The following is a 72089-nucleotide window of genomic DNA, read 5'->3' as shown; positions in this document are numbered from 1 at the left end:
GTGTCCTCCGGGGCACCATGTGCTCCTTATCTTCACTCCTCTGACGTCTCTCCTTTCAGTTGTTTATGGGATCATGGGTGTGGGTGTCTTTGGGTGCTTGTGTTAATCTCTGGTTTGATTATCTTCTTCCCCCTTTTCCTTAATGATCATGATCCACGTTGTGAGGCTCTTTGTGCCTTGCAACGAGGTCATGACATGCTGCCCCCCCAAAGATGTTCTATGGTGCTGGTTTCTCCGGGTATGCCTGCGGGCTTGGAGAGGGTCCCCTCGTCTCGCCCCCGGTGCCTCGCGGGCTCCGGGGTGCCGGGGTGGGTCCCTCCCCCGCTGCTTCCCCCCAGCTGGGTCCCATACTTACCGGGGCGTTGCATCGCCCGGACCTCAGCTGCATCCCGCCCTGCGAGAGCGGGGCTTCGTCGCCGGGCGCCGAAGGGTTGCGCCTCCTCGGTTCCTGGTTCTCCATGCCTGGCTGGGTCCCTCACAAACTTGTTGGATAGGTACCAGGTGGAAAAAAATTTTTTTGCGGTTCCCGTTTTTATGTCAGGGCCAGCCTCGCTTCGCAATAAGACACAGACTCACTTAATGGATATTAAGGATTTCTGGTTTATTGGAATGATAGCTGACAGAACGAAAAACGGGAACGGGGTAGGTAGTGTGGGGGTGCCCCTTTTATACCCTCCTGTATTGCCCCGGGCTTCCCCACCCCTCAATGCCCCGATCCCTCTTGATGGGACCCTTGATGGCTGCTTGGGCGTTTTCCCCGGTGTCCTCTTTGTCTCCCTGCAACGGTTGTGTCCTCCGGGGCACCATGTGCTCCTTATCTTCACTCCTCTGACGTCTCTCCTTTCAGTTGTTTATGGGATCATGGGTGTGGGTGTCTTTGGGTGCTTGTGTTAATCCCTGGTTTGATTATCTTCTTCCCCCTTTTCCTTAATGATCATGATCCACGTTGTGAGGCTCTTTGTGCCTTGCAACGAGGTCATGACACTTGGCATCTGTTGTAGAATGATCACATAGGGATCAGTGGTATCCAGTGAGAATTTCCACTGTAAGTTTCTTATGAGTTTCTATGCTATCTGTGCTTTGAATTAGTGGTTTTGAATATATGTACTGTCTGCTCCTGGCTGCACTGTTTGAAGTTTCATCTCTTTGAGATTAAGCAACAATATCAATTCATTGTGACAGATCTATACAAATATGTGTCATTTGGGCAAAATGGATCAGAATCTTTGAAAAGAAATCTAGACTGATACTTCCTTCTCCCTCATGCCCCAATCCATAGTCCCAAAATATTAGACATCTTCCTTGCATATTTCATTTTCTAAGTAAAAAAAAATATTAAAGGACATATTGTTACTAATATGATAATGATCATTTAGCTTTAATCCAGTAGGAACTTATATTAATGGAAACAGACAAAGTAATCTTTGTCAGTTCTTCTTCCTTTGCTGACAAATCCCGTTTCCTTGACAGGCTTGTGACTTCACACCCAAGAAGCACAGTATCTTTGGAAAGGTGGAATTTATTATCATACATCTAAGTGAACGAAGCAGCAAAAATGTGATTCTTATACTAATCCTTGAACCTCTTTTGCAGTCAGTGAATGGTTACTGATGGACATCTTTTCTGATGGACTCATGTTAATAATCATATATCACTTGATTATAAAGGACCCCAAATTTATACCTCACTACACTAATGCTTGCTGCACTAATTCCCTCCCCCAAAGGATGAAGCTATTTTATGCAATTGTCTTAAACTGAGAATTTTATTGTTGTTTTTCATTTATACCACTCCTGTGTTTTCCATCTTTTTCTTATCAAAAATGATTAGTTAAGGACAAAAAGACTTTGACTGATAGCACTGGGTTCATATAGAAGATAGGGAACAGATTTGAAATTTAATCTATCCAATTCATTGCAGTGATCTGGTTATAGTCTTACTGTATATTACCTGATTGTTAACTCAGGATGAGATGAGTGCATACGCAGATTCCACAATGAATTCCCTCACTGAAATTTTTGGCTATCTGAGATTATTATAGCAACTGCTCTGTAGAAACAATAGTAACTTCCTTATACTTTATCGGAAATCAGAATGCAGGTTCAGTTGATTCATACTCTGTGAACTGCATAAAGAATGCTTAAGGCATCTGGTTGCTGTGCAACTTTGCAGTAATTTCTTGGTAGCAGGAATGAAAGAGAGTAGCCTGTTTATCAAAGGAACAAAGGACTAATTTTCCCACCAGCCTAGCATAAGTTGTCTAAAATGTTCTGACATACATTTTCTGTAAAGTAAAGTGTTATCTAATGGGATGCGGTGGCGCTGCAGGTTAAACCACTGAGCTGCTGAGCTTGCCGATCGGAAGGTCGGCGGTTCGAATCTGCGTGACGGGGTGAGCTCCTGTTGCTAGTCCCAGCTCCTGCCAACCTAGCAGTGCGAAAACATGCAAATGTGAGTCTAATTAATAGGTACCGCTTTGGTGGGCAGGTAACGGCATTCCGTTTAGTCATGCCGGCCACATGACCATGGAAGTGTCTACGGACAAACGCCGGCTCTTCGGCTTTGAAATGGAGATGAGCACCGCCCCCTAGAGTCAGACACAACTGGACTTAATGTCAAGGGAAACCTTTACCTTTACCTAAAGTGTTACCTGTAGCCACTTCTTAAAGGGCCTTGATGTCCTGGCTCTCCACCAGGGCTTTTGGTGAGGGTGGTTGAAGCCCCCTTTGGATTGTGTAGGTTTGCTTCTCTTTTATTCCTATCCAGTTGTTGTTACCCTTGCCATCTTTTATTTTTGTCTATTATTGTATTACCATCCTTTATTTTTTTTATTTCTTTTATTTTTGTCTATTTTTGTATTTTTCTTGTTTTTAATATTTTTACTTTTGAGCTGCCCAGAGTCACTGGGAGTTAGGTGGGATATAAATTTAATAAGTAACAAAGATGGCGGATGGGGGGGGAGGAGGAGGAGGGGGAGATTTGCAGAAGGTAATGGGAATTGAACTCCTAAGTATCTGGATGTTATTAATATTTGAGAGATTTTTGTTAGATTTAAATTTCACTTTTCTTCTAGAACTCAGCATGGTCTACATAACATTTTATTGTAAGCTGCCCAGAGTCCCCCTGTAGGGGTGAGGTGGGCGGTGAATAAATTTGTAAAATAAATAAAATTTTCTCTTCCAATTTTCTGCAGCAGCCCAATAGGAAGGTTGGCCTGAGAGAGAGTGACTGACCTAAGTCACCCAGTACATTTCCATGGCTGAAGCTGAAGCTGAAGCTGCAGGTGCTGGGTCTTCCTGGCCCTAATCCAGCACCTTAAAAACTATCCCATACTGCATTGAAATGCTTGGAATTTGCATGAGATTGTAGAACTGCTTGCAAGTTGAATATCTGTACAGTAGTTACCAATTCTAATAGCTTTCCTGGAGAACTGCTGGCATCTTGGCATTTGTATCAGTTTCTTAATTTTTGTGAAAGTTACTATTTTAAAGATTAAGATTTTATGCTGATGTATGTTTAATTGTCTTTAACTGTTTAAGCCACATGGAATAATATAGGAGGGAAATTAGCTGCCCTTTCTGGGGGTGTGAGAGTTTTGGATTCTGGCATGCCCATGGATCATCTCCTTTCTGTGTGTTTTAAGTGTGAATGATCAGCTCCAGAACTTCAGAGCTATCTTTGAGGGAAGATTATGATTTAGAGGGAAGGGGGATTGTACAGAATATGATAAGGACTAGAAAATTATATGCAGTTTCTCCCAGCATATTCTCAGAATTGGGGAGTATAATTTGCTTGTCTATTCTTTCCGATCCTAGTCAGTTTTCCTTACTCCCTGCATGCTATACCTGCCACATTATTCAACAACAAGTTGATTAAGTTTTAGATTCTGCCTTACTTGAATCTAACCAATGTTCAGTAATGGATGAATACAAATCCTGTTTTTTATACTGTATGTTAGGATTTTTCCCCCCTTTTGGATTTGGGATATTTTGCTCTGTTCTACAGTTCAGTAAGAGTGATTAATAAGTTGTAAATACTTTTTCCTATTAAAATTAAAATATTTAAGTAAATAGATACTGTGCCCTGTAAAAGAGATTAACATTCAGATCAGCTTGTTTAGGCTTTCAACATATATGATGCATAACAATGGATAGCCACAGAGATTTTGAGCAAGAGAGATGATGTATGAGCAGCTGTTGTCTTCTCCAGCTTGCATGTTTCCCATCCTGCCTCTAAGAACATGCCATGCAGAGAGAGAGAGAGAAAGAATATTTATGTAGGAGCAACTGCTTCATCAACATAATTGGACAGCTTTTCCCTCTCTTGAAACGAAGGATCTCCTGATAAAGAGATCTGGAGAATTAAGAAATGTGTATATATTTTGATAATATTTTGGTTAATCCTTATAACATTATTGACCAACCATAGATTTTGATCTTCCCTGTTCCAAACTGTTGTCCTTAAAAATAGTTTCAAAATACATAAGGTAATAGCAGTCTAGAAGCACCATTTCATATCTATAGAATGATGTGAGTTCAGGTGGTTTTCCTCAAAGAAAAAACATGTAAAACACACGCATCTGATTTGGTCACTGTTTTTCCTCCCTCCCTCCCTAAATAGACTATGGTTTCACAACACCACTGTACATTTGCTGGGATGGATTCTGTTCTGAATACCCAGTTTCTCTATTGCTGGAAAGTCACAATTCATAATCCTACTGACCAAATAAAAAACAAAGCCCAAAAGGCAAATGTAAGAAAAAATTATGAATGAAAAAATGCATGAATATGAAACTGTTATTGTCCTCATGATTTTTCTTTCCAGAGAAAAACTAAAAAGGAGAAAAAGATATAATAGCTGCAGAATGTATTTTGAATAATATGAGAAACTCTGTCTGAAATCATCCTTGCTGAAGTTCACCAAGATGTGTGTTTTTATTTCCCTTTGAACACAAGGAGCACCTCTGAAAAGGCTAAATTAGTATTCCTACAAGAATATTAAAGGAGGAAGTGCTCAATCTATAATAAAGAATACCTGGAAAATAAACAATTTACAAACTGTTTTGCCCCCTTTCTCTCAAAATAGAATGGGCATGGTGATGCAGAAGACAAAATATTATTCTTATCACTGTCATGAGCAAGAGTCAATAGGTTGCAAAATACATAACAACCTCTGTCAAAATAGGGCTTTTCCATACCTCTGTCATTTCTTCTCTCCAATTCCTCACAAAACAATTTGAAAACTTTCTACCTTGAAATGCTGAGAAGATGGTGGGAACTCCATGAGCTAATTAGCCACTTTCATTTGATCAAAAGGAATATGCAAAACACTTCATTCAATCCGTTTTCTTGCCACTGAACTATCATAGATCCTTGAAAAAATACTGTTATTCTTAGTCCTCACAGAAGAGAAATAAATTATTACACCATCTATCTATACTTTTAGCTCACATTTCATACATTTGTCTAGTCATAAACAAAACAAAACAAAACAAAACAAAACAAAACAAAACAAAACAAAACAAAACAAAACAAAACAAAACAAAACAAAACAAAACAAAACAAAACATGAGCATTTGCTATGAGGGACAGCTTTTGAGCTACAAAACTCTTTCCTCCTGCATTTTAAATCCTCTTACAAGCTGTGAAGATAAAAGGGTATTGTGCTAGGATTTTTGGAACCTGGTGCTTTTCCCAGTATTTCTAACCATGATTAGATGCGGCTATGACAGCTGGAGTAGGCTTGAAGGGAGAGATATCTTCTAAACAATATAGGTACCAGAATAGGAACAGATGATCAGAGCCAAAAGATAGAGGCAGAAAAGTTCCTGGCAGTGAGAAAATTAACCGTCCACAAATTCTGCAGAGCTGTAGCAATGAAAAAGACAGGAACAACTTTGTTCCAGGTTCAGATACATCATCATGGAACCAGAAAAAAGAAAGTCATTGTGGAAGTGATGGGGTTTGGAGCTAATTCTTAACTAAAGCAAAGCACCTTCATGAAAATGGCAGTCCCTACCATCTGTCACAAATTTCTGGGATCACAATGTTTGTCAATGTGTGGTCCTTCAGCCAAATCCTGCTTGAAAAATCCTGGCCCTGGACAACTGAAATCAATAACCTAAGTTTGAACATCATGCTTTTCCTCCCAAATCTGGAGCCTTTTCCCACTGCTGAGTTAAATTGCTATCCACCCAGCCTTGAGTCAGAAAATCTGTATCAGCATAAAATTTGTTGTGCCCATTACTAGTCCCTGTACTTATTGCCTCTGTTTTGGCTCTCTGATGAATTGAGATATCCTGATTTCATATGTGCAAGGCATGTTAAGTGATTAAATGCCACTTCTCTTCCATTTTTGACAAGTTATAAACTACGTGTACATTTTAAAAGAAATCATAGGATAAAAGATCAATTACTCAGTTTGTTTGAACATTTTTTTCTCAAGTCCTAATATGTTCTTAAAGTTTACTTAGTTGTAGTAAGATGATTTTCTATTTTTAAAATGCTATTCCAGGAAAAAAATTGATTCTACTGCTCTAAATCTGTATAATATATATATACAACATGGCATAAATATAATATTTTTCCTACTTAAAAATGATGTAAATATAATTGTTTATTTGCTGGTGTTTACATTACTACCACAAATTCTGTAAAGGAGAGCTACAATCAAATATAATGTATGGCTTGTGCATTTTCTGACTCAGAATCAAAATTAGATGTAACATGAATTTTATGAATGCAATTGAAAATTCATGGAGGGGGAAGGGACTGAGCAAACACCTCAGTGAATGCATCAGGAATACAAGGTTGAGAGGAGGAATTTTGCCCTTCCCATAGCTCAATCTGTTCAGCAAAGGATCGTTACCTTGTCGTGGTGCTGGAGCTTGAGCACCTCAATGATGCCATGAGCTAAACCGTGAAGGACCACCCAAGACGGGAAGGTCATGACAGAGAGGTCAGACTAAATGCGATCCCTGGGGAAGGTAATGGCAACCCACCTCAGTATTCTTGCCGTGAAAACTAAATGGATCAGTACAACCAGAGATATGTTGGTATACCATCGGAAGATGAGACCCCCAGGTCGGAAGATGGTCAAAATGCTACTGGGGAGGAACAGAGGATGAGCTCAACTAGCCCCAGACGTGATGACGCAGCTAGCTCAAAGCCGAAAGGACGGCTAGCGGCCGACGGTGCTGGTGGTGAACGGCGAATCCGATGTTCTAAGGATCAACACACCATTGGAACCTGGAATGTAAGATCTATGAGCCAGGGCAAATTGGATGTGGTTATTGGTGAGATGTCAAGATTAAAGATAGACATTCTGGGCGTCAGTGAACTGAAATGGACTGGAATGGGCCACTTCACATCAAATGACCACCAGATCTACTACTGTGGACAAGAGGATCACAGAGGAAATGGAGTAGCTGACAGAAGTTGGCAGCATTGTTCAGGAGGCGGCAACAAAATACATCCCAAAGAAAGAGAAAACCAAGAAGGCAAAATGGCTGTCTGCTGAGACACTAGAAGTAGCCCAAGAAAGAAGGAAAGCAAAAGGCAACAGTGATAGGGGGAGATATGCCCAATTAAATGCAAAATTCCAGAGGTTAGCCAGAAGAGATAAGGAATTATTTTTAAACAAGCAATGCGCGGAAGTGGAAGAAGACAATAGAATAGGAAGGACAAGAGACCTCTTCCAGAAAATTAGAAACATTGGAGGCAAATTCCAGGCCAAAATGGGTATGATCAAAAACAAAGATGGCAAGGACCTATCAGAAGAAGAAGAGATCAAGAAAAGGTGGCAAGAATATACAGAAGACCTGTATAGGAAGGATAACAATATCGGGGATAGCTTTGACGGTGTGGTCAGTGAGCTAGAGCCAGACATCCTGAAGAGTGAGGTTGAGTGGGCCTTAAGAAGCATTGCTAATAACAAGGCAGCAGGAGACGACGGCATCCCAGCTGAACTGTTCAAAATCTTGCAAGATGATGCTGTCAAGGTAATACATGCTATATGCCAGCAAATTTGGAAAACACAAGAATGGCCATCAGATTGGAAAAAATCAACTTATATCCCCATACCAAAAAAGGAAAACACTAAAGACTGTTCAAACTATCGAACAGTGGCACTCATTTCACATGCCAGTAAGGTAATGCTCAAGATCCTGCAAGGTAGACTTCAGCAGTTCATGGAGCGAGAATTGCCAGATGTACAAGCTGGGTTTAGAAAAGGCAGAGGAACTAGGGACCAAATTGCCAATATCCGCTGGAAAATGGAAAAAGCCAGGGAGTTTCAGAAAAACATCTATTTCTGTTTTATTGACTATTCTAAAGCCTTTGACTGTGTGGACCATAACAAATTGTGGCAAGTTCTTAGTGGTATGGGGATACCAAGTCATCTTGTCTGCCTCCTGAAGAATCTGTATAACGACCAAGTAGCAACAGTAAGAACAGACCACGGAACAACGGACTGGTTTAAGATTGGGAAAGGAGTACGGCAGGGCTGTATACTCTCACCCTACCTATTCAACTTGTATGCAGAACACATCATGCGACAAGCTGGCCTTGAGGAATCCAAGGCTGGAGTTAAAATCGCTGGAAGAAACATTAACAATCTCAGATATGCAGATGATACCACTTTGATGGCTGAAAGCGAAGAGGAACTGAGGAGCCTTATGATGAAGGTGAAAGAAGAAAGTGCAAAAGCTGGTTTGCAGCTAAACCTCAAAAAAACCAAGATTATGGCAACCAGCTTGATTGATAACTGGCAGATAGAGGGAGAAAATGTAGAAGCAGTGAAAGACTTTGTATTCCTAGGTGCGAAGATTACTGCAGATGGTGACTGCAGTCAGGAAATCAGAAGACGCTTAATCCTTGGGAGAAGAGCAATGACAAATCTCGATAAAATAGTTAAGAGCAGAGACATCACACTGACAACAAAGGTCCGCATTGTTAAAGCAATGGTGTTCCCCGTAGTAACATATGGCTGCGAGAGCTGGACCATAAGGAAGGCTGAGAGAAGGAAAATTGATGCTTTTGAACTGTGGTGTTGGAGGAAAATTCTGAGAGTGCCTTGGACTGCAAGAAGATCAAACCAGTCCATCCTCCAGGAAATAAAGCCAGACTGCTCACTTGAGGGAATGGTATTAAAGGCAAAACTGAAATACTTTGGCCACATAATGAGAAGACAGGACACCCTGGAGAAGATGCTGATGCTAGGGAGAGTGGAAGGCAAAAGGAAGAGGGGCCGACCAAGGGCAAGGTGGATGGATGATATTCTAGAGGTGACGGAATCGTCCCTGGGGGAGCTGGGGATGTTGACGACCGACAGGAAGCTCTGGCGTGGGCTGGTCCATGAAGTCACGAAGAGTCGGAAGCGACTAAACGAATAAACAACAACAACATTACAGTACTTCTCATTTTACACTGCACTTTTTTAAAAAAAAATCAAGGCTTAGTATCTGTGGTATTTTAAAAAAAAGATTATAATTAGTTTTTGTTGTTTGTGTTGTTTGTCAGTATTTCAATTTTTCCATCATATGGCAAGGAAGACTTTTCAGCAATATAGACAAGGTTTTTGGAGTTGTTCTGTTTATATCATAATTTCCAGGGCTCCCCCCTCTCCTACTCTTTTAATGGTAATGGTATGCTTATCAGTTTTATTCTGATCTCTTAATGCTATAGTATTTGTAACTCTCTTTTGTTGATTAGTTTAGCATAATAAAATAAAACAAAAGAGTTAATTTTAATACAGTTAAGATGTTATGAATATAACACGATTCAGTTTAAAAGCTGTGATAGTGACATTCCAAAATAAAGTTGAATTTATTTTGGTTAAGTTATGTATTATCAGTTAACCTTTTAAAATTGTAATTCATTGTTAAGGATGCCTTATCCTTTGTAATTTAATTAAAAACCTTTATATAGTACTCAGGTTTTCTACGTACATATTTATTTGAAGAAATGTATTTGATTTTGAAAGAGAGATTGGTATGACTAATAACTGACAGGGCGGAGGGGTTGCAAGGTGCAATTGAAGGAAGACATTTAGGTAAGCTATTTTAAAATAAAAGTTTATTGCTTTTTCAGAAGAGTGGGTCAACCTAGTTTACAGCATGGGTTATCACTCTTTTAGAAGGACGCTAAAATGGCCTCTAAATCCAGTTTTCAATATTACTCTTTTAAAGAAGCACTAAAATGATCTCACAGATACACTAGGGATTGTGTGGTACAACAGTGAGCAACCTCACCCTGCATAAGTCGGTCAGCTGTTAAATCGCAGCTAGCAGATGTGCAGTGTGTATAGTGTGAAAGCAACATCTACTGCATTGCACAAATGAAGGGAGTGAAGCAGGACTCTTCCCCTCACTGCATCCAGCATCAGTCAGCTGGTATGATTGGTTGTATGCTATAGTGGGATGGAGATGGCATTGCATTGTGCAGCTTCTCCAATACTTGTTCAGTCAATGCAGTGGGTTGCCTGATATAGTACAAATCTCTCTCATGCTCCAGCATGCAACCTCCTGCCCTACACTTGTCAGATGTTCATCCTAGATACAAAGTAAGAGGCTAAAATTCAGTCTCAGGGTCAAACACAGTGAGATGGTTAACCTGCCACAAAGTATTTTAGTTCCAGTAGATAATACATTCACTCACATGTCCTTGTTCCATAAAGTTATTAGATGTTCATTCTTAAAGACTTTCCCACATTATTAAAGTGTGTTAAAAGATTTCTAATTGCCTATGCAGGTACAGACACATTCTTGACTTCTCATGAATATATGTCTTTCAGTGAAGGAACATGATGACATAGAGGAAAGGTGAACAAATCTCTACTTTCTTTTATTACATAAATTTTTAAAAATGTATCTTTTAGAAACCCCTTTAAAGTCTTAGATAAGTATGATTTTTTCCTAATATTTTTCATATTCTAAGTATATTGAAAAAAACCCAAAGCATTTAATTACCAGGGTATGAAACAAGAAATGTTGTCTATGAGAAAAAGAGTCTATTACCTCCACAGCAATAATTATAGCCATATTAAAAATTAATTATCAGAGCTTTCTTTAAAAACATAATTAAAACAAACCTATAAAATGGCATGTTAATTTGCTTTTCATATTAAAACTAATAGAAAACAGAAAAAGCTAGTTGTTTTCCATGGCAATTATAAACATCTCATTTTGGCCTCATCCACCAATTATCTTCACAATAATAACAAAGTTAATGAGCTCAGAAATTATTCCAGTGAACTGTACCCTGTGCAGATAGGGATCAGACATATAAGTGATTTGTACACATGACTAATCTGTAACCCTGATTACAGTGGTCGCTTCTGTATCCTCTAGAATTTATTTGTTTTGTAAAGTCAATCACAAATCCTACATATTAGCTCTAAAGTATTATTGAGTTGAGAATTACATATTGTAACAACACTTTCGCCATTTACATTAAAAATAGAAATCATAATCATAATTCAATGCTAATTTAAGAGAAAGGAGCTTATTCACTAACAGAGCATTGATGTAGTCACTCACAAGTCTCACTCCGCCTTTTTCTATGTATGATGTTCCTCTAGTTGTCAACTGGCCCTCTCCAGTGTAGCACAATGCTTGCTGATATACACTTATCAAAAGAGCAAGGAATGGATTGCCACCGAGAGATGTTACATGTTACATAATTGTATTTGACCTTTGGCTGCATACTAAAGAGCTGTTTAATGCTACTTTAAATTATAAACTCTGTATTGTTCTTAAGATTAAATAATATTTGTTTGATTGATTGATTTATATAGCCACCCATCTCACCATAGCAACTCTAGGCAGCTAACAACATATAAAAACATAATCCATAATCCAAAATAGCATCAAAACAGCATAAACAACCTATAATGACAGCCAAGATTAAAAAAAACCCCAACAATCTACAATACAGTAGTCAAAACCACCACAACCATATGGGCTCCAACCAATTGAAATAAATATGTTCAAAATGAACCTGAAAATTAGTAAGCATAAATGTGATTTGAAACAATACTGACACACAGAGGAGACTTTGGATCTGCACAGTACTTTGGGAAAAAAAACTACAAACCTTTTTTAAAAGCTGAGCTAAATCTGTGTAAGCAGTGCTAAAATCCAGCAGTTGAATTTTATAACTACGCCATATAATTTGCTCAGATTCAAGGTGACACTCCCAAAATCTACTATGCGAACACTCCTTGCTTTGCTAGTAGCTATAGAAAGGGTAATCAAATCTTCCACGTCAGATCAAGTTGATCACAGTATTTCTTTTTAAATTCTGTGCACAATTGGCACATTTAAATGAAGGGCCTTGACAATTTCCTTGGGAAGCAATCAGTTAGGACACACTTCCTGATACAGACATAATAGACAGTTGGTCCAAAGTCTTTGCGATAACAACAGCTATGAAACAAGTGCAACAGAGGGAATAAGTTCAAAGAGTGAAACATTTAATACCCAACAACCATTCTTGGAGGTTAGTATTATTATAGTATTAAACATATCCAAATCATGTATTTTAGATCATTAGACTACATCTAGAATCGCAGCTCTTATATTCAATAATACTAAAGAAAGAAAATTTCTGAATTTTCCTCATGATTTTCTTTATACTGTTTACATGCAAAAACGTTCTATAGTTTTGGTAATTGCATTCCCATGTTTAGGACATTGGCTTCTGGAGCAGAAATCTTTGAGCAGGTAACTATTTTTTGTTACTTATATATATATATACTGTACCTTTATTTTTTAATTCAACTTTTCATTGAAATCTGTTGCACATATATTTCTGCACATGCTGTATCATTGGGAAGAATTATTCACTTTGCTTTTTTAAAAAAAAGTTTATTCTCCTACAAAGTGGTTCATATCAATAAAATCACAATCTCAGGTAAAATAAATGTTGGGCAATTTTGGAAAGTTACGCAGTAATTAGATAATAAAATAAAATGCCCTCATTTCTTTTCTTGTCACATTTACATAGGCATATCCCTTAATTTTACCTCTATATCTCTCTGAAGTAAATTGTGCTGACAGTAACTAGCCTGAAGTTATCCAATAAGCTTCATAACTGAGTGCAGATCTAAACCTTGATTTTCCTGGTCCTAGTCCAAAATCTTAGCCATTGTACTACTTATTATAGAAAATTGTTGTGATAAAATGATTCCTCATGCAGGGTGGGAAACCTATAATTCTTCAGATGTTACTCAGTTATAAATCCCAGCCTAAAATACAGCATAACCAACAGTAAAGAATACTCAAACTTCTGGTTTAACAACAACTGGAGAGCCACAGATTCCTTACCATTCCTGTGTACAGAAGTTATTTTTATTTATTTATTTACTATCCCACCTTTTAATTATTTTTATAAATAACTCAAGGCAGCAAACATACCTAATACTCCTTCCTCCTCCTATTTTCCCCACAACAGCAACTCTGTGAGGTATATTGGGCTGAGAGAGAGGGACTGGCCCAAGGTCACCCAGCCAGCTTTCATGCCTAAGGTGGGACTAGAACTCACAGACTCCTGGTTTCTAGCCCGTTGCCTTAACCACTATCTTACAGTAATTAGGGCTACCAGATCTGGGATGCACAAATCCAGGTGATCACTAAAAGGATTTCTCTACTGCTATTTAATGGTCATCCAAATTTTGCATTCCAGATCAGGTAGCCCTAATGTTAATTATTCCATCCATTAATCAATTTCATCTGCATATGGGTAAAATCAATTGAACTGTGTTTTTAGAACATGTTGTTATAACCAAAAAGGTAACAAATATCCAGTACTGTAATATTTGTTGGGAGCCCCAGGCCTGGTGACACAACCAGGTCTTGAGGGACTTCCTGAAGGTCAAAAGGGATGGAGATAACCTAATATCAATATACTAAGTATTCAGTTTGATTTATTATGTGAATTAAGCTATTTTGATATACAAAACAGAATTTATGGCTTGGAAGATTGGCTGGCTTTGCACCATTACAGTTTAAGAAAGAAATCGGACTGAAGCAGCTAACAGTGCACTGGACCACACTGGCTGAAGGTATCTATCAAATAAAGGGCAAGCCTGAATCTGGGGAAGTTAGCTTCACTCTAAAAAGGTGAAGGGAAAGTTGCCTACTGTAAGTGATCACTGTTAAGGTAGAAGCCAATATTTTAAACCAGTGTTTCTCAACCTTGGCAACTTGAAAATGTGTGGACTTCAACTCCCAGCTCACTGGGGAATTCTGGGAGTTGAAGTTCACACATCTTCAAGTTGCCAAGGTTGAGAAACACTGCTTTAAACACTGCTTTAATCCTCAAAAAATAGCATGTAGTTTACAAAAGAGGTCGCTCTGAAGCCCCAGAAGGTGAGTTCACCCTCTGTGTCACCTGGAGTAGAAAATAATTACGTTACTTAATTGCTGCAACATAAATTCTGTACTTAAGCAGAGCTACCAAAACTCAAGAGCTGATAAACCTATTGAACACTACACTTAAAGGCCAGTACCAATAGAGACATTTCTGAGCATAGAAATCAACAGATGAACAGCTTTTCTAAGCTATTCCCCTCTGATTTTATGGAAACACAGCTATGATAATTCTAGCCAACTACCCAGTAGTCATGCTTTTTGGGGTGACAGGAGTTGCAATAGACCAGGAACATCAGGTTGGGAAAAGCTAGTTCAGATGTGCCCAGCAGTTTCTCACTCTTGTGACAGGAAGAAAAATTTAAACATTTTTAGGAAGAGAAAATAATTTTTCAGGGAGCAGAAGTGGCAACAGCATGTCCTCCTTTTTCAATCTTTTACAACGCCTTTCAACTGACCTTGTTTTCAGCCACTACAAGGAAAAAAAAAAGAATATTGCCACACACAAATGATGGAGAATATTCACACTGTATGCAGCAAAATAGCTCTGAGTGAATGTCAAAAATGCAATTCTGAAAACTGTCTTCTTAAAAGCTCTCTGGGAAATTAAGCCCTTTTTCTTCTTCAAACCAGCCAGTGTCCCTTCCTTTCTGAGAACTTTTAATGACTGGAAACCTATCGCCCCCTCCCCCACTGTAATCCTCTTTTCCTAAAGCTAACCCACCCAGCCACCCCCGCTCCTTTTAGTAGAACCTTCTGAACACTTTCCTCTCCCTAGGAGTCTGAGCAAAACCTAACAATGACTTCTGCAACAAGCTTCAGAGGAGGCAGCAGTACCTGGAAGGGAAAGTACTGTGGCAAGTTAAATATGAGTATTATGAATATATCTCTGCATCGGGGGAAATAGGCCATGGTCAGTCCAAAGCCATGAGATACCATGGTCCTAGCTCGGTGTATCTCTAGCAAGCTAAACGACGGCGGGGGCCGCAACAGGTGAGGAGCCAGGACGCTTCAGGCGGGGGTAGCAGCTGCAGCGTTTCCCAGGCCCCTTGTTGAAAGGTCTCCTAGCAACCGCTCGGCCAATGGGGGTGCCGCGTGGGGAAGAGAAGGCGGGGTTTGCGCCCAACGCCGCGAGCCGCGCGAGCGGGAGGGGCCAGGTCGGTTGGCGGAGGGGCAGCGGCGGGAGCGGCGGGAGCAGCTGCGATTGGGAACTCGAAGCTGGTGGCCTGTCCGGACGGAGCCAAGTTGCCCCGCCCTTCTGTGCAGCAGGTGGGAAGTGCCAGAGGCATGTCCCCTAAAGGACGGGCAGCTGCTGCCCAACCCCGAGAGAGGAGGCGGTGGAATGTCCCACCCTCCCGGCTCTCCTGGAGCAGGTCTGGGCTTGATCTCTGCACACCGTCGTGGGGGAAGCACCAGGGCGCGCGCTTCCGTCGGGGTGTGGGGGCTGCTGGCTGCCGCGGCATGCGGAGGGGGAAGCATGCTCGTGGGGTGGTGCAGGATGGGAAAACGGGTAGTCGTATTGCAGGGAGAGCGAGCCTTCGTGTTTGAGTCGAGAAAAATGGGGAGGGGAGAGAGACCCACGTGCGGACGGCAGCCTGCTCCCTACGCCTAAATAAGTTGTTACACCCTGCAGGGTGGTTATCCTCTCCGTTTGAGGCAGCTTTTTCCAACCATTTATTTCTTCGTACAAGCAAAATGTGCGCATGAAGGGAGCATGAACACACACCGGGCTGGGAAAATTTGGAGGCAGGCGCTGGAGACCCGTAGCAAGGTCGGAGTGTGCGCGCGCATTCTGTGAGCTGCGCTGCTTGCAAACCCATGAACCTGCTGGTCAGGGGATTTTGATAAGCCATGGAGTCGGAAGCCCTGCTGGTGATGTATGTTCTGTGGATGATACCTAATCACTTGAATTCGCCTGGTATAATGACGTAACATTGTAGATCTAGCTGCTCCAGTTGCCCTGTCTCCGAATGCTCCCTGTTGATTACTTCTGGGCTTGATGCATAGAGAACAGACAATTTGGAATTTGCCCCACTGAAATTGATTTTATACGCCTTTATATTTTTGGTTAATCAGCTTTTCCCAATTCGGTGCCTTCCAGATATGCCTTGCTGAGAGCAGCAGTTTAACTCACCTGAAGGCTGAGATTTGGGAAGGCTGAGGTAGCTATTTCTCATGTTGCTGTTTTCAAACTTGTATTGTGCTTGTTATGGGCTATAGGTTTTGCTCCCAAAGTATACTGTTTACATTCCTTGAAATCATAAAAAAAAAAAAGGAATGGCATCAGATATTTACAATTTTTGGCTGTTCCATCCCCACGTAACATGTATTACAAAGTAATCTGCCTTACTTTGAAAATAACCTGCTACAGTGGTGGCAAAATTCATAAAAATAGCTGATTGTTGTTGTTTTCCTTGCACAATGTTGCAACTTAATGGAGTGAACATTTTTAGCTCATTGGGAGAAATAGTTTCCACCACTGGAAAAATAAATGAAAATGATTCTGCAGCTCTTTTAGAATATTTTTAACAATAAGTTTAATTTTTTTAAAATCTCTGAGCTCTTTGAGGATGCTTCATGCTAATTCATTCTAGAGTACACAGATTTATTAGGAAAAGTAGTTTTTGCAGGTCTTGTTCATCCTTCATTGTGCTTAGTTTATACCTAAGGATGCATGAAAAATATCCTATTTTATATTTAGTATATTTAGAAAGCAAATGTAAAATATTAGAATTCTTAAATATTAGGTGTAAAGTTATATATATTTGAATGGCTTCTGGGGCCACTTAAATTACCATTTACAAAATTGATTTTGTTTCATCTGGATTATGATGTTCTATGGAGTGGATTACTTGCTTACTGACAGATTTACACTTCTATAAATTCTCTTCGCAATTTTCTTAGAACAGTTGCTGTTTCTTGTTATGTAGCACCTTTTGATGGGCTAGTAAAATACACATGCTTGCACTAAGGTCAGGCTATGAAGATTAGACATGGCTGCAAAAGAGTTCAGTATCAATTTTCTAGATGGTATTTTGATTTGTATGCCTTGTTTCATCATTGGCAAAATACTTTGATCTCTTTTGGAGAACAGTATGACTCCATTGCAAAAATCAACTGAGTGTGTATAAAGTCTTGGACAAGTATCTCTTTTTGGGTGGTGATGCAGCATGCATTGAAACAGCCGTGTAGTGTAATCTAACTGTGTTGTTTAAAGTGAGCCTTAAAGGATACTTAGGTCAGATTGTAATAACATGCAACACTATCAGAATATATAAACAAGCTGGTGGTTAAGCCAACCTTTGTACAGAATTTTTCTTAAGGATTATAATTTGTATAAATATTGATAAAAGAAATATGAGGCAGTTATGTTGAATGGAAGGTAGTTTTGGAGAGCACAAAACAGTTGTAGGGAAGTAGGTGTTTGCTAACTTAGAATGAATTTTGCATTATCTAAAAGTATATTTCTCTTCAGAGCCTATTGACAAAAAATGGAGAATTGATTTAATATAGCTAGACCAGGGACTACTTCTTATATATTAACTTAAAATATTAGAGTATTATGATAATAAGAATGGGGAGATAAAATGAAACAAATGTTGGCATGTTGGTGTCAAGAAAGCATGAAAATTGAAAGGCTGTGCTACAGCTAGTGATTGTCATCAGTTTTTTGAACCTGATCTTGATGGATATTTAACCAGCTTAAGAAGCTAGTTCTAAAGTTTTTGCCTGATGTTCTTGCCACATGTAATTACTGCTTACTGCTGCATGGAACTGTGAATCATTGGCATGTGAAATCGACTTGACAGCAGCAGAATGAATCAAGGCAGCAGAAATGATTATGTGACAACATTAAGTAATCTGATGTAGCCTCAGTAGATAAGTTTTGCTTCCCAGCTTTGAAAATCAATAATTTTTTAAAAATAATGTTGTCAGACTGTTGATTTGTTGGAAAAACAATACTGTACTCAGAAATATTTGTAGCAGTATTTCTTCTCTCTGTGCATATTTCCAACTTTCAGTGTAATGAGAATAAAAAAAGGATATGAGCTAAAATAATATAAAAGAGTCTTGTGGATCCTCAAGGATTAAATTTTTATGATATTTAATGTAAGTGTTTATGACTGCACAATATTATGTACAGTGCACTTCAATAGTTGAAGAAAATGAAAGTGCAAATTGCTGCTGTACTTTCAACTTAAAAAGTTCTTATACTGCCTACAGAAGCTTTCTTGTAAAACACTGCCAGGAAGGCAATGTATCAAATTCAGGGCTAGGCATCCTGTGATCAATAGGCTCACACTACCCTGGAGATCTCCGAATCTTTCTTCCCCAAATCAGGGGACATTTACATCATTGCATTAGCCTTCTTGGCAGCAAAAATATTTTCTGCTTAATTCAACTCTGTTATAACTTTTAAAATTCACATTGGTGATAAGTTCACTATTTACCTCATCATGTCCAAGCAAAATTTCTTACTTATTGATGCATTTGTAAACATTTGTCTGGGGATATGAATCTAAACATACAGAATGTCAAGTCTGAAAATCCAGAAATGTACTTTAACCAAGCAGAATGTCTTCTAGGTCTGCTTATGCTCAGGTTTGGCTTAAATAGTTTCATTAATTTAAAATGTTTTTGCTGTTTTAGGAGATGCTGACATAGGAGATACAACCCACAGTGATCATAATGCGCCTCTGCTGATTGATCAGGCTTCCTAGATGTGTTAGTTGCTATGGGAGATTGGAGCAGCGTAACAGTGGCAGAGCTGTCCTCAGGTAAACCAAGTGATAAGTGGAAATTTCAGAATATTTACTTATTTATTTGATTTGTACTCTGCCACAATCTCAAAAAATCTTGGCAGTTCATATATAGCAATAGAGATACAGTAAAACACCCACAGTAAAAGAATATAAAAACAGTCCAAAGCACCACCACCACCTATGAGCCTCAATCCCCTTCCTTACCTCACAAAAGGGGTGGTGGTAGTGTCATAGGCAGGTTCTCCCAGGACATCTGAAATAAAGAATAAGACTTTGTGGTATTGTGTATTCAGTTGCTAAAAAGATGTGGGGTCACAAAGGATCCTGGGAGAAACCATGAGCTACTTGAAGTGCCAACTGATCCTATATTAATTCCAACATGTACTCCAAAATACCTTTTTGGAATTGAATCCAAAGTACCACATAGATCTAGGGTTTAATGCAAGGGACTTAATTGTTGTTGTTAGTTGCCACTGAGTCGTTTACAACATATGGCAACCCTACATATAACAGAACAAAATGCTGTTTGGTCTTGCGCCATATGCCTGACTGTTCCAATGTTTGTATCCATTGTTGCTGTAATTGTATCAGTCCGTCGCATTGAAGGTTTTCCTCTTTTCTGCTGGTCCTCGACTTCACCAAACATGATGTCCTTTTCAAGTGATCGGTCTTTCCTGACAATGTGTCCAAAGTATGAGAGTCTAACCTTAGTTATCTTCGCCTCTAGGGAACATTCTGGTTGTATTTCTTCTAAAACTGATTTGTTTGTTCTTCTGGCAGTCCATGGTATTTTCAGTGATGTTCGCCAACACCACAATTCGAATGCATCAATTCTTCTTCTATCTTCCTTTTTTAATGTCCAACTTTCACAGGCATATGTGGCAATTGGGAAGACCATGGCGTGAGTCAGACGCACCTTTGTTTTTAAACTGACGTCTTTACTACTGAAAACTTTAGATAGGTCTTTGGTGGCAGATTTTCCCAGCACGATACATCATTTGATTTCTTGGTTACTACTTCCGTTGGCATTGATTGTTGATCTGAGTAGAATGAAATTGTTGATGACTTCAATTTCTTCTCCATTTATTGTGACATTGTTTATTGGTCCATTTGTGAGTATCTTCATCTTCTTTACATTCAGGTGTGTCTGTATTGCTGACTACAATCTTTGATCTTCATCAGCAAGTACTTCAAGTTGTCTTCACTTCCAGCAAGCAAAGTTGTATCATCTGCATATCGCAGGTTGTTAATGAGTCTGCCACCAATTCTGATACCCCGTTCTTCTTTGTACATTCCTGCTTCTCGAATTATTTGTTCAGCATACACATTGAATAAGTAGGGTGAAAGTATACAACCTTGCTGCACACCTTTTCCAATTTTGAACCACTCAGTATCACCGTTTTCTGTTCTAATGACTACCTCTTGATCCATGTACAGGTTCTGCATGAGTACAATTAAGTGCTCTGGAATTCCCATTCTTTGTAATATTAGCCATAACTTGTTATGGTCCACACAGTCGAACGCCTTTGTGTAATCAATGAAATGGAGGTAAACATCTTTCTGGTATTCTTTACATTCAGCCAAGATCCATCTGACATCAGCAATGATATCTTTCATACCGCATCCTCTTCTAAATCCAGCTTGGACTTCTGGTAGTTCTCTATCAATGTAAGGCTGCAGACGTTGTTGAATTATTTTCAGCAAAATTTTGCTAGCATGTGAAATCAATGAAATTGTTCGATAATTTCCACATTCTGTTTGATCTCCTTTCTTTGGAATGGGCATGAATACGTATCTCCTCCAGTTAGTTGGCCGGGTCGTTGTCTTCCAAACTTCTTGACATAGAAGAGTAAGTGCTTCCACTGCTGCATCTGATTGTTGAAATATCTCAACTGGTAATCCATCAATTCCTGTAGCCTTGTTTTTCGCCAATATCTTCAGTGCAGCTTGAACTTCTTCCTTCAGTACTGATGGTTCTTGATCATATTCTACCTCCTGAAATAGCTGAACATCGACTAATTCTTTTTTATTCAGTGATTTTGTATATTCCTTCCATTTTCTCTTAATACTACCCACGTCATTTAATGTATTGCCCATTAAATCTTTAGGATAGCAACTCAGGGCTTGAATTTTCTCTTCAACTCTTTCAGCTTGAGAAATGCTGATCGTGTTCTTCATCTTTGATTTTCTAGGTCTTTGCATATTTCAACCTAATATTTTTCCTTATCTTTTTGAGCTGCCCTTTGAAATTTTCTGTTTAGCTCTCTTACTTCATTCTTTCTTCTATTAGCTTTAGCTACTCGGCGTTTAAGAGCAAGTTCCAGAGTCTCATCTGACATCCATTTGGATCTTTTCCTTCTTTCCTGCCTTTGTAATGATTTTTCACTTTCTTCACATATTACGTTCTTAATGTCTTCCCACAACTCTTCTGGTCTTCGGTCATCAGTGTTTAGTGCATCAAATCTATTTTTGAGATGATCTCTAAATTCAGGTGGGATATTTTCTTGATCATACTTTAGCACTCTTGGACTTGCTTTAATTTGCTTCAGCTTCAGCTTGAACTTGCACATGAGCAATTGATGATTTCTCCCGCAGTCAGCTCCTGGCTTTGTCTTAACTGATAGTATTGAGCTTCTCCATCTTCTCCTTCCACAAACGTAATCAATTTGATTTCTGTGTAATCCATCTGTCGAGGTCCATGTATATAGTCATTGACTGTGTTGTTGGAAAAAAGTATTGCAAATAAATAAATCATTGGTCTTACAGAATTCTTTCGTGCAATCTCCAGCGTTGTTTCTGTCACCAAGGCCATATTTTCCAACTACTGATCCTTCTTTGTTTCTAACTTTTGCGTTCCAGTCGCCAATAATTAAGAAATCATCTTGACTGCATGTTTAATCAATTTCAGATTGCAGCATTTTGTAAAAGTTTTCAACTTCTTCATCTTCAGCATTCATGGTTGGTGCACAAATAGTGTTCACATATTTTAGCCATTTCTAAGCTAGAACTCTGGACATCTGTGCATAACATAGGTAACAACATTTGAAATGGAAATGGTGGCTTATAATTCACTTTGCTGAAAAAACTAGGCTTTGCAGACCTGTTACAAATTTTCCTATATTTTCATTTAATAGTCAATGGTAAATTTAATGTCTTCCATGTGTTACGCTAAAGTATTACAGTATAGAAAAGCATATAACTGTGTTAAAAAACACACTGAAATGTGAAGTGGAATGCTAGTTTAAGCTGATTATTTAATCAGATGCGTGGGACGCGGTGGCGCTGCGGGTTAAACCGCTGAGCTGTCGATCGGAAGGTCGGCGGTTCGAAACCGCGCGGCGGGGTGAGCTCCCGTTGCTCGTCCCAGCTTCTGCACACCAAGCAGTTCGAAAACATGCAAATGTGAGTAGATTAATTGGTACCGCTTCGGCGGGAAGGTAACGGCGTTCCGTGAGTCATACTGGCCACATGACCCGGAAGTGTCCTATGGACAACGCCGGCTCCAAGGCTTTGAAACGGAGATGAGCACCGCCCCCTAGAGTCGGACACGACTGGACTTTACGTCAAGGGAAACCCCCCTTAATCAGATGCAGATTTTTCTATCAGAGTTACTGCCACAGATGTTGTAGAATTGTTTTGATAATTGCTTGCTTTGTGTTATGTTAGAGTGTTATGTGTTATGCTTTGTGTTATATTCATAATGTAGCCCTTCCCTCATCTCTCTGTAATTTGAACAATCACAACTTGGCGAGCAACAATTTGAGAGCAAGACTTGGCTCGCAAACTTGGCTTGAAGGCATCTTGAATAGCCTTTGAGGTAAAAGGCTTTATGGGTATATGACTGCTTGGGCTTTTTCCTTCCCCAGATAATAATATCACTTGGTATACCTCAGCCAGAAATATGTCTCCCTCGAGTTTAAGTGTGCCTCAAGTGCAAAACTCAACACTGCCTCTGCCTAAAAGCATGCACAGCTTTTTCAGTGCCTTCTGCACAGAAGAGAATATTGAACAGAGCCTCTCCTATCTTAACAAGGTAAAGCATGAAATTTTATTACCAAGAAGCTCTCCTGAGGGATACCCACCCTTGCAGCCTCAATCCCAGAAATTGGTGATGCGATACAGATTTCACCAGTGTCAGAGATTGATTTAAAAATAATGTATCTCTTGTGGTAGGAATTGACCACGCTTGGCTTCCCATCACTTTATGCTGACTCCAGAGGCAAAGAATTAAGCATAGTTTCTGTCTTAAACTGTATGAATGAGCTACTGGTGCTGCAACGTAAAACTCTACGTGCTCAGGAAGAAACAGAAACCCAGCATCTAAAACTGGGCAGTGATATGGACCATCTGCAAAACTGCTACATTAAGTTAAAGGTAATATCCTATGTTACGATGCTCCTGCTTACCCTTATTAATATGTGAAAACACTCTAACATTCTTATTTTCTAAAGGTATTGCACATCAAATTTGTGAAGTTAAGAAATATTGGATGCATAAAATGTTACATCATCTCTGATGATGTAACTCACATCCTTTTATAATGTGTACTGTTCAGTCTTCTGCATGCAGAAATTAGGCCAGGGCATTAATTGTCTTTTAAAATGTTTATCAGTTAAAGACTGCGGCTTAGCTGAAAATTTATAAACAGAAAGATTCTAGAAGTAATACTTGTCTATGAACTTTTTGCAGTGTCAAGAGAAATGTTATTCCTTGTTTTATTTGCATAACTAGAAACCTTTTGGGGGTCTCACTTTTATTAAAGTTTATAAAATTTATAACAGATGCAGAAACTTAAACGTAAAACAGTGCGTACCTCATCTAGACTGATAAGCACTTGTTTATCAGTAACCACTGTGATTATTATATTGACTGGTTATATGCTATCATGTCATTTTCGACACCTGGTGACCACATAGATTATTCTATAGTGCTTCCAAAGCTGCTTTGTAATGCTGAAGTTTGTACTTGTTATGTGTTCCCTGGTTTCTTTTTCTGAATGAAAAATTAAATGGAATATATATTATCCAATAATCTTTGGTTTACTAATAGCAAAAGACTGACTCTAGAATGAGCTAGTTTAACTTACCCAACTCATTGGAACTTAAGTTTAGGCGAATAGTAATGCATCCTTAAGGTAGACTTCCTGTGAGTACCATGGCGATCTGACATCCTGCTCATTAGCAGGACAGCTTTGCAAGGGGAATCGTGGCTGAAGGCTGGATCTGGAACAGTGAAATTTCTCTGGAAGGATTATCGAGATTATTCACTGGACTCTGGATAGTTGTTACTCATGAGTAGACTATGGAAACTGCCATTTTGTGGTTGGCTTATGAATGGAGTGGCTGGGAGTTGGGATTTCATCAAGCTCAGACTCGCAAAGCAGCCTTTTATGGACATTAAGCTTGACCAAGCCTCATTTCTTAATCACTTTTTTGGATTGGGATTTTGTTTGTTTGTTCGTTTGTTTGTTAACTGGAGAGATTAAGACCCTTTGGACCAGCAAGGTTTTGCTGTATTCATCAAGTGAATCTCATCCTCCTTAGAGGACGATGGTGTAAATTTGATTTTTAAAGTTTTGAAAAATCTGTGATTTCTTGGACTATGCAGCAAGTTAACGGATTAAGGGGCTAGAAGGATTTGGAGTTATAGATTTGAATTAATTAGAAGAAATTTTCTCATGAGAAAATGGCAACTGTTTTGGCTTTCTTTATGTCAAGGAGACCTTGAAAGCTGGATACTAGAGGGAGCTAGAGGATAAAGAATATGGAGCAGATAAAGAATCTGAAGCAGAAATCTATATTGCAAACTTTTGAATATCTTTCTATTAAGCTTCTTAATAGAATGGATCAATTGCTTGACAAGATGGACAGAACATACTATAATGAAGTTATGGAACAAGAACAAATTGCAATCAATGTCTATGAAATTACTAGGAAGGGGGATTTAAATTAAATGCAAATGGATCTGATGGATGACTTATTTCCTTAAAGTACATGTACAGCTATCAAACCAGGAAATTGATTTGGATAATTTTTTCTTACTGGATGTACAAAAGAGCTCTGTTAAGATTTTGAAGGATTTTATTACAAGTGACAAGCAAAAGGATAAACTCTACTTACTGGATATACAAAAGAAACTTGTTAAAGTTCTAAAAGATTTTTTGCCTTGAAATACAGATGATTAGCAAACTACCTCTGGGACTCTCTTTGAAGGGGTTAAAAATATTTTTAAAAACTCTGGGAAGGAATACAAGGTTGGTTTGTTTGATCAGGGCTAAAAGAGGAAAATAGTTACATCTGGTTGCCTTTACTGGACTTTTGCTGACAAACGATCGACAAAGCATTTGGATTTTGTTTTTTGTTTTTTTGCTTAAGAGATGAGCTATGGGGAGAAGAGAGATTATGTTGCATTTAGAGATTGCGATAGGCTATTAAAAGTGTCTTTACTTGCTGGGATGAAGGGGGAAGTTACTTCTCTTTTTTCCCTTTTTTCTCTTCCTTTTTTCTTTTCCACACCCCTCCCTTTTTCCTTCATTCTTTAGTATTTTTCTGTTTGCATGTTTTGTAGTTTGTATTGGCTTTTATTCTTTCCATTTATAATTCTTAATGAAATTGTTTGACAGAGTAAAGCATCCCGTAAGGTGAATAGACAGGGTCAGTGGCAGAGGAACTGTGAACATGTGAAAGGTTTGAGATGTTTTTCCCAGTATTGGCAAACCTCCAGTTTTCAAAATTCCATGGAATGGTTTAAAAAAAAAAAGGCTTAGAAGTAGTAGAAATTGCTGGTAATGAGAGCAACTCAGATTCAGAAACAGTGGGAATGTTTCATGTGGCAGAACGTGCATTCTGAGCCTTGCCTTTTTTTCACCTTGTGAGTGGAAAACAAATTCCAAAGTGCATGGTTTTCTTTTTTCTTTTTTAATACTGTGTTGATTAGTGTTATGTTTTTGCTTGCTTGCTTGTTTTTTCTAAACAGAAAAATATGAGCAACTTGTAGTTCCACTTGTAGAAGACAGCCAGCTTGGTATAGTAGTACAGTATAGTGGTTGGACTGGCACTGGGGAGATGCAGGTTCCAGTCGCTCCTCAGCCATGGAAGCTCACTGGCTGGCCTGGACCATCTCACTCAGTCCACTCTATCTCACGGGAATGTTGTGGGAGGAAAAAGGGGAGAAAGGGTGACACCAACATCCCTTCTAAGGCAGAGAAGCAGATGTGCAAGTCACAATGTTTTCTGAGCAGCTGTTCCGTTAGCCTGGGAAGTCCTGGGCTGGGAGGTGGCTTAAAGGAAACATTGCCTAGAGTAGCTTTCCCCCAATTATCTCCTTCCACTCTCCATGCTTCTGGAGTTACAGGCCAGGGAAGATTATTAGATTCTTCCTCTAAGGCCTGTTGAGCTGTGAGTTAGACTCTTGCAAATCAAAAAGAAAAACTTCAGATTTCAGTTCTAACAGAAAGGGGAGTTGCATCCCAGTGCATTTGACCATCTCTGTCTTTTGACAGCCTAGACATCATTGGTTCCAACGGTGTCCCTTTCCTCATTGACTCACTCCCTTCCTCCACTTTCTGTTCTGTTCATGTTTGTGGATTTTGGGTCAGTTTTTTGGGAGACTGAATCTTGTTCACAGGTGTTCAGCTGTACAGAGGTACAGCTTAGAACAGTGTTTCTCAACCGTGGCAACTTTAAGCTGTGTGGACTTCAATTCCCAGAATTCCCCAGCCAGCCATGCTGGCTGGGGAATTCTGGGAGTTGAAGTCCACACAGCTTAAAGTTGCCACGGTTGAGAAACTCTGGCTTAGAAGGAGCATTGTACTTCCTAAAGGAAGTGCAGCATATAAATCTAACTAACTGTAATAACTCACAGCAGTAAAAGTTAAAAACATTTTGAAGTAAATAGAAATCAATGAGTAAGCTGTACTTTTTAGTTTTATACTCCAAACAGTTATGCATAAGACATTTTATAAAGTAATGCATTGACTCTGTACAGGGTACTCAGGGTACCTTATTATTTATAAAAAGAATAAAGGCAGGACAAAAATTTAAATAAATAAATAAATATTTCAATTTTCCTCAAATACCTGTTTTTTTAAAGAGAAGCCTTTATTTCCTTTTGGTTTAAAATCTCAAGACATTTTTCATCTGTAGTAAATTTTAGGTACGATTTTGCTTTTTAATAGGAGCAGCTGGAATCTTCTAGAAGAGAAACTGTTGGACTTCAGGAAAGGGATAGGCAACTTCAGTGTAAGAACAGGAATCTTCACCAGTTACTGAAGAATGAGAAAGATGAGGTTGGTCAGCCTGTGCTTCTGTGGCAAAAGTACTGAATTGATTGATAGACTGGGTGGATTTTGTAAGTATTCCTAGTTGTTGATTTTAGAGCTGCTCCATCTTCTGGGATTATTGAAACTTCAGTTTGTAGCAGCCATTGTGATCATATAGTTATTTTGTCCTGCTGATTCATATGTAGTTTGTATTCTCTGATGCTGAGGCTCTGTAAACCAAGATGCATATTGTTTGGTTTTGGTTTAGTGTGTAGCTGGTATCCAGCCATTCATTGTATATTTAATTAACTTTGCTTAACAGACCATTGCTTAGTTCCATGTGTGAGCCCAGCATCTGTGTTGGAATTAATCATTTGCGTGCTTTCAAAGGAATATAAGAAAGAGTGCTGTGCAAAACCTTCAGAAGAGTTGCGTGGCATCATATGGGAGTGGAAACAAAATATTTCTCATTGAATGGTTAAAGCAGCCCTGTCTTTGCAACAGTCACTCAGTTGTTTCAGAACCTGCCCCTGACTTTGGAAAACAAGGCAGCTTCAACAATTGAGGAGAAGTGCTTTATTCCCTGCACCAAGTTCTGTAAAACACTTCGTTTTTTAAAGACTTTGCATAGAACTGTAAGAAATAGTCATTTCAATTTGGGGGAGAAGAAGAGGAAAAAAGTCCTGACATTTAGCCTCTAATGTATTCTGTGAAATGTTGAGTCTGATATCTAGTTGAAGTTTCAGCAGCCAAAAAATTAAATCAAAAAGAATACAAATAAAAAATCCAAATAAAAAGAAACCCATTGTTGTTTCTATGGTCCTCAGGCTTACCTAGGCAAAACAGGTGTTCCACTGTCTGGGCTTACTTTAGGAAAATCTGAACCTGTTTAATTTTATATAGCTGTTCTTTAGGAGATTATTATGATATTGAATTATAATGGCTATTAGACAAAATGGAAGCATTGTAACTAATGTGTCTTTACTTCTGGGAAAGGAGGAGGACCGACAGACTCGGAGAATCAGGAACAGAAAGATCCTTGTAGTTGCCCTTCTGAGAGTGTGAGACTAGGAGGCATTCCAGATCATTACAAATGACTTCCTGACCTGAAGTAGCCCACAGAAGTTGCAGAAATTACCCTGTCTTAACGACATGCTTAAAGAATTAGTATCCCTGTATTGGATATTTTGTGGCTAGACCTCTGATACAAATGTAAATTGCTTGGAATGTCTAAAATGCACATTTCTTTAAATATATGCATTTTAGATCCAGAAGCTACAGAATATTGTTGCAAGTCGAGCATCCCAATATAACCATGATATGAAGAGGAAAGAACGAGAATACAACAAACTGAAAGAGCGCTTTCATCAACTCCTTATGAATAAAAAGGACAAAAAAATGGGTACGGCCATTTATTACAGTGAAAATGGTGATGCGGATGTTCACTTCTGCTTCCTATTCTATTTTATTTTGGCCTCGGTTGATCTATTAGTTAGAGGCATGCAAAGAGTAGCTAAAATACACTGGTGGATAAGAGATGGGACACCAGAGTGCTTCTTTCAGGAATGTATACCAAGGTGGTTACTTATCATTAAGGACAAATAGGTATCCAGAACAAAGTGCTGCATGATAACCTCCAGCCTAGAACAGACCTTATAGCATCACTCGTCTTAGAGGCTGTGGATTAGCTTGATCCCAGACCTATCCATCTGAAACAAAATGGGATCTGGCTTTTTACATTTACTTATTTAGCCATCCATTATACATACTGTATATATCCACTGTATGCAGAAGTATGTTTGTAAATGAAATAGTACATTGATTTAGTTTAAACTAAAAAAAGTTTGATCCTATGGAATGAATGGAGGAAGGTTCTGAGAAGGTGGGAAATGAAAAAAAAAACCCTCTTAGTGTGTAGGGAGGAGAGGTGATTTTGGTTTAATTTTGGGTTACTCTCAAATTTTGAACATAGCAGTCCATGAGCTCAGGTCTTCCGCAAGCTACTTAAGTCAATTTTTATTGAAGATCTTTAAGATGTGTTTTTTAAAATTCCTTTCCTTGTTATAGCTATGGATATTTTAAATTACGTCGGCAGAATTGATGGCAAGAGAGGTGCATGGAGAACTGGGAAAACTGAAGCTAAGTGAGTTGGCCAGTAAAAAGTTCATTTTTGCTTGCTTCTGTATTTCATGTTAAGTTACTTTAAGAGTTTTCTTTTCAGAAATGAAGAAGAAATGTTCAAAACTCTCTTAAATGAGTATGAACAGCGCCAAAAACAGCTGCTAATTGAAAATGCTGAACTGAAAAAGTTACTTCAACAAATGAAGAAGGAGATAGTTTCTTTGCTTCCATCGCAGAAGCAGATGCCTAAAGAGAAGACTGAAGATAGCAGTGGGCCTGTAAGTGTGCATCTATTTAAAACAAAACTGTGTGTGGCTAAATCTTGTGAAACTGTTACTGCTATTTGTGATTTCAGTCTGGTTTTAAAAGGATGGAATTGAATTCACTGGTTATATTTTGGGTAAGTCTGAACTTTTTCTGTGGTGTGTGTGCCATTTTTTGGAACAAAACTATTGGAGGTAAAAACTAAGCATAAAAATAAAATGATTAATGTGTAATATTCAAAATGCAATTAATCATTAAAATATAAAAAACCCTAAGAACAATAGTAATAAATTACATACCTTAGCATGATCAGTAAAAATACATTAACATTATTTGAAATAGGTCTGTTTCCAAGTGATTTTAAATTCCACAATTGAGAAGATCAACCACCCATGTGTTGGGAGCTTCATAAAATGTTTTCTGTGTCCAATCTTCTATCTCTGAAAGAGGATGTGAATGTGAGCCATATTGTCTATGACTGATTATTATTGATTGCTGTTCCATTTTAGACTGGTTTTTTCCTTGTAAGCCACCTTTTGTCACAGTTTTTGAGTTGGGCAACCACAGAAATTATTTAAATAATAAATAAATGAATTTTTTTTCCTGTACAAACACAAAAGAGGAATGGCAAGATTTGTATATTCCTTCCTCTTAAAAGACAATGATTCATCTTTAGAGTTACACTCTTGGAGCTCTGAGAGGTTAATACAAATCTTTTCCAAATCAGTTATTTTGTAACGTTTTCATTTTTATATTGTTCCATTAAGCAGATGTAAGGATAATGATAGATTTGTGTTGGAGATGCTGAATTAGTAACCATTCTGGATCACAAATGACTTGCTCTGGATGGACAATTTATTCTAATTTAGGGCACTTGGTTCTTGTTTCAAAGCTGCTGCGTTCTGTTTGTCCCTTCCACCATTATCATCTTAATACATCCCTTAATTGCCTATAGTCTCTTTCAATACATTTAATTTTGCAGGATTGGAATGCAGTGCCATTATCATCTATACTCAGTAGGTGGAGCTAGTACTGTTCTTTGACCTAAAGAACAGCCTAGTTATAGGAAAGATTCAAGTGTCTGGAATAAAGTACAAGACAAATAGGAAAATCAGCTTTAGCAAATGAATTCATGTACATTCTGTAGCTAATACTTTCCTGATAGATTTTTTAAAAAGGCCAAGATACTGTTTTTACACTAAAGCTGCCCAATATATTTTGTTTCAGCTTATGAGTACTAAAACACTATGTAAATAACCAGTTTTGAATGTATCATCGTTAGAAAAACAGGTTAAAATCAAACCACCTGGTGCTTAATTTGCAAGAAGGAAATGGTGACAGGCTAGGAAATGAGAAGGATGTTTTAGAAAATGCTACTTCTAGTACTATGTACATGGTCTAGATCAGCCTTTCTCAACCTTTGACCCTGGAGGAACCCTTGAAATATTTTTTCAGTCCTTGGGGAACCCCTGCACATTCAGGCTCAAATATAAGCCAGAAGTTACAAAATTATTATTTTTGTTCCATGTGTAGGCCTGCATATATGTATTAATAGTGTTCTTAAACTAAAAATAAAGAATGAAACTTACCTCTTTCATGTGAAGTTGCCTGAATTTGAAATATTTTTTTTTAATAAATCATGAACTCCCAGGGAACCCCTGGTGACCTCTCGTGGAACCCTAGGGTTCCATGGAACCCTGGTAGAGAAACCCTGTCTAGATGAATCGAATGGTACAGTAGGTGCTTCGTTGTGCTGTATGAGGAATGCCCATAGATAGTCAGTAAAGAGAGATTTCCCAGGAATGTAATTGGCTTAATATATTAAATATAAATATAGAGATATAATTAATATACTAATATTTAAATAATTATTAAATGTATTTAGCCATTGCAATTTTTAACTTAAATATTTTTGAAGCTAACAATGGTATTATAAATAAGCATGCAGTAAATACCCATAAAAAATACAAATGAAACCAGCAGAATTATCTTAACATCAGGGAGAATAATATACACTATGAAACTGTATTATCAGACTGAAGAGTTTTGGATCTTCTTGCATTTAGAGATGCATTTTATATACACATATTTCAGGTGCTGTCAGACTTGGAGGAAGATTCTGGAGAAGCAAATAAAGAGAACATGTGGGAACTTTCTTGTGAAACGGTGCGTGAACAGCTTGCTAATAGCATTCGAAAACAGTGGAGAATGCTGAAAAATCATGTCGAAAACCTGGATAACCAAGGTGAAGCTCCAATTTGAGCTATATTCGTGACATCTTTTTTTTCTACATTTTTCTGATTTCTGGTTATGCATTTGATCTGGGTGCCGTGAACACCAAAAATATTTTGAGCAATAGAAGTATGATGTATTCATTAGTGTAATAAAAGGTGTGGAAGAAAATTATATTTCAGATAGCAACAATATAGGTATAAAATATCATTATTAAAATAGAAAAATGTTTCTGAAACATTTCCTGTATTCTTAAGCATATAGTGACCTTTCTGTTTTAAACTCTGTTTTATCAGTTTTATTTTGAGAAATGGCTTCCCTTCATAATTACTTGTACCTGTAAAGTTTCTTTCTGACTCTTGAATTAAAGTTTTGACAATAATGCTCCCATTATCTTTTTTCAAAAGAATTTATATCAGTTAAACTGAATGTTATGACAACCACAAATTGGGAAAAATTGCAGAGAAACAATAAACTTTAAGATTATTTTAATTGTGATTTAAAGTATTAAACATAAGCATAGAGTATGCTTATGTGTTTTTTTCCTACATTATTTGATCTTTATGAATGACTGCTGTTTGAAATTACCCCTTTTATAGCTTGAAGTCCTTAATGAACCCATTGATAACAGTGCACATTTTTTTCTTTTATTCCTTTGTTCACTAGGCCTTACCAATTATCATACTCTGAGTCTATTCATGTAAGACAGAGCCTTACCAATTATTTCACTGGATTTTGTACATAATTGTTTTCAAAGAGCACTGTTAATCCAAAGGGACTAAATAAACTCATGTAATCGCAGAGACTATAAACAATTAAAAAGCAGTTTAATGGCCTGTCAGTTGAGAGGATTAACTAAGTTAGAACACTTGTATTTAATGAAAATATGTTTTATGTAGAATTCTGCCATATACTGTTTTCTGAAAACAAATTCAGTAAGAAAAATCAATACAATCAGTGTAAAGTCGTCTGACTGTACAGTACTATATACTGAACAAGGGATGTGTCAAAGCTGGGAAATATGCAGTATACTGTGTAAGTAGCTGATTAATTGAATATGTAGTAACTAGATGCTTAACAAAAAAATAATCAAGCGCTTTTTCAAACTTGTAGTATTGCATGTGTATTCTGGCTCTCTGAATGACAAAGATACAATCTCAAGACACGACCATGAACTGGAAGTTGAAGGGCTGCAGCTGGAAATTCAGCAGTACAAGGAGATGATAAAAACTCAACAGCAGCTTTTGCAGGTAAGCATTCAAATACATAGGTACGAGTTTCAAAACAGAGACAAAATTTACAAGAAGAATAAATGAGACGTTAGATCTAAATTCTGCTCATTGCCACTTGTACAAATGGAAGAAAACCCTATCTCAAGAACTGGCATAGCAGTGGTCCTCAGAACTTGTTCAAAGTTTTAAACAAGTTTAATTAATTTTAATTGATTTTGATAATATTGGTGAAGAAAGGAGTATGGCATTAATCATCCACTCTGCCTGCTTTACATTGTTTGGAACTGGGCTAGCGTGGACAATTTCTTACATTCGCTGTAAGGAGAACAATGTTCATATAGAGACTCTTTTGCTTACTTAGTAATCTAGTTTTTGGATTCCCCTCTCCATCCTACACATTCTTCTGACTTATGGCTGAATGTGATATATTTTGCTTTATTCCAGTTAGGTTTTTAAAATCATTTGATTAACTTTTTCTGGCAACTAAAGATCTCTTGATTGTGGCCAGAGAGGCAACTTCCAAATAATCCCTTTTGATTTTTCTGTACTTCACATCCTATCTGCAGCAGCAGCTAACTTCTCCGTGTGATGATGATACCAATATGTTGCTACAGGATTGTTACTTGCTGGAAGAAAAAGAGAGACTCAAGGAAGAGTGGAGACTATTCAGAGAACAAAAGAAGAACTTTGAGAGAGAGCGCAAAAGTTTTACGGAAGCAGCTATTAGATTAGGACTGGAGGTATTCAAATAGTTCTTTGTTTCATAATACTGGAGAGGGTTTCTCAGGCAGCCGGATGACCAAGAACCATGCCAATAAATGCAGTAGGCTTCGCTTTTACTTTATTCATGTTTCAAGTAGGGATCATGGAAATGTTCAAAAGGAAGAGTGTTTATAACTACATATAGGGCCATGTACCTTTGAGCTAGGGCTGGATGCAGTTTCTCAGCAAGTACCTCTTTTTTACTTAAAAGATGGAATGTCCCATTCCCACTGGATACAAGGCTGCTTTGAAAGGTTTGAACCACTCTTTCATTTTCAGCCATATAACTCAAGGGCAGTTTATAACCAACGCCATCACAGTTCTCTATACTTCAGGATTAATTTCTCATATTCTTAATTAGTTGCATGAAATTGCACTCCCCTGAAGGAGCAGGTTCCCATTTTGGAAATGCTTCCTGATCTTTAGCTGCCATTGGATTCATGCATAGCAACTTTGATGAGGAGTGCGGTTGTGTAATTTTGGCTAGTATGTCAGCTGTGCCCCTCCACAGCTGGTTAGATTTGGCAACAGTTATCTGAACTTGGTGATAATCCCTTCTTGACTACTGCATGTTCTGTGTATGGGGCCTACTTCTTGAAAGTTTCAGTTGATGTAAACGTAGCAACTACAGGTAGTCTTTGAGTTACAACTGCAATTGGGACAGGGATTGCCATTGCTAAGTGATGCAGTCGTAAAGCATGACGTCACGTGACAACATTGCCTAGTGACAGCAATCCCGGTTGTCGTTGTGATCCAAGATGTGCGGGTTGTTAAACGGGAAGCAGAGGGAATCTCAGGGAAGGAGCACGGGGGTGCTGCAGGGGGGTGGGGGAGGCCCTGGGAAGCCCAGTGCAGGCCACATATGAGTCAGGGGAGCAGATGCTTGGTGCAGCACAAGCTCAGAAAGGCTGGGGAATGAGGGTTTGGGGTGCTTGCGATCACAGTGAGGCCGTGGAAAGAGGATGCAGGGTGCGTTCGTGTGTGCAATCATAGGGAGGCCAAGGAAAGAGGGCATGAGGTGCTTGCAATTATAGAGAGGGAAAGAGGATGCAGGTGTGTGCGTGTGTGTGTGTGATTGTAGGGAGGCTGTGGAAAGGGTGTGTGTGTGTGCATGTGCGCAATCATAGGCCATGGAAAGGGCATGGGGTGCATGCGGGTGTGCAATTGCAGGGAGGCTAAGGAAAGGGTGGGGGTTGCGTGCAATTGTAGGGAGGGAAAGAGGGCGTGGTGTGTGTGTGATTTAGGGCTGTGTGTGTGATCACGGGGCTGTGGAAACAGTGCGGTGTGTTTGTGTGCATGTGTGCAATTGCAGTGAGGCCATGGAAAGAGGATGTTGGGTCTGTGCGAGCAAACGGGGGAAGGAGGGCATGGTGCATGCGATCAAAGAAAGGTGGGGCGGGGGGGAGACTTACCCAAGCGACTTGCGACCTTCCTTGCCAGCTTCCCCCTTGACTTTGCTTGTAGGAAGCCAGGGAAGGTCGGAAATGGTGAACGCGCGACTGTGGGATGCTGCAACTGGTTGTAAGTGCAAGCTGGTTGCCAGGCACCCGAATTTTGTTCACGTGACCATGGGGGCGCTGCAATGGCCAAAACTTCAAGTACCAGTTGCAAGTCCCTTCGTTCAGCACCATCATAACTTTGAACAGTTGCTGAACGAACGGTCGTAACTCTAGGACTACCTGTAAATAGCAAATTTGTGCAAGGTACACTGATTCCATGGTTTCTACTAAAAGATCTGCCCTGGTTACCAGACATTTACCTGGCATAATTTGAAGTGTTGATACTGCCCTTCAAAGCGCTAAATAGCTTCAGATCTAAGGGACTACTCTCGTTACAAATTGATTTAATTGTTAAGGAGAGGCCCTTTTGAAGATACCTCAACCATCAGAGGTCTAACTTCCTGTATGCAGGAGAGGATCTTTTCCTGTGTTGCTCCAAGGGTATAGAATACATAGACTAGGGTTTGGTCTATTCTCTTAACACTGTTTAGAAAGTCTGTAAAACTCATCTGTTTTGCTAGGCTTACGATTGTTAAATGATTCTAGTATCTAATCTAGTATTAATCTTTGTTTTTAACACTTTATATTTTGTTTTTGTTGTGAGTTTTATTAGCTACTTTGAGTGCTCACCACAGGAGAAAGGTGAAGTATAAATCAAATAAATAAATGATACACCACAAATACAAAATAATGCATTATTTTGAAGTGGGCAAACATATATAAAATTCCTTGTAATTTTATATTTTCTCTTGGTGTAGAGGAAGGCATTTGAGGAAGACCGTGGAGTTTGGCTGAAGCAACAGTTCTTAAATATGACTTCTGATCAAAATAAGGCTGACCGGATGAAAGCTCAGAATGCTTTCCTGGGAAGTAAGACTTTTTTTTTTTTACCAAGTTTGATTTCTCCTTGATGTCACGAATACTTGTTTGTTGGTGTAAAGCAATGCATGGTCTCCTTTTTCTACTCCTGGTCTAAACAAAAGAGCTGGTTTCCTATGCCAACAGCAGTGAGAAACAGGCATTCTGGTCTCAGCTAGTCATCAAATGTACAGGCAGTTCTCACTTAATGACCATTCATTTAGTGATGGTTCAGACTTATGACAGTGCTGGAAAAACACCTTACAACTTGTGCTCACACTTACAACTGTCACAGCCTCCCTGCAGTCATGTGATCAAAACTACAGCAGCTTTAACGACTATGTTTGCACACCCAAGTTTAATCATAAAAGGGCAGGGAATGTATTACACCAGTGTCCTATGTAGTTGCATTGGCTCCTATAGCTTCCAAACAATCTAGATATTGTTGGGCAATGTATAGATTGTCAACCAGAGCACCGTTTCTCAACCTTTTTTCACCCATGGCCTCCTTCAAATGTTGTTTTTCTCCTGTGGCCTCCCTGTTCAGGTCCCATTACCAGTGAATAAGATTGCCAGTTACACAGTTGGTTTGTAACTAGAATATATGTTTTTATTTATAATAAAGACAGTATTTGCAGTATAACACACTTTGCTTTTCTGTGGTCCCCTCAGCACATGCCATGCCCCCCCATTACATATTTTTCACCTGTGGCCCCCTTGAAATTTCCTAGGGTCCCCAGGGGGCCATATGGCCCCAGGTTGAGAACTGCTGAACTATAGGATGCCTGTTATTTCTGGCTGAGTACACAGAGTATGACAAAGCTTACAGTAGGCTAGTTTAGGATTTAGTAAACTAATTAGCAGTAGCATCATCCAGCATTTGAAGGCTTTTGCTGAATATTGCTAAACCCTGGATGAGGTTTCAAAAGTATATTTTTGAAACTTGTATGTGTGGTATCCTAATAAAGGCAGTAGTTCTCAAACTTGGCTTGCTGCATTTTTGTGAATATGCATAACGTATGCCAGGTTTGCAGAAAGCTCAGTTATGGTAAATGAAGATTACTTCCTCAGTCTTTGGGTATTTTTTTTATCTGTGATCCCCCATCCAGAAGGGTGATGGGGAGATTAGATAAGAAATACGTTACTTGTCCTTGATGAGTTCTGTCTCCCTTCTGTTTCCAGCTGAACATCTCTACCGCTCTCTGGGATTTACTGTTTACAGTTCTAAGCTACAGCTTCTTTTCTTGCACTACACTTTTCCAGCACTGTGAACAAACAGCAAAGTACTAATGGCAGATGCCTTTCCTAGTTCTTCTTTACCTTTTCAATATGTGTATTTTGTTCCTTTGTTTATTTTACTTACTACCTTCCTCTATTGTACTTCTAAAGTATGGGCTTAAATGAATTCTACTGGATTGTTTGGGTATTTTGATTCTAGAGTATCCCAAGCTGGCTGGATATCAGCCAGAACACATTCCTGTTTATGTTCTCTCCTTTCCCAGGGTGGTTGGTGATAGCATAGGGGAAAATCAGTGACCAAGATGAACAGAATTACATTTATTTTGTAAGTTTCATAAGATGATGATTTCTCGATTAAAAAAATAAAACAGTTTGCCTGTGCAGAGTAGTAATAGGACCTTTGAAGGAACAGCTGCTTTTCTTGTGCTTCCTGGAATGGCCATATGACCATATCCCAAGCTTCAGCTTTATAAGCAAATAAGCAGGGAGGACCTCCTCCCCAAAATAGAAAACTCTTGGCCACTGTTTAAAGCATGAAGTAAGTGCAATCTCCAACTTTTCTCACTCTGACCAAGTGAATTTTCAAAGATTTGTAGTAGTAGTAGTAGTAGTAGTAGTAATAATAATAATTAAAAAAAATTGTCAGCTTGGAAATCTGCTGACAATCTAAATCTAAAAATCTAAAAGCAGATTTTAAAAAAAGTGGACTTAACTGTGATATATTGATTTCTGTTGTAAACTTCCCAACAATCACAGTTCTCTGGAGACTATACAAATTAATTAAAAGCACATTATATACAATCAAGTGCTATAAAAAGCAACACAGGAAAACAATTTTTATAACATCAACAATAAAAATAATAGCAATGACAACTAGGGTACATAAAATTATAGTAAAGCTAACAGTAACTTAAAAGGGACGCGGTGGCGCTGCGGGTTAAACCGCTGAGCTGTCGATCGGAAGGTCGGCGGTTCGAAACCGCACGGCGGGGTGAGCTCCCGTTGCTCGTCCCAGCTCCTGCACACCAAGCAGTTCGAAAACATGCCAATGTGAGTAGATTAATTGGTACCGCTTCGGCGGGAAGGTAACGGCGTTCCGTGAGTCATGCTGGCCACATGACCCGGAAGTGTCTATGACAACGCCGGCTCCAAGGCTTTGAAACGGAGATGAGCACCGCCCCCTAGAGTCGGACACGACTGGACTTTACGTCAAGGGAAACCTTTACCTTTAACAGTAACTTGTTGAAGATTTAATAACTGTAAAAACAGTTTTAAAATACCTTGGAGAATTAAAAAAAACAAACATTTTTCCCTGGTACTGAAAAAAAGGATCATAGAGGTGCCAGCCTCTCTAGGGAAGGCCTGAGCCTTTTCTGAGAAACTTTGTTTGTCTTTCAGGTTCCGAATCAGATAATCCATTAAGAAATGTCAGGTCACACCAAAAGAAATCAAATCACTTGTCCACTGTATCCAGATTTTCAGATGTTTATCAAACAACTCAGCATATTCTTGAGAATCGGTACGTTTTTTTCCTTCTTTTTTTCCTTTCTTTTCCAACAACATTAAAAATTAATCAGCTAAAGTAGAAGTGTTTTGAATTGGGAAAACTTTGAGTGTGATGTTTGAAAAGATGGCAAAATACGTTCACTCAGTTAAGTTGTTCTCCTATATGACCTGTTAAAGTAATTGGCTTTAAGAATTCAAGTCCTAGGCTATTCAACTCACAGTGATTTCTGCAGATTGGAGGCAAATATTTGCAACCATCTCTTCTCAGGACTTTAATGAAACTATTGGTACTGAAATTCTTTGGGATATGCCCAACTTGTGATACATCAGGACAAGTGTGCAACATCAACTATGGATGTTGTCTTGCACAGAGAGCTCTTTGTTTTTGTAGCACTGAAGGTATAGGAGAAACTTGAACCTATAGTATGTTGTCATATGTGGTTGGCAAGCTACTTGGTTTGGGATGGATGGATGTTTATGTCATAAAGGGAGCGGGCTTTTATTTATCTCATCATTGTGTTTGTATACAAATCATACTAAGAACTAGTAGCAGGTGCAGCAAACTCTGATGTCAAAATGATGCCCTTACATACATGTGTCCTGACACCTGATGAAAGTAGATAAGGCCTTTGCATGATGTTGTGACCCTATATTTTATCATTCTTCCTTCTTCTGTAGATGCCCATGTTAAGAACAGCATGTTAATTCTTATTTATTTGTTTTCTCTCAGCTTGAGTACTTTTCTGGATAAAACACCTGAAGTCCAAAAGCCCAGCCAGATTAAAAGAGAGCCATTAATGCTACAAATTAAGGAAGCCAGCCCTGTGGCAGAAGACAATGAGAACAATGTACATGGGCTACCATCAGCAGATTTATGCACAGAGCACATCATTAACTCATCTTAGCTTTTTGAACATTCTTGCTCTTTTTCTTAAGCAGTTTCATCCATAAATTTTTTGAGTTTCACAAAATGGGAAATTCATGAGTGGAATTGACGGTGATATCCATTCTGCTTTATGCGTGGCTTTATAAGATTCCCTCTCCGCCCCAAAAAACTTCCTATATTTTCCTTCTAGAAAGAGAGTCTGTGCCCTTCTCTCGGTATAAATAGTAAATCTTTATTCAGATTTATGTATATTCTTACGACAGATGAAATGGTTCTTTAATTGAAGGAATGTGTGATTTTTTTAAAAAGATGAAATGCTTCAGCATTTGTATGTTTTCCTGCAAGCAAAAGTAGCACTTTTAGCCCTCAATTAGGTTATGATGAACTGTATCTCAAGGGTGATAGGCATTGAAACTTGTTCCCCTTAACTTGAATGTATAGTATATTATAGAGTAACATGGCAGGTTCTATATTTATTGTGTAATTTTGGATTACCTCTTTTCATATATTTTAAACAAAAAGCAGGGCCTTAACTTTCAAATGGATAAGAGATAAAGCATTATGTGGCAATGCCATAAAATGTATGATGCCCTATACTCCCAAAACCATAGTATTTTACATGCCAACTGTAACTGTTTTTTTTTTAACAATGCTTATGAATGAGGTTTTTTTTAAAGATCATTTCAGGAAAAAATCTTTTAAAATACTGCAACTAAGATGATATGGATGAATGTATGAGGGGTTGCTTTTTAGGAGGAGGTCCTTATGATTTGGATACTGTACAGTGAGTCAGAGGTAAACATTGTACCTCTAGTTTGCCAAAGTGTTCTACCTGCCCTTTGGAATTCAGCAAACAAACAGTTCTGTCATGTTCCAGATGTAAGAATGGTCGATCTGTCTATGCTTGAAGAGCCAGTCTATATTTATTAGAATGGAGATAATGCCAGATGATTCAGAAGAGGGATTGCAATATTTTTCCACTGCACAGTCTGAATATAGCTGATGCATGCTTCAACTCCACAAATCAGTAGTCTTGGACTCCCTCTGAAAGTGTCCCAATTTTTAAAAGGAAATAAATGTTACAATGTATATTTCATGTTTAAGAGCCTTTTTTCTTCCAATTCACATGTAAGAGCAGATCCAGTACCCATTTAGAACTTTTCAGTGTAAAAGGTTGCCAGCAGTTTTTCCCGTGCTTACGGGTTGGGAAGAAGTGCTCCAAAGTGGGTGAATGATCAAATGGTGTTTCAATTTAAGCTAAGCATAAAATGATGCACTTTGGAGTAAAACCTGAAACTTCATATATACTCTGATGGAGTCTGAACCAACTGTAACTAACTGGGGTGATAATATACAGTGACTCAGTAAAGATGTGAACTCAGCAGCAGTTGTAAAAAAAGTGACTGTGAATAGGGCCTTCTGACCCAGAAATATGCACAGTTGGCACACAAAATGGATTTGTGCAAAAGCTGTCCAGACTGCACCTGCCATATGTTTCTTAAACGGGAGCAGAGAGTCCACATTGCGCACCACTAATGTATGGGGGAGTGGAGCCCCCACAACTAAATGTAAAGGCCCCAGATCCAGGGGGCCCTAACAGCCATAGCCACTCTGTGGTTAAGCTAAAGCTTATTCTTCCCCATCCAGACCCCCCCCCCCCATCCTCCAGACACTGGGAAAGAACCGTGACATCATCACTTGGTTGACCAGAGAAAAAGATGTGAATATCAGTATGCAAATTATATTTAACCCCATGCTGATGGACGACCTCACCCAGCAGCTTCATGTAGATGTTAAATAAGAGTGGAGAGAGTATAGACCCCTGGCAGACCTCTCAGATAAGGGGTCTAGAACTACAGTAGATCTCTCCCCTACTACTGAACACTCACTGGAACTGGTCCTGGAGGAGAACCACAACAGAATGCCCTCTCATTCCCAACTCAAAGGCCACTGAGTGATCAAAGAGATGCATCACCCCATTCCAATCCTGCCAGAGATTTCAATCAACGCTATCAGTACAATATCCTGGTCTCAAACCTGACTGGAAAAGGTTCTGTTTCTTCCAGGCCCTCTAAACCTGCAAACCAACCATATTCTCAACAAATTTCCCTAAAAGGGGAAAGTTGGAGATGAAATTTTATGAACACTATTGGATCCGGGGATGGTTTCTTAATGAGGGCATGTGCCACCATGTCTTTAAGAGCTGGCAGAACTACCTCCTCCCTCAAGGATGTATTGCCTGCTGCCTGGGTCCAATCACGTCATTAGGAGGGAACTGCGTGTTCTTGTTTCAACCACCAATAACCAGACTGATCAGACACAAAGCGCTGGAGACTTGGATGGTGGTTGTTTTTGTATATCCCTTCAGTGGTGGGGATGGTGTAAAATTTAATTTTACAAAAAGCAAGCTTCCAAATAAAATTGTAACTTATAAGTGCCTTCAAATACTTCTGAAATGAATCTCAATAATAAACTATATTCTATTTAACTATCTACTTTCTATAGGCTCTTTATCTACACTATATTCCTTAAAAGTCCAATTTCAGTATATTTTCATATTGTGCTTTAATGCTGAATTTGTAGCCACTCAACAAACCAAATCAGAATAAGTCTGTTATTAAAAGCCAATGTTTCTCACACTGAACCCATTTAATGCCACTTCCGTCATTATACAGCAGAATAGGTATACTGGAAAAGGATGTGACACTTCTGCCTTTCAATGACCATGGTTACATTTATGAGTGTTCTTGGCTATTGTTTTATGCTCTATGTGTCATGTTCACCATTTCAATGTTCCTGGTACATCGTAACGTTTCGCATGTCATTTACCTGATACGTGTTTGATCTCAGGAGGGAGGAAGATTCCACTTCGGGGAGTCGTTATCTGTTGGCTGCTGGTTTGGAATGTGTTTGGGTTATCTCATGTGTTCAAGGTTCCTTTCCCAGGATCAGTGGAAAACGGTTGACAGCACCTGGGAGGGGGGTGGTTGCTACGGCCGGGCGAGGGGAGGGATTACGTTTTGAGCCGAGGGTTTTTAGTTTGTATTTGGCGCGCGTTTATTCATTCTCAGCTTTCTCTGTATTTGCATACTATTCTTACAATAAATCAGATATCATTAAGTTCCTGCTTGTGAGTCTGACTCTGTTAGCATAGGCAATCATTACATAAAGCTGAGAATGTAAAAAATGTTTCTGTTAGCCCCTTTCCAGATTTATTTTGTGAGGGGAAGTGCTAGCGATGAGCAAACCAAATCCACAAGCTGTGGAAAGCGAGGAGTCGAGCAAGGGGGAACCCGATTCTACAGTGGTAAGAACGGAGAGAGTCCCCCCTAGAGAGACTTCAGAAGTTCGGGAAGGGTCGAGCTTCAGCCTAGGGGACGAGGAGGCTGGAGCCAAGAGAGCCCCTGAAACAACCGGCGCATCTCCAGGTGAGTTGATCACCTGGGATGAAACACAGGGACCCCTACCTAGGACGTCAAGAACGTCTTGGAAGCAGCGGTACCCGTTGTCCCCAACCGTGGTGAGGCAAGAGAGACAGGAGGGATCCCAAACCCCTGATCGTATAAAACTGCTGGAGGCTAAATTGGAGTCCTTAGAATTTATGTTCCGGAAAATGTCTATAGACTGGGGTCCGCGAGAGAGGAGGAGAGAGGAGTCCAGTCATAGGTACTCGACTCCCTCTTCGCCCCCACCTTCCCCAGAGGAAAGGAGTAGGACCCAACACCGAGAGGAAGTAAGAGTGCCGAGGGTGAGAATTTCAAGGTCCCCTCCTCGAGAGCGGAGATCCTTGGGGGCTACAAGGAAGCCCAATCGTCCAGCTGTGATGAAGGGGCCGCCCGGAGCAGGGATAAAGGACTTTACCGTCAAGTTTGATGGAGATCCAACCAAGCTGTCGTTCTTCCTTACTAATGCAAGAAGTTATATGGACGACTGGGAACAGTGTTTCTGTTCAGAAAGGGCCAAGATTAATGCCATTGCCACTAAGGTCAAGGGGCGGCCGGCCGATTGGTACGTGCAGTTGTGTCAATCGGAGGCCCCTGAGTTAGAGGAGTTTGAGGAATTCCTGTGGGTGTTAAAACTACACTTTGAAGACCCATTAGCTAAGGAAAGAGCAAAACGGGCATTGAAGGAGTTGTGCCAGGGCCCACGATCGGTGGCAGACTACGCTCTGGAATTTAAGACTTTGGCTGGGAAAGTTGAGGATTGGTCCCAATCCACCTTAATAGAACTTTTTAAGGACGGTCTGAATACAGAAGTCCTACGGTGGTCACTGGGGCGAGATGATCCGGACTCCTTATATGAGTGGATACAGCTGGCAGGGAAGGCTGAGCATGCCCAAGAAACCTTTGCTCATCGAAGGGTGATGAAATATGCTAAGCTCAGCAAGGGTTCCCGCACCGCTGCACCCACTGGAAAGTCCGGCCATCGTGCATGGGAAGAGGAGAGAGAGCGCCGCTAAGCAAAGGGACAATGCCTCCAATGTGGGAAGGAAGGTCACCGAGCGGCGGCATGCCCGAGAGGAAAGACTGAGGAACGTCCGGGAAAGTCGTCAGGGAAATCTCCCTCTTTACCCAGGAAGATGAAGGCAGCTTTGGCTGAGACTGAGGCTGAGGAAGTCCCTTATTTCAGGGACGAGGGGGAGCCCGATCTGCTCCAGCTGGCGGGAAACGCCAGCCACCTGCTTTAAAGGGCGCTGCTGGGCAGGTGGTAGAGGAAGGGCGCGACCACATTTCGGTGAGTGGCAACTATCCCACACTGACAGTGAACGTGAAGCTAGGCTCCCGCACAAGAACTGTTGAAATGTGGGCTTTGATCGATTCAGGGTGTTCACGTTGCTTGATGCACCCTGATGTGGTGGCTGCTTTGGAGTTACCCAGGTTTCCATTAAAATGTCCCATGATTTTTACCCAGCTGGATGGTTCTACGGTGGGGGGGAAGCCAGTCACCCATTCCACGGGCATGGTGGTGTTGCAAATGGGCAGCCACCAGGAGGGACTGCCATTTGTAGTGGTGCCTGTGGGGGGTCCTTTGGTCATTCTGGGGATTCCTTGGTTGGTCCAGCAAAACCCGTATATAAATTGAGTGCACAGGACTTTGACTTTTGGGGATGGTTTCTATCAAGCCCCTGGAGAGGATGACGCCCCACAGGCTGCAGTGGGGAGGGCGGCGGCAGCAACTCCGCATTTCGCTGCCACCCCACTGGAAGGCTTGCCGGAGCAATACCAGAGTTTTGCAGATGTGTTTGGTGAGAAGGAGGCGGACCAACTCCCACCTCATCGAAAAACTGACTGTGCCATAGAGTTGGTCCCAGATGCACAACTACCCAAGCCAAAAATCTATGCCATGACACAAAAGGAACTGGCGGCACTGCGGGAGTTTGTGGACAAAAACTTGGCCAGGGGTTTTACTGAACCAGCGAATTTGCCAGTAGGCGCCCCCGTTTTGTTCCGAGCAAAAAAGGATGGGACATTGAGACTGTGTACAGATTACCGCGGATTAAATGCGGTATCAATATTGAACAAATATCCTTTGCCAATAATAAAAGACATGTTAGCACATCTGGCCAAGGGGAAAATCTTCTCTAAGCTGGATTTGAGGGAAGCATATTTCCGTATCCATATACGGGAAGGGGATGAGTGGAAGACTGCTTTCAATTGTCCTCTGGGCTCTTTCCAGTACGAAGTTTTGCCGTTTGGTTTGGCGGGGGCACCTGGGGTGTTTATGCAATTGATCAATGAAGTGTTACATGAACATTTGTTCAAAGGGGTACTAGTCTATTTGGATGATGTTTTAATCTATACTGAAATGATGGAGGAACATGAACGTTTGGTGAAACAGGTGCTTAGCAAACTGAGAAAGGCTGAGCTTTATGCTAAACTATCTAAGTGTGAATTTCATAAGACTCAGCTTGACTATTTGGGGTACAGAATTTCCGACAAGGGTATTGAAATGGACCCTGCAAAAATTCAAGCTATTTTGGAGTGGGAGCGCCCGCGTACTCGCAGGCAGCTCCAGAGTTTTCTTGGGTTTTCCAACTATTATCGCCAGTTCATCCAGGGGTTCGCAGAAATTGCATTGCCTCTCACTGATTTATTATGAACAAAGGGGCTGGGGGACACATGGAAGGTGAAGAACCCGGGAGCATTGCTCAATTGGACACCTGAGTGCCAGGTGGCTTTCGACAAAGTTAAAAGCCTGTTCACTGCTGAACCTATTCTGCAACACCCTGATCCCACTAAGCCCTTTGTGGTTCAAGTGGATGCATCTGATTTCTCCATTGGAGCACTTTTGTTGTAGGCGGATGCTGCGGGCTGCCTGAAGCCCTGTGCGTATTTGTCCCGCAAATTTTCTGAGACGGAAAGGCGATGGCATGTTTGGGAAAAGGAGGCTATTGCAGTCAAGGCTGCTTTGGACACATGGCGCCACCTCTTAGAGGGGGCCAAATGTCCTTTTGAGGTTTGGACTGACCATAAGAATTTGGAAGTGCTTAGTACACCCCATAAGCTCAGTCCTAAGCAAATCCGTTGGGCTCAGTTTTTCAGCCGCTTTGATTTTAAGTTGAGATTCATTCCGGGAAAGAAGAACTTCCTGGCTGATGTGCTTTCCCGCCTGCCCCAGGATTCGATTTCGGTACCTGACATTGTGGGTACACTGTGGACAGAACCCCAGTTGGGTATGCAAGCTGTCACACGCAGTCAGACTCGTGCGCAGCTGCCCTCAGCTTCAGTTTCACCGGCTGGGGGAAGGCTGTCAATTCCTTCTCAATTGCAACAACAGTTTCTCTCCGAACTGAAATCTGACACTTGGTTGCAAGCAAATAGAGACAATGTTGCATTTGACCACGGCTTCGCATGGGAGCAGAACCACCTCTATGTCCCTGACAATTTGCGAAGGGAGGTTTTGAGCAGATCTCATGATGATAAGGTGGCTGGTCATTTTGGCTTTGTGAAAACCTTACACCTGGTGCACCGGCAATTCTGGTGGCCTACATTGAGGCGTGATGTCAAAGACTATGTTGCTTCTTGTCCTGTCTGTGCCATGTCAAAACGAAAGGGGGGCAAACTGCAAGGCTTGCTGCAGCCAGTGGCCAGTCCCTCCCGTCCTTGGGAGGAGATCTCCATGGATTTTATTGTCGATTTGCCTCCTAGTCAGAAAAAGACTGTGATTTGGGTGGTGAAGGACTACTTTTCTAAACAAGCCCATTTCATTCCATGTGCTTCCATTCCGTCTGCTCAGCAGTTAGCCTGCCTCTTCCTAGTCCACATATACAGGATTCACGGGAGCCCCTCCCGCTTGGTCACAGACCACGGGACACAGTTTACTTCCCAGTTTTGGCAGGCATTTTTAAAGCTGGTGGGCACCAAACAGGCGTTGTCCACTGTGTCACATCCGGAGACTGACGGATCTACAGAGGCTCTTAATTTGAGCCTTGAACAATTTTTGCGAGCATTTGTTAACTATCAGCAGGACAACTGGGTTGATCTCCTGCCTTTCGCTGAAGTGGCTTACAACAACGCTGTCCATCAGAGCACAGGGCACACCCCTTTCCGCACTGTTTTTGGACGGGATTTCGTGCCCATTCCTGATTTGCCTCAACCCACTACACCGCCTTGTTCTGCTTCAGACTGGGCTGCGCACCTGGGCGATTCCTGGCTGGTAATTCAGCAAGCGTTGGCAGATGCCCAGTCCGCCTACAAACTGCATGCTGATAAGAAACGAGCCCTTCAACCTGCTTTTAAAGTTGGTGATAAGGTCTACCTTTCCACCAAGTTCATTAAATCTCCTCAACCCTCAAAGAAATTGGCTCCTAAGTTTGTTGGTCCTTTTCCCATTGTGGGAGTTGTAAACCCTGTTACCTTCAAATTGGGTTTGCCACACAATCTTAGACGTTTACATCCTGTTTTTCATTGCAGCTTGCTCAAGCCTGTCAACCACTCCGATTGCTGGCATCTCCAACCTACACCTCTTGCGCCAATTATGATTGACGGACAACAGCATTTTGAGGTGAAGGAGGCCCTTGATTCTCGCAGGCTTCGTAACACCTTGCAGTACCTCATTCGGTGGAAGCATTTCCCCCGCCCTGAGTGGGTGGCTGCCCGCGATGTTAACTCTCCTGTTTTAGTTCGACGTTTCCATGCTGCTTATCCTATGAAACCTGCTCCTTAGTATTTTTTGGGGGGCGGTATGTCATGTTCACCGTTTCAATGTTCCTGGTACATCGTAACATTTCGCATGTCATTTACCTGATACGTGTTTGATCTCGGGAGGGAGGAGGATCCACCTCAGGGAGTTGTTATCTGTTGGCTGCTGGTTTGGAATGTGTTTGGGTTATCTCGTGTTCAAGGTTACTTTCCCAGGATCAGTAGAAAACGGTTACCAGCACCTGGGAGGGGGGAGTTTGCTACGGCCGGGCAAGGGGAGGGATTACGTTTTGAGCCGAGGGTTTTTAGTTTGTATTTGGCGCGCTTTTATTCATTCTCAGCTTTCTCTGTATTTGCATACTATTCTTACAATAAATCAGATATCATTAAGTTCCTGCTTGTGAGTCTGACTCTGTTAGGATAGGCAATCATTACACTATGTTGTTTCTAATTTTGGTTGTTTTTATTCTGGGAGAAAGGAGCACAGGGGTTTATAATCTGCTCAGGCAGTCTGGCCTTCCACAGAAGGACATAGACATTTTGGCAGGGGGCGGGGGAGGGGAATGGCCAAGGCAAGTTATGAATCTGGAACAGGTGCTGAAGCGTAGTTGGCTTTACATGCTTTAGAGCAGGGGTTCCTAAAGTTTTTGCCATCACACCTCCTTTTAGTGTAATCTCCCCTAAAAATCCAAACACCAAAATGAACACAAATGAACTATGAAAACAATCCAGTGAAACTTTGATAAAGGTGGATTTGTTGTAACAATAAGAGATCAGAGATCTGACCCTCGACCTCTTCTGTGTGGGGTGCCTCAGGGTGTTCTCTCTCCTCTCCTATTTAATATCTACATGAAACAACTGGATGTAATGAATGCCTTTCCCAATAAATTGCTCAGACTCAAAACGAAGTTTAAGTTCTGATTTTATTAAGGAATAAGTGCAAACACAAAGAAAGCTGAGAATGAGAAAAGCGCGCCTAAAATCAAACTAAATAGCCCCGTTACAAACAGAGTCCCACCCACCCACCCCTTTCAATCATCTCAAATTCACATTCCCAGGTGCTCCTAATGAGTTCTGCTGATCAAGGGGCAAAAAGACCTTGACACAAAAAGATAACCCAAACACATTCCTAGCACAGAGAGAGATAGCACTCGGTGCAAGGTTTATCAGCAGCTCCCTCCCAGCTAGGAACGCGCGTCAGCACTCTGGCATGCGAACCGTTACGATGTACAAACACATCAAAACGATGAACATGACGCTGGGTGAGATCATCCGTCACCACAGGATGAGGTATCATCAATATGCTGATGATACTGAGTCATATATCTCCAACCCCAATGAAGTAAGTGATGTGGTGGCTGCTCTTTTTCAGTGCCTGGGGGCTGTGGGGGCCTGGATGGGGAACAACAGGCTTCAGCTGAACCCTGGTAAGACAGAGTGGCTGTGGATTGACGGCTCCTTGGTATCCAGGAAGTTGTCATCTCTAGTTCTGGATGGGGTTGCACTGCCCCATTCAGAACCGGTGCAGAACTTGGGGGTCCTCCTGGACTACGACTCCTGCTTGAAGAGCAGGTGGCAGTCATGACCAGAAGGCCCTTTGTGCAACTTTGTGTTGTGCACCAGTTACACCCTTTTCTGGATCGAGATGCCCTCTGGACAGCCACTCATGCCCTGATCATCTCCCACATAGACTATTGCAATGTGATCTACATGGGGCTACCCTTGAAGAGTATCCAGAAGCTTCAGCTGGTCCAGAATGCAGCCGTGTGGGCAGTTATGAGTGCCCCAAGATCAGCACATGTGACCCCACTGCTGCGTGAGCTGCACTGGATGCCAGTTTGCTTCCGGGTCCAATTCAAGGTGTTGGTTATGATCTTTAAAGCCCTACCTGGCATGGGGCCAGGCTACCTGAGGGACTGTCTCATCCCCATAACATCAGCCTGCCCCACCTGGTCATGCAGAGAGGACATGCTATGGATCCCGTTGGCAAGGGAATTCCACTTGGCAGGGTCCAGGAGGCAGGCCTTCTTTGCGGTGGCGCCCACCCTTTGGAACATTCTGCCCCCAGAGGTGAGGCAGGTCCCTTCGCTCCCGACCTTCTGGAAGGGTTTGAAGACCTGGTTCTGCCGCCTTGCCTGCTGTGGGAAGGGCAATAGCTCTTCCTGGGGGTGGCTGGTGGCATAGAGTCCTCCCTACCAAATGTAATCTCCTCCACTTAGATTTTATATTTCTATTTATTATTTTAGTATCTTAGTTGTTTACTTTGTAATTTTATATGCTGATGCTTTTAAACGGATAATTTTATTGTAAACTGCCCAGAGTCCCCCTTTTTGGGGGGGAAGTGGGCGGTGATAGAAATTTGAATAATAAATAAATAAATAAACAACCTAACTAAAAGTTCTTCGTACCTCCCCTGGACTCTGTCTATACCTCTCCAAGGGAGGTACACCTCAAAGTTTGGGAAACCCTGCTGCAGAGGGTCAGTGGATGGAGATGATGGTGTTGGGTGGACCACCTGTGAGGGTTGGAAGTGGAAGACATACTACGGTGGTTTCACTCTTTCCTGAGTGAGTGGCTCCTGCTGGTGTGAATGGGAGAAGAATGGTTAAGCCTTCAGTTACTCCAGTGTGGGGTACTACAGGATTCAGCCCTTTCCCCCATGTTATTAAACATGAAGCTGCCGGGGAAGCCAGTCAATAGCTTAGGGGGATATCTCCTCAATACACTGAAGATGCTCAGTTTTGCATTGCTACTCCAGGCTGGGCCAGAGAAATTGTGAAGGTCAGTAGGTTGGGATAAACTGGATGGGTCAAAATAACTTAAAAATTAAATCCCACTAATTTATCACTTTTGTAGGTGATCAAACAGGCTGTTTCAGCCCAAAGGTTAGTTCCAGATGGGTTCATTGCTGAAGGAGAAGTTCTGCGGCTGGCTGTCCTGAACTTGTGGCTCCTGCCTCCATTGGGGCATCACCAATTTTTTTGAACTTTGGAAACTAGGGCCAGAAGCTATGCTGATTGGTGTCTCTTAATTTAGTGGAGTATTTGGCTTGGAGCAGTTCTCTGGGAAGCAGGCTTTTGGGTATGGTTGGTACTATCAGAATGGGTCCAGGAGTTAGCTTTTGGCAGCCAAAGTAAGAACGTCACAGATCAGCTGTTGAATCAGTGTTGAGGGGGGGTGGAGACCCAACCCCTGACCCTTGTTTTGTGGGGTGTATGAGGGCTTGATTCTCTCCCCACTCCTGTCTAATATCTACATGAGGCCTCTACCTGAGGCATTGATATTACTTAATGATATTAGTGTATATTAATATCTACACGAGGCCTCTGGATGAGGTCATCTATCAGCATGGACTAAATATCATCCTTATGCTGATGATGCCAAGTTATACAACTGAACCCCTGGTCATCCAAGTGATGTTGTTAAGATTCTGGTTCAGTGTGTGCAAACTGTGGGGGTCTGGATGAGGAGGAAAAGGCTCAAGCTGAATCTTAGTGGACTAAGTGGCTGTGAAACTTGACACCTCCTGGTGCTGGAGATTTCCTGTCTCTAATTCTGAATGGTTATGCACTTCCCCAGTGTAAGGATTGCCTACCCTAATAGACTCAGACTCACAAGTAGGAACTTAATGATATCTGATTTATTAAAGAATAGTATGCAAATACAGAGAAAGCTGAGAATGAGCAAAAGCGCGCCAAATACAAACTAAAAACCCTCGGCTCAAACGTAATCCCTCCCCTCGCCCTGCCATTGCAAACTACCCCCTCCCCCCAGGTGCTGGTAACCGTTTCTGCTGATGTCCTGGGAAAGGAACCTTGAACACACGAGATAACCCAAACACATTCCAATCCAGCTGCTAACATATAACAATCCCACGAGATGGAATCCTCCTCCCCTCCCAGATGAAACACGCATCAGCCAAATGACATGCGAAACGTTACAATGTAACGGTAACATTGGAATGGTGAACATGACACCCAGAAAGAGCTAGGGAAAACCTGGCTTTTCCCCTAGCCATTGGGCCAGGAGGACTCTGATTGCATCTGATACCACTGTCTGTTGGATTGCCTTGGTGGATTTGTTCTCGCATTTTATATTTATGATATTATTTTTGGTCTCTGAACACACTATCTATACCAAACTGGGAAGAAGCTGGGGCTATTTATTCCCCTCCATCTCCCACCCAGAGTAGAAACAGCAATTCCTTAGCCAATAGCAGCTCCTCAGCCTCCAAAGTTCTCTCCTTTCACAGTTTTCAAGTCCACACTTAGATTTAGAATGGAGGGAAAACTCTGGAGTGATTCAAAGATGACAAATATCACCCCTACTCCAATCCTCTTAGGTCCCACTGCAGAATGCAGGAGGCAAAATGGCTGCTATCAGTATGGTAGGCCTTGCAACAGCCACAGAATGCAGGCCAGACTTTCAAATGATCTCCCAGTCAATTCCTGCTGTCACCAGCATTATATTTGTTCTTAAATAACACATAATAAATATTTGTGTAACTGTTTAAGATTTAAGATGCAATATCTGGTCCCTGGGACATGTTCCCAAACCATCTCTCCCTTGCAAGGATGGAAAAAAAGCTCCACCTAACAATGTAAGAACAGACCTGCTGGATCAGGCTGAGAACACTGGGTGTGCAAGTTCTTAAGAACGCTGACAGCAAGCATGATCAGCTCACCCCACCACGTTGATGTAAAAGTGGACCCAGCCAGACACCATACTTCACCACCATCCAGATGTGGACCAAAACCAGATCGATTATCATTGCAAAGACCCCAGAGGCATCTGTCTGGCAACTGAGAAGCAACATGTTGGACTAGGATGATTCTCAGCCTGGTCCAGCAGGTCTGTCCTTACACTATTAGGTGGAGCTTTTTTTTCCATCCTTGCAAAGGAGAGATGGTTTGGGTAACATGTCCCAGGGACCAGATATAGCATCTTAAATCTTCAACAAGTTTGATATTTATGCTAGGTACAAAAATATTTATTATGTGTTCTTTAAGAACAAATATAATTTTAAATTGTAATGAACACCTTATAGTTTTTAGCAAAATTGAGAAGGTTCTCTCTACTATAAATATGAACAGTTCAGGAACAAGACTAATATTTGCTTCTATCTTAAATCACAGCAACCACCCAATAAAGGAAAAATAAATTAACAGTAGGTAATAAAAACAAAGCAAATTGCCAAGCAGTAGAACAATTCTTCATGCATTGTCTGCAAAAATGCTTCTACAATGGCTTTTCACTTGCAATGACATCAGTTGACTGTTGCAAAGCTAAGAGAATAAAAAATGACTCACTAACAAATTATACCTTAAAGAAATAAAAGATATACTCTTTGCCCTTTGCTTGTGACATTCATAGTTTCTTGGAATATTTGGCAATATTTGACAGTGAACAAATAATAGACCTCTATTGACCGGTCAATTGACAATATTTGAGTGATGAGCTGACATGCGAGGTCAGTGAAAATTTCAGTAAGGTCATAATCAGTTAATTAGTATCTAACAGTGAAAATGCAGTGAAAAGTTGAGCCCCTTGAAGATAATTTTGTATTTGTGGATATGTGTAGGATACATAGTGAGCTGAACCCAGTTTAATTCAGTAAGCATTTATTCTCATAATCAGTTTGCTCCACTGGATTCAGTGCAGCTAAAATATGAATTAATTATTTTGTTACATTTATGAATTAAACCCTTACTCAAGTTCCTGGCTGATGAACCAAATAGCGGAGAGCAATTAAAATTTACTACAAGGTCAAAGAACAGGAACAAATGTGATAAAATATAATTTGAGAGCAGAATTCAAGTTAGAATAAGACAAATCATTATAGTATTCTTTATTTATTCATTTTTAGCATTTACATAGATTACCTAATAACTTTCTTCTCAAAGAATAATAACAAAATAATATAAAACAAGCAATTGCAGCAGAGACAATTGTCAATACTGGCAGAGATAAAGCCAGTTTCACTTCATGACTAAAACTATATGTTACAACAGATAAATAGTGGCTTTCTTACAAAAGTCAGAGATTTTATGAGACCTGGCCATAAGCCAAAGCCATTGTTAAGAAGGTACCTCTCTGGGGTAGTAAAGGTAAAGGTTTCCCTTGACGTAAAGTCTAGTCGAATCCGACTCTAGGGGGCGGTGCTCATCTCCGTTTCTAAGCCTTGGAGCCGGCGTTGTCATAGACACTTCCGGGTCATGTGGCCAGCATGACGACTCGGAACGCCGTTACCTTCCCGCCGAAGCGGTACCTATTGATCTACTCACATTTGCATGTTTTCAAACTGCTAGGTGAGCAGGAGCTGGGACGAGCAACGGGAGCTCACCCCGCCGCGCGGTTTCGAACCGCCGACCTTCTGATCGGCAGCTCAAAATGAATAGTTTTAGCCCCTTCAGCCATCCTCCTCACTTTACTTAGTGGGGACAAAATGAGCTGAGATTGGTGAAGCAGGATTAGGCCTAATTCTTTTCTTACACAATTCTTGGTTTAATTTCAAAAGCCTCTGCAAGAACCTCTTGTAACGGCCATCTCCCTCTCTTAATGGTCTCCTGTGCAGGAGGAAGAATATTTTTTAGAAAGGGAAGAAGAACAGGGGATCAGAAAATATGATCCTTTTTATGACAGAAAAGGATGTGGCGTGACTCATTTTTTATTCTGACTACTGTGATCTCTACCTTTTGGTGGCTTAAACCAACTCATTCATAAGGGATGTGGCCCCCATGGGGAAAAAAAAAGGTATTTCTTATACCTTAAAAACTGAGACACTTATAAACAGAACTCTTGTATAGAATGTAGTCTAGATATTATAAAAAAGAATGAAAAGCAAAGAATTCTATTTAGTAACAATCAGCCTGGCTGAACAAAGATGAGTTCCTCATTCACCTTTTTGCTTTCCTAAGATGACCTGTTTTTAGGACAAGAGATCAGCCTGAACCCTAGCCTTCTGGAAATTTCTGGTTCATAGTTATTTCCATTTTAACCAGGTATTTACCTTGGAAGCTAGAGTATTTGTTGATCATTGCAAATACTTTTATGCTCAAAGAAATTATTTGGTCATTGTGACCTGTATCACAAGGCTGTGCAATCTTTGCAAGCAAAGTTGCCAGAATGGAAAAATAATTTTGAGAAACAGATTGTGAATTGATATATTTTAATTTTTAATCTATGAATGCATACTTATCCTTTCCAGATCTTCACATTTCTTGTTGGTGTTTACTTCTGGGTGCTATTCAGAATGGTTGCTGTAGTAGGAAAACCTAAAATATATTTTTTTACAAATACAAATGTTTCATCTTTTCATTTTGTAAAGTTCTAAACTTTGTGTTGGAGTATGAGAATGATTTAAAATGGAGAAGCAAGAGACACAAAAACAGAGCTTATCCTCCTCCAGCATCAATTTCAGGTTCTTTAATGGAAGGACTTAATTTAGTTTGTCTGGGAACATTTGCACCATAAGTATCAGAACTGTGCTCCCAGGACTATTGGTTGATTGAATTGATTGATTGATTGATGGGATTTACAACCCCCCTTTAGTTTGTACAACTCAAAGCAATGTACACAATGCTCCCTCCTCAGCAACGACACTGTAAAGAGGGTTGGGCTGGGAAAGATCACTCAACCAGCAACTGTGCCCAAGAGAGAACTAGAATTTGTGGGCTCCCAGTTTCTAGTCAACACCTTAACCACTACATTAAACTCAGGCTACATCTACTTGGACTTACTGATTCATAGGAAATCACTCAGAGGCAAAATGCTTTTTTGAGAGGCCCAAGTTTGAGATCTGTTTTTTTTTTAAATTCTATTCCCCCTGGGGAATAGGAATGGGGTTAGTATTATGCATTGCTGGGAATCTTGCAGAGTGCTTACAGTACTACAATTCCAAATATTCCAATATTCTACCCATCCTTTTTGTTGCTGTGGCCTAGACTTACCTTCCATTTCCAAGCAACAAATGAGAACATAGAAGTATCCTCCAAATATCTTGTACTCTCTCTTTCTGGGTGTTTGCTCATTCTAGGCAGGAAATAAATATCTATATAAATGTATTCATAGGACCAAAAAGGCTGTAGATTCTGTATCTTGCATGTATTTGATTTGTTGCCACCAGGAATCTCTCCTATGCATAGGAAAGAAATTCAACATTTTGGATCAGGGCCAAGATTACAACAAAATGTGATTAAATTTAAATTAAATATATTATACTATTTATTTAATGTTTTCCGCTTTCTCACACATTAAAAATGTCAATTTGTGGGGAGATAATCCAGATTTCTGGATCTCAGGTTGGATTTGTTTTAAATCCTGTCTCAAGTCCATAACTTCAAAACCTTTCATGATTTTTATTCATTGCCTCTATCTTTCCCTTCTTGTGGATCCCTTAGTTATCTGACTGACTTCTTCAGCCATCTCTCCCCTCCTTTCAGCCTTTCAGTGACATTTGTATTGAAGACGAGAAAGGGCCCATTATAGCAACTCTTCATCCTGGTTTTCCCCAGCCGAAAGTTATCAAATGGAGGATAACAACAGGAACATCCTTCCAGAACATCTGTATGTTGTGATCTCTTTCTCTCTCTCTTATTTAAACCTCACATTTCCCTTTTTCAGTCATAAATCCTTCCACTGTCTCAAAGTGTTTTTAAAATGGTTGGCTGAGCTTTTAATTTGATAACTTGGAACTGAAATAGTTTCTAAAGTTGCCAATATTTTGAAATTATTAACATATGATCAAGACATCTAGGTATTAACATTAATGAATACAAAAGTACTGCGAGAATCTTACATGTTAGATGCAATTAATTACTGTAGAACAGGGAAATCCTCATCATGATAACATTATCATACCATTGTTGGTTGGATCTCTCTTAAGAATGTAAGCTTATCTGTCTATAAAATACTGGGCAAATACAATGCCCATCTTCCAGTTGCAGACAAATAAATGCATTTTTAAAAAAACTTTTAGGTACAGAGAGTAGGCCTAAAGGGGTGGCAGTGAGATGCTGTGTGGCTGCAGTTTTTAAGTGACAAACTGACCGCACACACAAACAGATCCACTGCAGGTACAGGAAGGACAGAAGAAGGGTGATTCTCATTATCAACAGTGAGTTGCAGCACTAATGGGCATAGATTTGGTTTATCCCAGCAGCACAGCTGCAGCTGAAGAGTGTTACTGCTGCTGGTGTTTCTCCTGGTCGTTGTCACAGGGATTTCCAAAATTCAGCCTTTGGCAGTTCCTGTGTGCAGGCGTCATGGTCCCACTGCCTCTTTATTCTGGGAGAAGTTTCTTAGCAACATTATAGCTGACAAAATGTCTCCCAGTGCTTTCGTGAAATTCAGCAAATGAAAATTGTGCTAACTTGAGGGGATCTACTGTTTCACTATCCTCCCCCTTACAGGATTTCTCTGTGTGATTGTAATCCTGACACTGGGCACATGGGACTTACTTCAGGGTAAAGACATAGAATTGCACTGTCCTGTAAAAGAAAAAAAAATCTACATACACCAACCAATGTTATATTTATTATGCAAGATACCACTGTTTTTTTCCCATGATGATCAGCTAGGTAAATATTTGCATCATCTATTAGGTCGAAATAACCTGGGCAAAGTTTTCCTCACCTACAATAGTGCCCAGGTGGCCATCATCCAGAAGCAAAAATTGGAAATAAACTCTCTTTTTAAAAAATACTTTTATATTTCATGACCTACAAAAATAGTGTAGCAATATATGTATGATGTACTAAAAAAGATGGACATGTTTGTGGAAAGAGAGAAGGAAAGGAGATTCTTTTTTCTCCAGGATTAAAAGTAGGAACAGTTCAGTTGCCAAAAAAAAAAAAGAGTTTGCTGAAACTGATTAAAAAATGTGCAATCAGCAAAATCCTGGTTGACAGAGATCACATGATGCTTCCCGTTTCCCTATAAAATACCCAAGATGAGTGAGAGTTGCCATTCACCTTCACCATGAAGGGAATCCTCCTAATTCTTCTAGTGGCCCTTGTGGGTAAGTATGCTTTTCCTTTTGCTATGACTCCATTGTAACATTTTGTAGAGTTTAGCCAAAATATATTTTAAAATTAAAAGGCGACTCCATCCTGCTATATTCACATTGTAATCTCTTGAATTTCTTTCCTCAGCTGCTGAGAAATTCCCAGGCCGTAAGTTTAGCATCAATATATCTTCTATTATTTCTATTTCATACCAAGCATGTTTATTGATACATTTTTTCCACCACTGAAAAAGGGGTGATGAGCTGATTGGTTGTATTTGGTGTAGTCTAGCTCTGTGCAGATAAGGTGCAAATCTGCTAGTGTCTGCTATTAAATCTTGCAATGGGTAGGACCATTATCCTGCCTCATTAGCAAAATAGGGATAATCCTTCTGCAACATATTTCTCTAACATCATGAGCAACTAGAATAGTACATAAATATAACCAATAACTGGTAAGTCAAAAAATAAGTTATGTGCTTTGAACAATTTGAAGTAGTAGTTGTAGCCTTCTATACAATGTACTTATAAGTGAATGCCATACAGATATAGACTTAAAATAACCTTTAAAAGAATAAAACATTTCAATTAACATCATAATATAAAATAAGAAAACTTTAAACCCAAAATTCCGTAATATATAATAATAATAACCTCTATACATTTATAATGGCAGGACTTGCATTTCCTTCTATTGGCAGCTCATACTCTATGTATCTTTTAGCAGTTTTGAAGAAAGTACAAAATACCTGCTGAATAAGTAAAATAGAAAATTAGAAAAACAGCTTATTTTTCAAAGGAAATAGGCCTGGTTTTGCTCCATATTTTTTAGACCAAAGTTTAAAGAGGCTCAAGCATACAGAAGTGTGCTCTTTGCTTGCTGTCCTCCTAATCAGTTTAAACTTCAATTTAATTATTGATAAATGATCCAATTAAAACATGTCTAATTATTATGTATTTATTAAAGGCAATGGGTCTAAATGGAACTTTCTATTATTCTTTGTGGTAAATTTTAACCTTGGAAAGCTCTGCTGGGATAAATGACACTTTGTCATTAACCAGCATACAATTTAGGTTTTTTTGCAAATATATTTTACATATAAACCATATGTTGTACTGTTAAAACTAACATTATAACATGTTCATTTTCTTTCTACCAGGGAACCAGAAGCCCCAAACAAGTAAGCTGAAAAATTACAACAAACCTGATCTCTTGTTGAAATGACATTAAAGCAAAATTATTAATTAATTAATTGACACTCATTTAAAAGCCTTCACATTTCAGTCAAAGGTCTATAGAAGCAATTGTTTGCTTCCTAAAGGAAACATGATAACACACGTGATTTAGTACGTAACAGCTCACTGTTTAAAGGAAACAGTGGTACATCAAAACAAAAGAAGACTAAAAAATACCTAGCTGTACTCTTAAATGAGAACCCTGAAAACTGGAAATGGTCTCCCTGGTTCTCAAGCACTTCAGTTCATTTAGTCCTGAATTTTGCTAACGCATATCACTCTAATGACTGTATCTTTATATAAGACAAAGTATGTAACAGTTTTTAGTAGCAAAATGTTTTGCTGGTACAAATATGAATACACCATCCAGAATATGGTTTATTAAATCACTCTTAAATAGTAATGGCAGGTGGTGAGATCCAATAGAGAGAGAGGCTAAGTGGGGCATTGGGAAAGATAAGGATGGTATCAGGGAATGCCATGATTTGCAGACAGATACATTCCCCCCAAGGAAAAATACCCCACAACCTGTGCAGGAGAGGGGAAGACAGGACATATTCAGACAACTTGACATTTGGATGACAGAGAAGTAGAAAACCTGTGGGAGGAAAAATATTCTGGAAGAAGGGGTTGCTATGTGATTGGAATCTTGAACAGACCAGTATAATTATGTTGCAATTCCCACTTGTATATATTTTACAATAAAATAGTTTAGAAGAGTTATTATATTGAAATAATATTCCATTTCTCTCCCTCAGAAACCCAGAATCCTGAAGCTGGTAAGTCTAATGACAATAACAAGAAAGCCCATCAGTATACTTGTTGAAATGACATGGTCATATTAGCCATGGATGTGTAATATGGAGGATGGGAGATCAGTTTCATTGGTATACCATATTTGTTTAACAGTTTGTGATCTGCAGATCTGGAAGCTCCTGACTTTAAATCTTGTTGTTAGACTCCAGCATGTGGATCTCTTTCAGCCTCAACCATATCCTCATCATATGCCATATCCTCGTTGACCTATTTTATAGGATTCTTGACCATCAAAAGTGCTTGTAAGCCTACAAAGGGTAATATAGCAATGGGAAAGAAGATGTAAGCATGTTTAGGGGAAACCCTAGTTTTCCTCAAAATGCTCCAGTTAGAACACATTTTAATAATCATGAAATATTGATAGTTAGTTGGAAAAGAAAGTGGTACAAGGACAGGAATGGAATGGAGTATCCTAAAGAATAAGGTTACTGCTTCACATGAATTCCATATAAGAGCAATGTGTTAGAAGAAGATCATATAGTAAAACATAATGTTGCAATTCTCATTTGGATATTTTAAATAAGAAAATGTATACTCTACTGTTTTGCTCTACTATTGCACTCAATAATTTATCTATCTTTTTCCTTCCAGGAACGGAGAATGTTGAAATCAGTAAGTCTGTCAGTATATATTTATATTTATATTAGCATATTAAAATGACATTTGGGAAGTTAAGCACTGGGCAAAGGAAAGGGCATTGGCTGAGCTGGGTAACACTTGAGCTGTAAAAGAGAAGTTATTTGTTTAAATCTTGCTTAGTGTTCAAAACTGTATAACATTGATCTATATTTCTGGGTTCTTTTTTTAAAATACAAGTAAATTATCATTTGATATACAAAAGCAACAGCAATCTGCTCAAAGGGAATACATTCTTTTTGTTCCCTCCTGTGCTTGGCACAGCAAACCATAAAGAGGCTCAAAACTAACATATATAAATAGTAAGCCTTTAATGAAAATCTTTCCTACAACTGTCCCATTAAAATGTTAGTTTAATAATCATGGAATTGACTCAGTTAAAGCCTATAGACCTAGTACAAATGATTTATTGAAGACAACCATAAATGTTTGTTTCTATTTGTAGAGCCAGAATTTCGTGATGGAGAAAGCCTGATATACGATTATACTGTCTCTGTTGAAAGTGGAGTGCAAAGTGCCGGGCTTGGAAAAGCTAATATGAACATATCAGCTACTGCAGTGATCACAGGAGGTCAACGAGAGCATAAGCTTGAGGTAAGCCTTCTCACTAAGGATACAGTCCCTGTCATTGGCCCTCAAGCCCATTCAACTGAAGGGAACCTATGTGGGACATTCATTCAAGAAAGACCCATATATATGGATGAGAGATGGATAAAGAACTAAGCTTTATTTCACAAATGCCAAAGTGGTTACCAACTTTGTTTTGGCTTCTCAGAGAGTAAGGTAGGCTTCATGTTGGAGAGGTGCAGACAACCGTACAGCAAGCAGACTGAACAGAAACCACAGAGAGAGGGCCTGTTTGCTGGTTGCTGTTCAGTCATGTACATTCATACTCAAACCTGACATTTTCTGTACAATAGGTCAAGGGAAAAAATTATAATCTTAAGCTTCAATACTTTATTTGTCTTCATTTTAAAAAAAATTAAGGAAGCCTATACTATTGATTCATAAGCACCTTGGACTCCTGGCATGATCAAGTGTGATTTTAAAAAATGAGGCGTACTAGAATATAAAATTAATGTTCCACAAACTAAAATGTAATTACTGAAGGCATTTCAAATAGCTGCTTTGGGATGAACCAGGTGTTACTCCTCTGGGTATTACTCTTCAGGGCCCTCATGCATTGAGAAATATTGCCGAATAACTTTGCAATGCTAAAGCTGAAGCTATGGGTCAAGCAGTTTCGCATTGCCTGGCATTTTTATCTGTCTTGCCTCCTACCCTTCTCCCCACTGGGATAGAGATGCCAGAGGGACTTGACACCACTTCACTGGCCTTTTGAAAATGGATATGGGTGACTTTAGAGCTCTTCCTCCCAGTGAATGATAATCTTCTTTTCCACACTAAAAAAACAAATGCCATGTGAAATTGTGACAGGCTTGGGATACTGTTTGAAGGACAATTATACTCCCTTATTCGATGACTGGAGGAAGGACTGGTCAGCACATCAGTATTTCATGGCACTGTGGGAACAGTAGGGATGAGGTCAATTGTGGATTGGTTAAGAGGGTCTGGTGATGAAAACAGTGACTCAGTGAAAATGCCTTGGGTGGAGATGGAATCACATTTCAATTTCTATTCATCACAAGGTGGTCTCACTGGGATCTATTAGCTGCACAGCAGCTTCAAACAGAGTATTGGGTACAGGGAGAGAAAGCAATGTAAGGTCACTTTTCTGTCTCATTCTCCTGGTCCTTTGTTTAATCTAAAAAGGGGAAAGATCCATGTGTGCTTTATAATCAAAGGAAAATCCATATTAGTAATATATTCACTACTAATTTGGTCTGAGTTTTAGCACCATTCTTCATCCAGAAAGGAAGGAAGGAAGGAAGGAAGGAAGGAAGGAAGGAAGGAAGGAAGGAAGGAAGGAAGGAGAAAAGAACGGACTGCAGAATTTTCACGTAATATGATTCCTGAGGATTTTTCATCAGAGAATCCATATACACATGTGTAATTACAGAAAATAATGGAAATACAGCTATGCATTTTTGTCTAGTTGCATTATGATGTATTACATTTATTATAAAAGATTTACATCATTATGCCAATTAATCATTAATGCAGACAGGCTTTATATTGTTGGATGTTGCTATTAATTTCTAGTGCAGAAATTGTCTTTTTTTTAAAAAAGGGGGGTGAAATAGCACCTTGGTAAAATAGTGTTAGTGCATTTGTATTATTTGTGTTTGAGGGACATTCTGTAATGAGAAAAAAATATGATCCCTTCCAAATGAACAATTTTTAATCTCTTCTACCGGCATCTACAAGACTTAACAATTGCTTCCTTTCTCACTTCCCCACCCTCCATTTTGTTCTTAGATTAAGGATGTAAGAATGGAATGTGCTGCTGGATTATTCCCAAGAAATACCTTGTCAGAAGCACCAAAGGAAGTTAAACAGTTCCTTGAGTGTGATGCCAGTTTCTCCTACACTGGGAAAATTGAATCCATCCGTATGCGAAAAAATGTATCTTTTCATTGCAAGAATGTTATCAGAGCCGTGTTGAACGCGTTTATTCTCACAACAAGGAACCAGAAGGAGTATGACGTACTGGAGGTTAGGCTTTTTTCTTCATCTGGACCCATTTCTTCAGGCTCTCCTTTATTTTACTGCAATAGCATACCTCCTTTCTTCACAATTTACACTAGAGCTAAAAAAAATCTTAGAGCCCTCCAGATGTTGCAGAACTATAGCTCCCATCATCCATGGCCATACTGGCCAAAGTTGGCAGCATTTGGAATCCATCAACATATGGAGAATCAAATGTCCCCTGACTCCATGAACAATGTGATTTCAAAGGAGCCAGTCTGGTCCAGTGGTTAAGGTGCTGGGCTAGAAACCAGGAGATTGAGAGTTCTAGCCCCACCTTAGGTATGAAAGCCAGCTGGGTGACCTTGGGCCAGTTACTCCCTCTCAGCCCAACAGGGTTGTTGTGGGGAAAATAGGAGGAGGAAGGAGTATTGGGTATGTTCACTGCCTTGAGTTATTTATAAAAATAATAAAGGCAGGATAGAAAATAAATAAAATAAATACTCTTTTAATTTTCTATTTTACCTTTTTTCCTGAACAAGGTAATAATAGCTTCTAAGTGGCAGAGTTTGAGCCTATCTATTTAGGTATGAATTGCTATCCTCCCTAGGAGTTTCTTTGGATGTTACCAAACAACTTAAACCTATTTCCTGTTAGCTTTTGAAAAAAAAATCAGTAAATGAACACAATGTAAAAGACAGATATAGAAGAAAAAATGATGCCCCTGAGCTGCAGACATTTTTTAATGCCCCTAATTTTAGTTAAATCTGCTTCAAATCTTTTCCATTGACTCTCATTTGGAGATTTGAGTTCCAGTGTTCTTGTATAAATTGGCTTTCTCAATATTGGCAGGATGGAACTGAAGGTGAATGTAACACCAAGTATGTTAACTATGAAGACAAAAGAGACAACCTCATCATGATGACCAAATCCAGGAACCTGAACAACTGCAAAGAGAGAGTTATGCTGAACTCTGGACTGCCCTTGTTCCAAGTCTGCCCCCACTGCCTCCAGGTAAGGGTGCTGTAAATATATTTTCTCACCAGTGGATGTGGGTCTCTTAGCTTTAATGGAGGGTTTTCCCTCTGCAATCTGCAAATATGAGATCCTGATCTGAACTGGGACATCAGGGGGATGTGAGTCCCCCATTTCTTAGGCTACAGTTCTGATCCAGACCAGGACTCCAGTACTTACAGATGCAAAAGGAGAAGCACAAAGATCTGCCGGCCACAGCTTCAAAACAGGAAGCTATTTTAAAGGCTCTAAACAGACATTGGATTTCTCCTCATGAAATATGTCTCTTTTTGTTATTTAGAGGGAGAGATGGGTTCAAGGCACAACTAACTTTGCCATCCAACTGAAGCGTGTCAGTGCTGGTTACCAGATCGCTCAAGTCAAGTCTGAACAAATATACCACTTTGCTCTGTTAAATGGAAACGAAGGTGCTGGATATATGAAAGCGAAGTAAGTAGCAACATCTAAAACCATTTTGCACTGTGTTTGTCTTTTAGTCCACCTTCTACGTGCACTGAAAAGCATTTCTAAACTATGGCAACATTAGAACATAACTTCAGTACATATGTGCTTCTGTGTTCTGCACTGAGTACCAGTAATTTACCAGCAGATCCAGGGCTGCTTTGGAGACGGAAACCAATCCAGCAAAATATACCTCTGCTGATACCACTTTTCATTTCAGAAAAAAACAACAGGAACTTTATTTTATGGGTTTAATTTTGAGGGAGGGCAACATGCAGGCTCTCAAGTACTTTGCACACTAACGTATTTGTTTAATTGACAATGGCAAAAATATCTTAGCTGGGATAACACTTACCACAGCTGGAAATTGATCTGATTTTACAGAAATAACCTCACATACAGCCATAATTCCCTATGGAATCTAACCCAGTAGACTTACATTTAGGGATGAATGATACAGTGTTGGGAATTCGAATTAACAACTTCTAGAAAATTGCAAACAGAAATAGCTCAAATATATTTCCCTTATCCAATTTGAGGACAAGCCCAAGCCGTTGAATAGCACTGCATTTCTGTTGGCTTTGGTGGCATCATCTCTTATCTCCAGTTGTCTTCTTCTGACTTTCTGAAGCCAATCCTGAAGTGGTTCAAATGAGTGACTCCTCACTGTTTACAATTTAGTCTTATACAGCATGTGTATGTTTTTCCTTTTCTTCCAGGCAATCGCTGGTCTTGACAGATGTGAAAACTGAACAAGTCCAAGTGCAGCAGCAGCAGGGAGAGTTTGAAATGGTGGACCTTCATTTTGAGTTTCCCAAATACCTGCCTTTGCCTGTGTTGGATGTTCTGAACAGAGATCCTGTAAAACAGGTAGAGAAGGGTTTGAAATCGTGAACAATCTAACCTTTGTAAAACGAATCAGCCAACAGCATGACCTTAGTGGTTGTAGTGATTTAATACTAGTTCTTGATTTTTCATTGGACAGGCTTATGATGTCTTGCAAGAATTTGAGCCCTGGGCACAGTTCCCCCATAAAAAGTCTGACTTCCAAGGTTTAAGTCTGCATCGAATGCTACAACGCATGGACAGTAACGATATGAACACTCTCTACACTAAGGTTTCAAACATTCCTTCTGCCAGGTATGTTGGCTGACTAATATATTGCACATTAGCTTTTACCTTAATCTCCTGAAATCCCAAATGCTCTTCTTTCAGAGGAACGATCAAGATTCACGATAAATCAGCCAGAAAGCATTTCTTCGTTAGTGGAGAATTCAGGATATTTTTAAGAATGCATTCTTCTATTCACTGCAGAAAAGCCCTATTGATTGCATGTAGCAATGTGGGTACTTCAAATTCACTGAAGTTCATCAAGGACAGACTCATCAGTGGAGATCTTCAGGAAACTGAAAAGACTTTGATTGTTTTCTCAACCCTCTTTTTTGCCACTCCTGATACTACTAGAGTGGAAGAAACAGCTAAAGTGGCAGGAGTGAGTACATATTACATCATTAGTGTATGGCAGTGGAAAAGCATGACATGTTTTTTAAAATCTGCAGAATGCAAATATATAGGATGCTTTTTGACCCTCGTCTGAGGACGTTCTAAATTCTAATAACTGTTTTGTTTTGTTCCCAACAGGAAATACTTTCCAAAATCCCTGACAAATTATCTTTCTTAGGAAAGTCATCTTACTTGGCTTATGGGAATATGGTGTACAAGCAATGCTCTACTTCTCGGACGTGTCACCCTAAATTGCTTGAGGTATGTGATTAATTTAAAATATATATATTGAAACAAAAGTATATGATTTTCCAGAGATATTGGAAAATATATTCAGATCAAATAAATCTTTATTACAGTCCATGATGAGCATAGGAAAACATGTTCATCACGTTGTAGCAAACAACCCTGAGCCACAGATATTATATTATTAATTTTAAATATTTCATCATGGCCCAATATCCTTTTCAGCAGCATGATACTGTGAAGAAAACCATCCATTTCACAAAAGGATTGACCTGGTTTCCACACCAAGATGCAACCTGGCAGAGTATCCATGGAGTAGAGGAGCAATAGTCTAATTGAAACTTATAGGACCTTGGGCTGGTTTTTTATTTAATTTTTTAAAAAATATTTTTGGAGTGTTTCTTTTTGTATGGTATGAGGGCATGGATTGCTGTGAGTCCTTCCCAATGGTCCCACAATCCTAGTGTTTTCATACTCAGTGCAGACCAACAGAATTATCCTTTGCTGAGACCAGCAACATTATGTGCACACCCATTCCCATGCTCTTACGCTACACATGCACTTTGGGCAGACAGCAATAGAGACTCTCTCTCTCTCTCTCTCACACACACACACACACTCTTATATATTTCTTTTTTCTTTGTAGCCTTTCCAAAACCTCCTAGCTGAGGGATTTCGCGAGAAAGATGAGAACAAAATTGTATTAGCTCTGAAAACCATTGGCAACGCAGGTCAGCTAGCCAACCTGAAACAAGTGAGACTCCTGAGTGAGTCTACTAAATATCCTGAATACCTCCAGACCACTGCAATTCAGACCCTGGTGCAAATCGGCAAGCAGGATCCTACAAAGGCAAGTGGCGGAAAGGACATTTCTATTTTTCAGAGTAGGTAAAAACCATATATCTTGTGAAATGGTCCTGATTCGCTTCCAGGTAACTGCAAAACTTTGTAGCCTGGCTGAATGTTTGAGTTTCTGTCAAGATATCCTTGAAATCATATTGCAGAATAATCTTTACAGCAATTCCTGGAACAGGCTGTGGCTTAAATAGAGTCCATACATAGGAAGAAAGTGGAAGTAGCTAGTCATCGTACAGCAAAGAAATCAGGCCACTGAAAGGCCCAGCCACAATCAAATCTTAGGAGCCATATTCTGGCTTATCTGGCTATCCTATAAGTCACAGAAAGCAAATCCTTACAAAAGCCATTAGAAATATTCCCACCAACTGTTTTCATGTTTATTAAGCTGAGCTCCAAATCTATTTGTTTCATACCCTTGACCCTGTTTCTCTTCCTCCAGGTTCAGGGCATTCTCAATCAGATCATTATGGATACTTCACGCTGTGTGGCAGTCCGAATAACGGCTTTCACTGGCCTCTTAGAAAGCAACCCTCCTGTACATACAATAACAGGCTTGGCCTTTGCAATGCTGCATGAAGAGAATCACGAGGTTTTCAGCTTTGTGTACTCTCATCTTCAGAGCATCTCAGAAGCCACGGACCCCGTGTACAGGGAACTGTAAGTAGAGAGACATTCAGACTATCGGTTATGCCATAGACCTGCTGCTTTTCTCATGATAGCAAAGCTTAATTTTTAGCAGCAGTCACAATTTCAATTCAGCAAAGGCAAAGAGATTTATTTCTGACACGGAAGAGTAAACATGTATAAAGGGTATTCACCTCAGGCTCTAAATAGAACCTATTCTTTCTTTTTTTTTTCTTCTAAAATCTTTAAATGTACGTTATGTTTTTATTTCCTCAGGATATTTGTTTATCGTGTTATCATATAATAAAACAGAATATACAATATACAGTATTTTTAAAAATGACTGAGCAGGGGTGTCCTCAGGGAGGGGATAAAAAAAATCAAGATGATGGACACAACCATGCCATCAAAGCCCCACACCTTTTTGATGTGTGTCATAACGTATGGAAAAGAGGAGTGGGGCTTCGGTGGCATGGTGGCCATCTTGACTTTTTTGCCCATCTCCCTCTGGACACATTGTGACAAGGACTGAGGTAAGTACAGGCACTCCTTCAGATTTAAGGGTATTTCCTTAACCACCTCTAATTTTTTATGCATGGTAGTTTAGGCACAGGCCTGATAGACTGACTTACTCCACTTACAGTTTCAGGAATGTCATGACTCCACTTTATGTCCCAAAGAAGACAGCAGATGAAATCCTTTCATCTGCCTGTCCACATTTCCATCAGGTCACTCAAGTAGCGAAGGGAGTCTGCAGCAACAAAAGCAACCTGAAATCTTTGTTCCAATTGATTAGAGAAAAAGCCTTGGCAGACTGTTGTTCCCATCACTCAAAGCCTGGGAAGTTTGTTAAGATTTTAGAAGGCTGCAAGACTGTTAAGTTGTAATCCTACACACAATGTCTCAGAGGGTATGGGATGAGGGCTGAGTTCCATAAAGTTTAGTTCCGCCTGTTCTTGAGTCAGTGTGTAGAGGTTGTCCCTGTTAGTAGAACCTAGTATCAACAGTGTCCTCTTTTTTTCATTTAGGGCTGGTTCTTGCAAAATGGCCCTTATAATTCTGAACTCCAGTCTTGACAAACTGAACTCCCATTACAGCAAGTCTTGGCGTTATCAAGTTTCCGGCTGTGAGTAGTTATTAATAATTTATTTCCCCATTCCTCTTTATGGGATGAGTCACAATATTTGGGGTTGTTTCATCTGCTCCTTTGCTCAAGTATTCTATTATGTTCCAAGTGAAAAGGAATTGCCTTACTATGTTTGATTAGGTTCCTACCCAGCAGTTCTGATTTTCAAATTCTGTACTGCATCTTATGTCCTGGATTTTATAAACTCAAAAGGATAAAGGGATTATTTATGTATGAGCCCACCCATTTATGTAGAATCAGTCCAAAACATTGACTTGGACTTTTACAATGATTTACATTATAATGACTTGTAAAATTAAGGATATTTCCTCAGTTTACAATGCCTGAAGTTTTTGAAAATGCATCCCCTCCATGCCTTCTGATTTTTCCAATGCATGAACCTTGTGAGGTTTGGAAAATGGTTCCATGCTTCAGGCGTCTCCTTTGATTAAACCTTGCTTTATTTCATACCAAACATTCAGCTTGAAGTTACAGGCTGTGCAGAAATAATATAAAAGATGAGCAAAAACTTGATTCTACTGCTCTGAGTCACTTGAAAATGGCTCTGAACTTTTCTTTCACAAGCTCTCTTTACTCAAAACTAGGGCTGCTTGAACTGGACTATAAAGTTTAGGACTGTTGGACAGTGGTAGGGAGGTACAGAAAATGCTCACTCTTTGCTGCCAGATAGTAGTCGTCTGACTCTTTGTAGCCCAGATCTGGTAGTCGTATTCCAAACTTTACTTTGCAATGCAGTTCATATAATGAGCCCCATCACATGCTCTGTTTGTCGGCCAAGCAAATTACTGTAGATCTAAATAAATGTACAGTGTGGTACATACAAAAGCACTTAAGCACTAACCTAGTGCTTAAGTCAGGTAGGTTAGCTTAGGCTCCTCAATAGCGATTTGCATTCTTGTTTGTGGCAGTTAAATTGTGACTAAGCATACTCAGTTGACCAAACAGGTAAATTTTTGAAACTTTTCCCCAGCTCCTTTTGGGTCCTGAAATACAGATGCAAAGGTAGACTTGATAAGGAAGCAATTATGCATCAATGCACAAGCACTTTAAAATATAAATATAAATGTGCGTCAGCAAGATATATATACAGTGTGTGTGTGTATGTATGTGTGTATACACACACAAACACACAGTATATACATATACATACATACATACATACATACATACATACATATATACACAGTGTATCTGAAATTAATAAAGGATATATGTTATCACAAACCTATGAGAATGTTTTTCAAGAAAAATAGCAAAAGCATCTATTTCAGTTTCAAGAAACTAATAATCCCATGATGTTCTTTGTGTTGTTGTTGTTTTTCTATGACAGTTTCACTAAACAATGGAGTTAACTTGGAATTGTTAAGTTATGGTGGTGGACATCCTTCAAATATCATCTTTAAGTCAGATGCAATGCTTTCTGGTTCCTTAGTTAACGTACTGAAGGTATGTATTACATTTTAAAATTCATTTCTAAAAAAGCATTTGAGATGTTGGTGTCACCTTACCATGGTGCTTCATACATGATAAATTTTAATGGTTTCTTTCTTTCTTTCTTTCTTTCATTCATTTCTTTCAGATCACAGTGCAAACTGAGGGTTTAAGTAAATTGTTTGGAGAATCAGTTAGCCAGTCTGACCAATACCCTATCCATCAGAAGATCAAAGATACTATAGCCAAGGTAGTATATTCCTTTGAGTGTAAATGTTGCAGGATATGTTGGATTAGATTATTCCAAGGGATTTATTGGAATGGCTGCCCTGCTAAAAGCTTGCATTTGGTAGCAAACGTCTCCCCAGATTGACACTGTAATTTGATCACCTTATGTATGGTGTAGAGTCTAAATAAATTAAACTGGTCTTGGGGTATTGTAGAATCATTACACACCAGAAATGGAAATGGTTTTCTGTAAACTGAAAATGTTTGAACGGGGGAGGTAAGTAAGGCCAGAGCATTACATAGTCAATGCTCTTTATTTACTTGTCACCTTACCTGAATTGACCCAATACTAAATTGCTCTCATTGGTTTGACTTTCAGCTGTCAGGATTCCAAGAACTAACTGACAGAAAGCCCTCATTTAATTTCTCACTGCAATTACTAGGAAAAGAATTGATGTATTTCAACTCTCCAGAAATAAATCAACCTCAGGAGGTAAAGATGTCTAATATGTTTTCACCATCTAATCCATAGGGTTATCTCAGTCTGCTTAAAGCCTGTTGTCTCTTGGCACTATTTTAGATGCAGAAACTTATGATATCAAGCATGCAGGCAGCGTTGAAAGATCTATCACCCTACTTATCCCAGTTCAACATGATTGCAGAAACTTCGCAATTACATCCTACGCTTGCTGGACTGCCGTTTGAAATAAATGCTAATGCTATCTGGGGAGTGCATGGCTCATGGAAGGGTAAGGACGGAAATCACTGCAATTCATAATCGCATGGGTAAATAATACACGGTGGGAAGAATGGCGGAGAATAACACAACTGAAAGCTATCAGCAGTGCAGGTCAGCCAACCGGTCTGAAGCAAGTGAGACTTCTGTATGATTCTGGTAAACACACGTAATTCATCACCTGATAAAATCATGTTGCTTAATATGCAGCTAGATTATTTTTTATAAAGGCAACAGTTCAGATTTCTTCCTCTGTGACACAACATTTATTAGTCCACTAGTTTAAAAGTTTCCAAAGTAAGGTTTTATCATGTAGTGTCTTCTTATTCTTGTTTTCTTGTTCACAAAAGTTTACAGAAGTATAGGCAATATCACCTTCCATCTGTAACCTTTCCATGTTTTCCCACCTCTTCTTTTGGCTTTCCCCCC

The 72089-nt window shown here is 39.8% G+C and overlaps 2 protein-coding genes across 7 annotated transcripts in view; both read left to right on the top strand.

The window, feature by feature from the left end:
* Nucleotides 1–12478: 12478 nt before the first annotated feature.
* On the top strand, nt 12479–41079 carry SSX2IP (SSX family member 2 interacting protein). 6 transcript variants are annotated; one of them, XM_063298196.1, is made up of 14 exons: nt 12479–12497; nt 19019–19146; nt 22998–23164; nt 23305–23505; nt 27308–27418; nt 28658–28793; nt 29459–29534; nt 29613–29790; nt 31871–32021; nt 33122–33258; nt 33807–33980; nt 36260–36371; nt 38997–39117; nt 39835–41079. In XM_063298196.1, exons 2-14 carry the CDS (start codon nt 19104–19106, stop codon nt 40007–40009), a joined length of 1782 nt encoding a protein of 593 aa, XP_063154266.1. In that variant the 5' UTR covers nt 12479–12497; nt 19019–19103; the 3' UTR covers nt 40010–41079. The 6 variants fall into 6 exon arrangements, with proteins under 6 accessions (XP_063154266.1, XP_063154265.1, XP_063154262.1 ...); XM_063298195.1 differs by lacking the exon at nt 12479–12497 and adding an exon at nt 12623–12721; XM_063298192.1 differs by lacking the exon at nt 12479–12497 and adding an exon at nt 15535–15637.
* A 17030-nt stretch (nt 41080–58109) lies between these two features.
* Nucleotides 58110–72089, top strand: part of LOC134494615 (vitellogenin-2-like) — a 26355-nt gene continuing 12375 nt past the window's right edge. Inside the window, exons 1-18 of the mRNA XM_063299867.1 lie at nt 58110–58149; nt 59295–59315; nt 60129–60149; nt 60778–60798; nt 61268–61416; nt 63202–63438; nt 64264–64425; nt 64727–64875; nt 65607–65757; nt 65873–66027; nt 66202–66379; nt 66529–66651; nt 67283–67486; nt 67934–68151; nt 69147–69244; nt 70596–70711; nt 70845–70946; nt 71505–71673. Coding sequence (XP_063155937.1) covers nt 58110–58149; nt 59295–59315; nt 60129–60149; nt 60778–60798; nt 61268–61416; nt 63202–63438; nt 64264–64425; nt 64727–64875; nt 65607–65757; nt 65873–66027; nt 66202–66379; nt 66529–66651; nt 67283–67486; nt 67934–68151; nt 69147–69244; nt 70596–70711; nt 70845–70946; nt 71505–71673 — 2314 coding nt within the window. The remainder of the gene's footprint in view (nt 58150–59294; nt 59316–60128; nt 60150–60777; nt 60799–61267; nt 61417–63201; nt 63439–64263; nt 64426–64726; nt 64876–65606; nt 65758–65872; nt 66028–66201; nt 66380–66528; nt 66652–67282; nt 67487–67933; nt 68152–69146; nt 69245–70595; nt 70712–70844; nt 70947–71504; nt 71674–72089) is intronic.

This window comes from Candoia aspera, chromosome 3, assembly GCF_035149785.1.
Source record: "Candoia aspera isolate rCanAsp1 chromosome 3, rCanAsp1.hap2, whole genome shotgun sequence".
Classification (NCBI taxonomy): Eukaryota; Metazoa; Chordata; class Lepidosauria; order Squamata; family Boidae; genus Candoia; species Candoia aspera.
The sequence above is the reverse complement of the archived record's forward strand: the minus strand, read 5'-3'. Positions and strand labels throughout refer to the sequence as shown.

Coding starts and splice junctions, on each gene's coding strand:
- SSX2IP (XM_063298196.1), top strand. CDS start 19,104: ATGGGAGATTGGAGCAGCGTAACAGTGGCAGAGCTGTCCTCAG. Junction 29,535..29,612: donor ACTGGGAAAACTGAAGCTAA/GTGAGTTGGCCA, acceptor TTTTCTTTTCAG/AAATGAAGAAGAAATGTTCA. Junction 29,791..31,870: donor CTGAAGATAGCAGTGGGCCT/GTAAGTGTGCAT, acceptor CACATATTTCAG/GTGCTGTCAGACTTGGAGGA.